Source organism: Mustela lutreola, chromosome 9, assembly GCF_030435805.1.
Source record: "Mustela lutreola isolate mMusLut2 chromosome 9, mMusLut2.pri, whole genome shotgun sequence".
NCBI classification, from domain to species: domain Eukaryota; kingdom Metazoa; phylum Chordata; class Mammalia; order Carnivora; family Mustelidae; genus Mustela; species Mustela lutreola.
The window spans coordinates 140,516,765-140,586,927 of NC_081298.1; the positions used below are offsets into that span (position 1 = coordinate 140,516,765).

At 54.8% G+C, this 70,163-nt stretch overlaps 2 long non-coding RNA genes across 3 annotated transcripts; both read left to right on the top strand.

Annotated features, from left to right (window-relative positions):
• Positions 1-17,810: 17,810 nt before the first annotated feature.
• LOC131807415 (uncharacterized) lies at positions 17,811-27,240 on the top strand. Its single transcript, XR_009344478.1, has 3 exons — positions 17,811-18,149; positions 21,535-21,624; positions 25,064-27,240. It is a non-coding gene; the product is annotated as an uncharacterized LOC131807415 (long non-coding RNA).
• A 28-nt stretch (positions 27,241-27,268) lies between these two features.
• LOC131807416 (uncharacterized) lies at positions 27,269-37,266 on the top strand. 2 transcript variants are annotated; one of them, XR_009344480.1, is made up of 4 exons: positions 27,269-30,603; positions 35,954-36,053; positions 36,500-36,592; positions 36,675-37,266. It is a non-coding gene; the product is annotated as an uncharacterized LOC131807416 (long non-coding RNA). The 2 variants fall into 2 exon arrangements; XR_009344479.1 differs by having other exon boundaries at positions 27,269-36,053.
• The last annotated feature ends 32,897 nt before the right edge of the window (positions 37,267-70,163 follow it).

Consider the following 70,163-nt stretch of genomic DNA (forward strand, 5'->3'; position numbering starts at 1 on the left):
TTGGGACCCAGTCCAGCCACCCCGATGGCTACACTCTGGTTTCCTCTAGGGTGTGAAGCTTCAGACACAATCCCTTCAGCTGTTTTGGGAAATGCAAAAACACCAGGTGCAGGCCTGTCGGTCGAGTTTCCACTGACTTTACCTGGGGCTTTTCTGCCCAGCCTCCCCCACCCGCCCCCTGCAGCCGAGACTTCACTGTTCCCAGGCCACAGGCACCTGAGAAACGCGCTGGTCTGCGAGGCCGGGCGGCTCCCCAATGGGCGGATGCTGCCGCCGCAAAGACTGTTCACCCCCAAACGCAGGGCCACACGGCAGTTTTGGAGGCAAGGGTCCTTGGGTCCTCGGTCCAGATCCCTCTCGTTACATCGGTGGCCTTGGGAAATCCTCTGAGCGTGGAGACCATCATGCTGGTGGGATGACGAGGCGCGCCGAGGTACACGGCGCGCGGGACACAGGGCTGGAGAAGTGACAGCTGATAGTGAGAACACCAGCCCCCCATGGGTGGCTTAGTATGTCCCAGCTCTGTGGGGTGCTTGCAATTGTCACCCCCGTGGATGGCACAGCAGTCTTACAGCATAGAAAGTGTGATTCCCCATTTTCCTGATGGAGAAACTGAGGCAGGGAGGCGTGAAATAAGGTGCCCAAGGTCACCGAACTTGTAAGAGGCAGAAGGCCACATCTGTACCCAGGCAGCCGGACACCGGGGCCTGCGCTGTCCCCAGTTCTCGTCCCGTCCAGGATGTCCCCACCGTCGGAGGCTGCCGGCCAGCATCCCTCCCCAGGCTGTGCATGCCTAGGCCCAGGGCCCTCAACAGCTGTCTCTTGAGGTCCTCAGTGGGGTGTAGCCTGCTGGCATGACCGGCCCAGGCCCCCGTGCTGTGGTTGGCTAAAGCCCCTCTCTAGAGTTTTGCCTTTTCTAGAATGTCAGAGAGTTGGAATCATGTGGTATATGGTCATTCCAGATTGGATTAATTTACCTAGAAATACCCATGTAGGTACCCATGTAGGACTTGTAGCTCGTTTCTTTTCAGCGCTGAGTAATATTCTGTTGTCTGGGTGTTTTGCCGTTTAGCCACTTGCCCGCTGAAGGGCATGTTGGGAGCATCCGTTTTGGCAATTAGGAATAAAGCTGCCGTACACATCCGTGTGCAGGTTTTCATGGGGAGGTAAGTTTTCAGCTCCTTGGGGGAAGCACCGAGGAGCACGACTGCTGGCTCGTATGGCAACAGTGCGTTTAGTTTTATACAAAATCACCAAACTGTCTTCCGAAGGGGCTGCCCCATTCTGCGTTGCCGCCAGTGACGTGGGACGTTCCTGCGGCTCCCCGTTCTCGCCAGCACTTGGTGTTGGCAGGGTTCCGCGTTTTGGCCATGCCGACTGGGGTGTCGTGGTATCTCCTTGTGGTTTTGGTGGGTGTTAGCTTTCCTTCTTAGCCTCACCCAGATCCCCCTGACGTTTCTTTCTATGCTTTGTTTATTCAACGAAAGTTTCTGGAGGAACTCGTCCTTGTAAGTGCGTGGGTTCACCACGTGCTCATTGCCTGTTAGAAGCCGCGCTGTGCCTCATGCGCACGTGTGCTCCGTGTGTGCTCCGTGTGTGCCATGTAATTCCGGGACGTGGGAGTGAAATGCTCTGAAGAAGGACTCTGGTGGAGCTACTGGGAAAGGCTGGGGACACTCATCACTGTGACATTTGGCTACTCCTTGAGGGTCTTGGCAGGGACCCCTCCTGCCTGTTCTTGGCTTGTTCTCAGCCTAGCAAATTGCCGAGCCAGGGTGGACCCGCAAGGTATGTTTGTGGAATGCATAAGAGGAAATCAAAGAAGGGTTCCTGGAGGAGGTGGCCGTCAAGCCGCGGGAGAGGAGGGGAAAGGCTGGCACCAGGCTCGGGGACATGGAAATGCACGCAGCTTGCAAACTGGAATCAAGCAAGAGATCTGGTTGGGTTTTGTTTTGTCACAAGCTGTGTGTTTGGAGCAAGTGCGTTCCTGGAGGAAAGTAGTAAAGACCGATCTGTTTGTTCAATAAACATTTACTTGCCATCTCACCCTGTATGAGGCTCAGTGAAGGCTAACACAAGGCTGTGGGCAGTGCTGGTGGGCTGGTCGGGGAGCCGGCGGGGACCCCATGATGTCCTGGGCCCTGGGGGGGTACTCAGGCAGGGAGGCAAGCGTTAGGAGGAGGGCACTGGGACAGGGTCAGAACACAGGGCGTCCTGGGACTGTGGCTTCACAGGGGAGCGGGCATCAGAGAGGGAAGGGCAGGCAGAGCAAGGAAGCTGTTCCCGCTCTCAGCTTGGGGTGCAGGAGACTTGACATGGCGCCTGGTCAGGCCACGTGGAGACCGGAGGGTGTAGGATGTTTTTGGGGAAGCGGTGCCCGTGTCGCATGAACTAGGAGTCCCTGGTGGAAGTGCAGACCCTTGGCTTCATCCGTGGTGGAGAACACAGAGCTGTTGGCTCAGCGGGGCCCGGGACATGTTCATTCTGTGGCTGTGATTTTGTCACCCCAGGAAATCCCGCGGCGGCCGGCCCTCCCACATGGCAGACATGCCTCTCTCAGGGCCAGGAGCCTCGGAAGCCAGAAACCTCGCTCAAGTCCTTGCTGCTTCTGCGGGAGCCCAGGAGGCTCACGACCAACCGCCTGGTCTCACGGGCCCTGGGGGACATGCTGGGGGGGTACGTGGGCAGGGGCGTCCCATCGGGGCCGAGTTCCCTCCTTGGTCAGGTGACGATCCGACGGCTCGTCACTCATGTCATCTGTCCCACGTTGGCGTGTCCTCCCTGTCCCAGGAGCAGTTCTGGACGGCTCCGCCGCTTTCAAACACGAGACTCTGGCCTTGCAAGTGGGAGAAGCAGAGGAAGACAAAGGAGGGAACGAGACGGAACGAAGAAGAGTGGTGCTCAGTTATCCGGACTGCCCCGTGCCTTCCGCCTGTTCTGATGGCTACTCTGCGGGCTGCGGAAGGATTGGGGTTTACGCTGCCGTGCTCCTTCCGCTGGGAAAAGCCTCACATCTCTACAGATGCTGAAGGTACCAAATCCGCGCTTGATTTGCTCAAGGAAATGTCGGGCTTCTCAGCGGGCGCGGCGTTGAGCGAGCATCGTGTGGGTGCCGGGTCCGCACGGCCGAGGGCTGCCGGTGACTTTTGGTGCCCATGAACGCGGGTCCCGGGGCTGCTGGCTTTGGGGTCTGACCCCAGGGAGTGCTCAGGCCCCCGGGAAGCCAGAACTTGGGTCCCTGGAGGCAGCCACCACACCGTTGGAGGCCTTCCAGGAGCCAAAGTGTCCGTGAGCCCCCATCTTTGGGGTGTTGGGCAGAAGGGGAAGCCCCTGGAATTACATCTGCTTCCTGGTCCTTCAGGGAGAAGAATCCCCTGGTGGAGGGTTCAAAGCCAGGGCCTGCCTCTGGCTTGGGGTCCGTGGTGCGGGTCTGTCCCCACAGTAGGAATCTGCTCGTGGGTGGGTGACCCTCCCGGCTGAGAGGAAAGCAAACTGAGTGAGGGCAACCCCAGCAGCAGACCCCCCCTCCTCTCCACGGAGGGCGGGCCCACGCTGCCTTGCTCTCCACTGAAACAGGATTTCTGAGAGTTGGGGTCATTTTTGGGTTTTGGACTCAAGCCGTTGATTCTTCTCTCCAGTGATCTTCCTTTTCTCCCCAGCTTGAACTTCCCTAGGAACACAAGTCCGATGTAGCGTCTGCTGTGTGTGTGTGTGTGTGTGTGTGTGTGTATGAGGGCACGACTTTCTTTAAATAGTAATTATTCAGTAAAACCAAAGAGAAGTCTTCTGTAAGGGTATTTGCCACTTAAACGATCATGAATGAGGTTGTAAAGTGTTGTATTCCTAGGTCCTTACATCGCTCCCTGCACGCCTGGCTAGAGAGCTGGGCCTGGTCACCTAGTTGGCGCCATCTTGTCCCACGGGTGGCTTCTCTCCCAGACATAGCCGTCAGCGCCTCCCCTCTCCCCCTCTCCCGGCGTGGCTTTCCCAGGCCCATTCATGTTGGTTCTGCTGCAGGGTCCAGAGCCCCCTGGCCCGTGGCGGATCTTGGCCAGTGAGGTCCTCTGGTTGGAGGGAGGAGTGAGCGTTTGGGGGAATAGCCGAGGGCTTACCCTATCGGTGGTGCGTGAGTGTGGGAGCTGTGAGGCTCCCGAAGGCCAGTGGGGAAGATGAGGCAGGGTTGGGGCTGGGGTGCGAGTGCCCACGGGAGAGCCCCAGGTCACTGCGTGTGGCCTCAGGAAGGGTGCAGGGGCCACGTGGCCGTGGTGTACCCTCTGGCCAGCCCAGGGCTTTGGACAAACCGAGGCTGCTGGAGAACAAGGTGCTCAGGGGGTGAGCACCGGAGCTGGTTTCCAGGCCGGGACTCTGCCCGCTGTGCCGGTGGGAGAGGTGGAGGCCGGGTTGGGCTCACGCGGGTGGCAGAAGCCATGGTCACGACTGAGTCGGCGGCAGCGGCAGGGAAGGGCGGTGTGGGTTAGCTTCCCCATGGGTCGGGGCTGGCCTCAGAGCCTCAGATGGAAGGTGGGGGGCAGATCCGTGGGTGACCAGGGGGTGACCTGGGGGGAGTGGTCTAGGCCAGGCCACAGCTCCCTTCCTTCCTTTCTTCACGTCCTCATCACCTACTTCACTTGCGCCTCCTGTCGGGCCCTGGGGAGACCGTGAATGTGGTGTGGCCCTGCCCTCAGGATGGCTCTGGTCCCTGACTTCTTGGGGCAGGAGGGTCTGTAAATAAACACAGGGGCGGGCCAGGCCCCAGAGTTTCCAGAAGCTCGTGTGCCTCAGGAGCCAGGGATTCAGGGTATTTCTGTAGTACTTTCCAACAAAGAATGAGGCCCTGCAGTGGTAGAGGTGAAAATGAGAGGGGAAGGCATGGGTGCTTCCTGGCACCCCCTCATCTGGGTCCTGCCTTCGGCCCCAGAGAGGCGGCAGTTAGCACCAGATCTGTGTGGCGCAGGGCCCAGGCTTGGGAGAAGAAGGACTCGCTCCCCGCCCACCCAGTGCACTCCAGCCTCACCCAGCCCCAACCTGCTGCCAGTGTAGAAGGGATGGTGAGACAGAGAACGTTCTAGAGACTCTGGAAGAGAGAGGGCTCGGGAATAGGGAGGACTAGGGGCATTAATGGGATTTCATTCAACGTGGTCTAAAGGACAAGGCTCAAGTAGGTAATAGATCAACCACACAAAATTACCATTTCATAGGCCCAAGAGGACCACATAGGGTTTTGTGTGGTCTGACTAAGGTTTGGAGGGCATATAAAGAGGACTCATTGTGTTTTAGAATATGGTGGTCACCTCATTCTGACCGAGGCTGTCCCTCCAAGGAAACCTGATCCTCAGTATTTCTCAAAGTGTAATCTGAGAGTTTAGTGGGGTGGGGGGCGGGCAGGGGTTTAATGGTCACGCTTTGAAGGCACGGCCCCATGTTCCCCTGGGTTTGGAGATGTCCTGTGACTTGTTCATTCATCAGCCGTGAGTATATCCAGCCTCTGTTCCGTCTGTGTGTTATAGTTGAGTATCTTTTGGGGTAAGCCATGTTTATCATCTGCTACAAAATCAGGTCTCTTTTCGTCCCTGTATTAGCTAGGGATTTTTGGAGAAACAGAACCAATAAGGGGTGTGCGTGTGTATAATGTACATTATATATGAAGGAGTGGGGAAGCAAATGAGAGATTCTAAGGAATTGGCTCACATGATTAAGGAGACTTGCAAGGCCAATGTTGCATTTTGAGTCCAAAGGCCATCTTTGGCCAATGTCCCTCTTATTTGGGGGAAGTCAGTCCTCATTCTATTCAGCCCTTCAACTGATTGGAGGGGGCCCACCTACAATATGGAGGGCAATCTGCTCACTCAAAATCCAACAATTTAAATGTTAATTGCATCTATAGACGTCTTCATAGGAACTTCCAGAATAACGTTTGACCAACAATCTGGACCCAGCCAAACTGAAGCACAAATAACGACTGCAGATCCTACAGTACATCTTTCCAATATCCAGAAGTTTCTTTGGTTTTAGAAGGCTGATGTAGTTAATATATGCAAGAGAGGTTCCAGATCCCACGGAGTGACAGAAATGCATAAAATTTCATGAGCAAGGCTGAATTCTTTCTATCGATTAATTATTCGGCATGGAATAGCCATTACGTGCCATCTTGGATAGTGCAAGCCTTACATAATTTATAAAACACATCACACCTCGGAGTCTTCTTTGCTGCATGTCAATTTTTTTTTTTTTTAACCAAATCTTCCCTCCCTCTCTTCCTCCTCTTTCCTTCCTTCCTCCCTTTCTCCTTTCTCCCATACTTATTGGGTATCCAGCATATTCCAGGTCCTAGGCCAGACAATGGGGGATCAGGAAAGAAGACATCCTACGGTCATAGTACTTTGGAGCCTGAGAAGGCCCCTGGTGTAGAGTCAGTCTCCTAAAGGTTAGAATTCAGCCTCAGAAGCTGGGTTCCCTTCCCGTTCTCTGAGGGTTCCTTAGCTGCATGGGGTCTGATATGCAGCCTGCAATAGTTCTGGGTTCTCCTGGGGGCAACACCCCATCTTTTCACAGTGCATCTTTTCTTCCAAACAGAGGGGCCTTGTCTGCATTCCCTTAAGGTGGGATCGAGGACTGGCAGCTGGGAAGAAAGGCGACTGTCAGCCTACCCAGTGACACCTGCATTTTAACAGGATCTTAGGAGACTTTGGTGTGTGAAAGCCTCCCAGGTGCTTCCCTTGTCCTTGTTTCTCTCAAAGACTCTAGAAAGTTCCATGTAAGGTCTGGAAGAATGGAGGGCCTAGCCAATGGACTAGCCTGCTTGGGCAGATTTTCAGTTGGTCTAAGAGGCTGGACTTTCTTTCAAAACCAGATGGAAGAGGGTCCTGGGTGGCCTCTCCTTGGGTCCAGAGAGGGGCAACCAGAGGCTCTCACCGAGGACGCAGGCCTGCATCTCTGCACCTGTACTGTCCTCTCGAGGGAGCTTGGGCCAGATCTTTGCTTCTCCAAGATGATTTTCTCTTCTATCAAATGGAGATGATAAAAAAAAAAAAATCCTCTTTTCTGAGTTGTTGGGAAAATTCGCAGATCCGCGGGGTGTGGATGGTGTTTTGGGAGCCAGGTGTGGCTTGAGAAGCTCTGCAGGGTGGGGGAGGGGCGCCGAGCCCTGCTCCTTCGTAGCTGGGGGGTGGGGACGCCTGCTGCATAGGCTGGCCCGAGGATTAAGAGACTCGGCGTGTACAATGCCAAGGTGACAGCGGTTTTGTTCACGACTGGCTTGTGTTCCTGCCCTGCGTGCAAGGGCGGTACGCTCTGGCTTCAGGGTGGCACCGGCCCCTGGATCCTCCAAGGACGGGTGGGGTCAGGTCGAGGAAGAGGCCTCTTGGGGCTGTGGCCGTGCCTTCTGGATTGTTCACAGAGGCAGGCCTCATTCCAGTGCACTCAGGCCTGGATTCCTGAGCGAATCCGTAAGAAGCATGCAAGTTAACGTGACATGTTGCTAAGTAGATTTCTTTTAAAAGGTGTTCTCTCTCTGAGGTAATGACAGATGTGAGTGTTGCCATGGTGACAGGCCCTGTTTGGAAGCACACAGCACAATGGTTCAGGCGGCTCGCTGCCGATTTATGGTTGTGGGAGGTAAGCAAGGCCCCCTCCCTTGGGAAATGTTCGTGAGGGGTCTTCTCCTTCCGGGGGCTGGTTTCCAAAGCTGACTTCATTTTGTGCCTCAGAAGAACCGGTGAGATGGGGTAACAGGGCGTGTGTTTAGAGGGACAGCATCTATGCACAGCACACGGTTGGAAGTTCGAGAATTTTTCAAGAATTGAAGGTGATTAGGGAAAAAAAAAAATCCCACAATGAGCAGAATCTGTAGTGGGCCTTGAGGTCATTTCAACATGACAAGGGCTCCCGGGTGGCCTGCTGTGCCCTGAGGGTCCCTTGATTGGGGAGGATGGGTGCTGAGATGTGAATGTGAGTGAGCCGGAGCCCAGACCCTCAGGCGTCAGGACAGAGGGCTGGATGTGGGGCAGACTGGGCTCTAGGCTTCTAGCACCTTGGAGACAGCTGGAGTCGCAGGGCGAGGGGTTCGCCACGTCTCATTTGAATGTGTCTAGAGTCGTGGAACCTTGACTACCCCACGCTCTCCTACCCCATGTGGAAGCTTGACTACCCGACACTCTCCTAAGTCTGGAGCTTGTTGGGAGGTTCTAGAAGAGGAGCACAGGTACTCTTGTACCCTTGAACCCAGAAGGGTCCTCCTCTCTCGGGGAAGGTCATCCTCTCCCTCCAAGCAGCTTTGGGAGGGACACCTATGGAGTGGTAAGGGGAGGGGGAGACACCCACCTAGTCAGCCAGATCAGCCCGGTCAATGCTGGCGATCAGTGGGGTGACAGGTGTCGCCGTGAGAGCACCCTCATGTCCTGCTCTAGAGACTGTATTCCCGGGTCTCCTGGTCCCTTTGGACCTGGCCTGCCAATGCGTCACCTTGAGCAGATGCAAATCCCCATCTTGGCATTTCATGGCTTCTGCATCTATTTTTGATTTTTCTGTATTTTGTCTCTTTTGAATGAGAAAAAAAAATGCCCCTGCTTATGAGAACAGGAGGAACCAAGTTTCAGGAAGTGGCGCTCATTACTTAATGGGGAATGGCATCTCACTGTTGTCCCGAGAGCTGTCCGTCGTGGTTTTTAACCAGGGCCCAGCCGTGAACGGTCACTGACACTGCCTCTCGAACTTTCTTCTCAGGCGCCAGCTCGGGGCCCCTCCTCTGCAGTCATCCTCCAGCGGTTTCTCTTCTCCTTACTCAGCACAGCCCTGAAGGCAGCCACTCCCTCCAGAATCCAGAGCAGGTCCCCTTCTCTTTCTTTTTGTCCCTGACCACAGATGCAGAGATCATGGGTGGAGGATGGAGACCCTTTTGGAAGCCAGCCCTGCCCCAGGGATGTGATTTCCTGCCCAGTACTGAGGACTCCTTTCTTGGGAGTCAAGAAACACATGACACTGGCCTGGGGCTGCCTCGTGCCTTTCCTGAGACTGTTTCTAGTAGGGATGGGGAGGGAAAGAAGATTGCCATCTGGGGGTACCTATCCAGACACGGACCCTACCCTCATGCCAGCTGGCTTAGGTGATGGCCAGTCAACTGCACAGAATCCCACCGACACGGACCCAGTGGCACCCCCCTCGCCCCCACAGCTACGGCGTGTCACCGAGCACCCAGCTCAGCTTGGACAGAGTTAATTTGGATGACAGCTGTGTGGAAGGTCACCCAGCAGTCCGTGTGTAGACGGTGGGCAAACTCTCACAGTCCCCCATGAGGGGAGTGCTGGACTGGCTGTGTACCAAATTCCAGATCCCTCTCTCTGGGGCAGACTCAGATTAGCCATGCTCCCAGCACCGATGTCTACGCTGGATGTCGGCTTCTTAGTTTGCAGTGAGAACCCCATCTGTCCAAGGGTCCAGAGAGCTGGGTCTTCTGCTTCCCCCGTCTGTGTGGGGAAATCTACCTGGCCAACTCCTTAATCCGATGGTTGCCTGGTGACTGTGGGATCAGAGCCCTGGAGCAGGGGAGCAGATTTGAATGCTTAGTGACATTAGGCTTCTGTACATTTTTCTCCCCGATCTTTGTTGCGGGGGGTTTGGGGGTTGCCGGCCACGGGGACCAGAGAGTTAAAACCCATTCCTGAGACAGAACTACTTCTCTTCTGGCCCCCTGTTTTTCTGGGTTTCTGTGGCTAAAAGATTCTCTGCTCTAAAGCACAGTCTCCTTTAGTTATGGGACTCACTTCAGAGACTGTCTGGACTTTCTCCCTCTTTTGTTTGTGCTCGTGGCTGCTCTGATCTCCAGGCTAATGGCATCTGGTATAAAACTTCCCAAGCCTCTCAGCACATGGTGGAAAAGGGCATCGGCCTGACGCTCCCCCTGCTTGCACCTCTCTCTCTCTCTCTCTCTCGGTCAAATAAATAAATAAAATCTTAAAAAAGAAAAAAAAGCATATATCGATAATACACATATCATGCATGGATTTACTCTGTAAGGGAAGGAACAATGAGGTATGACCTGGGACAAAAAGGACATAATTCTCCTCTAATTCTAATTGCTCAAGCCGCCTTCTCCTGGAGCTAATTCCTACCGAGCACTCAGGGTGCCTCCCAGGCCTTTCTCTTACTAGACGAAGGTGCGCATCTCCCTCAGGATTTCCAAGCTCGTGTCGTAACCCGCCGTGTGTCTGCCCACAGCCGACTTGGCCGATCTCTTACCGATAAGCACGTGGGTTAATTTCAGTTGGTCATTCTTGTAGACACTGTGGTCGCGCGAATGTCCTTTAGTGAACATTTTCTGGCCCGTTTGGGCATCTGCGGATGTTTCTGTGCGGCAGGCGAGAGGAAATGGCGCGCCGGGTGAGAGAGCGAACCGTCTAACCTGTTGACAGACTCCGTAAGTCCTTCTTCAGGAAGAAGACCCCAATTTCCACTCTGGTGGAAATGGCACTTCTTTCTCTATGTGCTCCTCCGTGTCCATTTTTGTCAACGTGATGTGAAAAATAACATCATTATTGTTTTTTTGGGATACTGTTTTAATATGACTATATGTGATTGTTAATGACTTTTTTTTTTTTTTTTTGACTTGGACTAACCCCGAAGTGAATGCATTCTCCCCAAATGGAAAGAGCCAGAAAATCCCACCGATCCCATGTTCAAACCTTGTATAGGTTCTAGTCGCTTCCCACCACCTATCCTGTTGCCACCTGGCCGGTGCCGCCATGTTCCGTGGTCTTGGTTACTGAAGCTGCGTCCTCATCGTTCTTCCTGCCCCTGGCTGTGGCTATTTCAGTGATGGCCTCCAGACCCTCCTCTTACAACTCCTGGGCTTGAGACTCTCCAGCGCCCCTGCCCTCCCATCTCACTCATTTGTGAGTGGAGGTGAAGCCCTGACAATGTCCTGGGTGCCGTGTCACTCCCCCCCCCCCCATTTTCTCCCCATTGCTAATTCAGTCCAGGTCCACTGACCTCTCTGCACTCCCTCTGGTCAGATAAACGTCCCCCACGGGCTTTGGCACAGGCCGTCCCTCCCTCTGGAAGGTTCTTCCCCCGATACTCACACAGACAACTTCCTCACCTCCTACACATCTTTGTTTAAATGTCATTTTCTCAGTAAAGCCTTCCCACATTTAAATCTGCAAACTCTTAATCTTTGTGGCTGTGTTTATAGATTTTTATGGTACTTTCAAACATATCATATAATTACTTACTATTCTGTTTATTGTTCGTTATCTGTCTCTCCCAACTATAGTGTCAGATTCTTGAGGCGAAGGCTCTGTTTTTTCCTCTTCTCAATTTATTTAAACAAGCAAATGAAATACCAAAACCAGGTCACCCAATTCTCCTACTCCCTACCCCCCACCTCTAGTAACCGCTCATTTGTTCTCTATGAGCTTGGTTATCTATACGTGCAGGTTTTTTTACATTAATTTTTTTCCAAGATTCCACCTGTAAGAGAGATCATTTCTCTTTCTCTGTCTGACTTGTTTCACTTAGCATAATGCCCTTGAGGTCGATTCGTGGGGAAGATGGCAAGATTTCATTCTTCTTCATGACTGGGTAACATCCCACTCTGTAGGTAGACAACATTTTCTTTCCCATTCATCCATTGGTGGACACCGGCTGGTTTCCGTGTCTCAGCAATTGTAAATAAGTGTTGCAGAGTATGGGGGTACAACTTTTTAAGCTGGTGATTTCATTTCCTTTGAATGAATTTTCAGAAAGGGGAATTGCTAGATCATAGGGGAGCTTGAATTTTAACTATTTGAGGGAACCCCATATTGTTCTCTGCAGTGGCCACACCTACTTATAATCCCACCCGCAGGGCTCAAGGTGCTCTTTTCACCATACTCTTGCCAACACTTGTTATTTCTAGTCTTTCTGATAATAGCCACTCAGACAGATGTGAGGTGATGCCTTACTGTGGCTTTGATTTGCATTTCCATTATGATGAGTGATGTTGAGCATCTCTCTGGTCCCTGCTGGCCATCTGTAGGTTTTCTTTGGAAAAATGTCTATGCAGATCTTCTGCCCATTTTTAACTGGATTTTTTCTTTTTTCTTTTCCTTTTGTTTTGTTATTCTGTTTTTTGCTATTGAGTTACATGAGTTCTTTATATATTTCAGGTATCAGCCCCTTATCAGATATATGACTTGTAGTATTTTCTCCCATTCAGTAGGAAAATAGCCTTAGGCGGTGTTGACAAAGATCTCTGCGAAAGAAATTCAGACGGGGTCTAAGGTTGCTGCAAGGTGAGGGTCAGCTAAGTTCTTCATGAGTGAAGCCTCGGGTAGGACAGGACTTTCTTGGGTAAGAGCACAGCTGAAGGGTCTCCTGGACAGGGAGTGAGGGGCTGTGTGGCTGCCCAGATCCCACGTTCACGTGCGTGCTTGTGCTTTAGTTCTAGGCATTATCCCCTGTTTCTCAGGTGCTTCCTACTTGAGTCACCTGGGCTGACTCCACTCCTCACTGAGCGACTGAGGTGAAGATGGCCAGCAGCCTGTCCTCTACCCTCGGCCAAATACTGTACCTCGGGGGAGGAGATCTGCCCCTGCTCTGCTCTGGGTCCCCACCTGGGGGAGAGCCCCTTACCGCTCCTACGTGAAGAGGCCCTCCCTGGGTTGGGTGGGCTGGGGCGCCGCCTTCCGGGCATGAAGCCTGCCTCCTGTGGTGGGAGCTTTCTCTCCGTTCCCCCCAGGTCACTCCTGCGTCACCCCCTCTGCTGGACCAGAGCTGTCCTGTGGACAGTCCCCAGGCTGCCTGTTCTGTGACATGTGCCCACGTCGGAGGGGGATGATGGCAGATAACCTGGATCACAGGGTCCTGGGCACCCTTGTGCCGCCATCTTCTCCTGGCCCTGTCAGGCTTCCAGACTGAAGGGCTCGGGGACTGGGGCCTGTGGCTGGGCCTTTCTCTCCTCACTCTTGTCACCCCTCATGGACGGGAAGAGGAGAGACACAGGAGGGCTGTCTGTTGTTGAACTCTTCTGGATTCCTGGACATGCTGTCACCTGAGGTGGGCCATGCTGCCTTGGGGTAGGTGGGGAAGCCAGCCAGGGGTGGCGGCTTTCCCACCAAGTGCGGGGCCCTGGGCTGCAGCTGACGTGCCTCCAGTGACCGTGACATCGTCAAGAGCTTGCTTGGTCCTCACAGTTACTATCCAGCAGGGGTTTTATTATTGCTCCATTACACAGATGAGGAGACTGAGGCATAGAGCCACTGGAAATTGTCCTGCCCACATGGCTAAGCAGCGACAGAGCGAGGATTCCAATGCCGAGAGCCTGGCACCAGGGTCCGTGGCCACACGTACCTCCCTTGCCATTCTCCCACACTTCAGACAGGAAAAAAACCACGAGTGTAGGAAACATTATATTGACTTCTAAAAATATCACTAAATGAAGGAGAATGAAATGATCAAAATGGTTTCGATTCCATGAAAAACTGTAACATTTCTTTTAAGATCACCATTGATCCATTGGCTATATTAACAGAAATGTTTGCGAACATTGTAAAAAACCTTTTTTTCCCACTAAGTACAATTGCCTCCAAGGTACAAATCAAGTTCCGCTCACATGGCCAGATGTCACCGGTCATTGGCAAGGGGCTGGGTTTCTCATCCAGGCTTTCCGCGCGGCGTGTTGCTTCTGGAAGGACGGACTGACTGACATACTCGGTGATCCGGATCACAATCTGATTTTCAAGACATTTTCTTGAAAATAAATGAAGCGAGACTGTTTCTTCAAGAAAAATAACTGACACTATTTGTTGCCAGTTGTAAAATTGAAACTTCCAAGGGAAAATTAGAATTTTAGAAAACTGGTATCCACTCCTGTGAGCTTGATGGCTTCCTGAGTGAGGTCAGCGGTTATGTTAATGCTACGATTTCCGGAGGTTGTATCATGAAATGTGTCAACGTATCATTAGATCGGCACAGCCCAGTGAATCAATATTTTCCAAATGACCCATGTGTGTTGTTGCACTCATGAAGAGGTAAAAATACAATATTCAAAGTGCATGATAGTGGGTTTCAATGCAACAGTGTTTGCAGAATTAATTAATATGGTTTCAGGTTCTATATCGCAGCCAACCTTTAAGAGAGAAAAATTTGTTGAGTTTTGGTGTAGTATAAAAGAGAACAGCCCCAGTGATCGGAAGAGCCTGTTACAAAGCCGTTCTCTCTTTTCCAACTACATATTTGAGGCTGAGTTTTCTTCATATACCGCAACTAAAACAGTAAGACGCACAGATTGAAAGCAGAAGCAGGATGGGGGGATTCAGCGGTCTCCCCTAATTCAGACCTTTAGGGAGCCTCGGAAAATACAAAGGGTTGCCGTTCTGCCCACTGATATTTTTGCTTTGAAAAAATAGTTATTTCTCTTAAAATGTGAAATTTACACCAATATGTAATGAATCTGTATTGTGGTTTTTGATACAAATTGAAAAGTATTCAAAAAAATTGTCTCAGTTTAAATTTCTAGTATAGCAAATATCTTTGCAAATACAGCTCATGCGAACGCCAGCTCCTTAGGGATGCTCAGTAAGTTTTAGGAGTATGAAGTGGTCCTGAGACCAAAAAGTCTGACATAAGGCGCTTTTTGGAAAAGCCAGCCTTAGTCGAGAACAGTTAAGAGGCTCCTTTCAAGGCCCCCAGTTGACGAAGGCTGTGCTGGGAGCTGGGGTGGACTTCCACGCGCCTTACTGGTGAACTCGCAGCAGCTGGAACTTCTGCCTTCCATGCGAAGGGCCCGGATCCCGTCTGGCGTGGCTCAGAGAGCCCTGGGCAAGTCCCCCTTGCGGCAGGCTATTTCAAACAAAATGTAATGTGGGCACCAGCGTTTATTTCTAAACAACGTGCAAAAAGAGAACAGCAGAATGTAAAGTTCAAGAGAGAATGTGCAGTGAGCAATGTGGGTGTCGCGTGCCGCGGCCGGGCAGTGGGAAGCACTCCTGAGAGGACTCGGGGGCCACGCCAACTCAGGCCAGTTTCGTGTTGGCCTGTCCTGTCTGCACCTGCCTGTGTCACCCCAGACTGTTGGGAAACGGGGCCTCAGGCACCTAGCTTCCGTGGCTCAGCAGCTGCGCCATGTCAAGTGGTGGTCCGCTGGGGACCTCTGGCTCCCCGTGCTTTCCTCCCTATCAGGATAGGGCGGAGTTTATGTTGTGAGATCTGTAACTGGAAAGGGGACTTTGTATTTCGGAGCACGAAGGATATAAAGAGAGTAAAGCGTCTTTGGTGGGGGGTTTTACAGGGAGTCCAATCAATGAAGGGTTTCACCTTCCTCCTTGTTCCTGACAATATTTACCGTGTCTCCGCCCTGCTCTGCATTCAGGGATGAAGGAGATGTGGCTCCACAAGGAAGCGTTCCGTGTAACTGGGAATGTTTGGGCAGCGGGAAGTGTGCGGGGCCGGGAGAAAGCCATTTCCTATGACATGGGGGTGGGGAGTAGCCAGTGTTCGTGCGGAGGGGTTCTGGGCTCAGGTGAGCCTGAAGGCTGAGTCCAGGCTGACCCAGAGGTAGGGATTCTGAGGACAGGGCTGTAGGTTTAGGGAGGAAAACTCAGACAACTTTCTTGGAGTAGTTTGCTTACTTTGACAAGTACTTTTATTTAGCTGATCCCTCTGAACACATGTGGCTGCCTCCTGCCAAGTCCAGCTTTGGATGGCTGGAGTGGTCTTGGAGAGGATCGTTGAGAAGATGGAGCATGAACTTGAACTTGAAGGATGGCCAGGATGTGAGTGGGTGAGGAGGAGCAGGAAAAACATGCAAGGATTAGGAGGTGAGGTGAGTGGAGACATGGAAGCAGGACGATTCAAGGCACATGGACCCACGTAACCCAAGCAAAGGAGTTGTGTGGGGAGCAGGTTGGGGCTGCAGAATTCGAGGTCTGGAACTCCAGAACTGAGTTTGGAGCCACAGAGGGTCTTCGAGTGGGGACGGGGACTGTATGCCTTGGGGCTCTAAGAAGGTGATGCTGATGGTGATGCTTGAAAGTGATTGAAGGAGAAACCCTAGCCCTGGAGCCACTGGGGTGTCTCTTCATTAGGAGATGAAGGAAGAAGCTCTAGGGGGACCAGTGGAAGTCATATGGCGAGGGGGGCAGGAGCCCAAGCTGCCGCCAGGTTTTTAGGCCAGCACCCGCGGAATACACTTGTGTTTCCTCACATAGCCAAGCGCGCCACTGATCTTTAGGAAGTGCTCATCTTCTTTGGCACTTAGTTTCTGGGAGGAACAGGAGGAAGAATTCTCTCAGGCTGGGAATCAAGCTCACTTCGAGGCTCTTAGTCTTAGGAACACACAGGGTTTCTGGGGCAAGGAACCAAAGGACAGATAATGAGCTTATGCCCCACTTGTTCATGGGTGCCCGTCTCCTCTATTAGTCGGACACGGTGGGCAGCCCGGGAGGAGGCCCGCAGCCCCCGCTTCCGGGGTCCATGTCCTCATGCCACATGCTTCCCTGGGGTGTGGCCTGGACCCTGACGACTTGCCTCTCATGAACAGATAGCAGACATCAGCAGAAGTGATGGGACATCACTTCTGTAACTGGACTACAAGTCAACTGACCTCAGTCCTGTTGTCCCTCTCTTCTGTTCCCTTCCTCTGAGAGGAGTGGCTTTTGTGGAATGAGTCACCTGTGGGGACGCCCATGAGGCAAGGAAGTGAGGTCTCCAGCAACAGCTGGCTGAGACCTGAGGCCTGCCAGCAGCCACGAGAGAGATCCAGGAGCTCCATCTTCCCCCGGTGTCTCCCTGAGCTGTCGCGGGCTCCCGTCATTTTTATTTCTTTTAAGATTTATTTGTTTATTTGAGAGAGAGAGAGAGAGAGAGGGAGGCACAGAGGGAGAGAGAGAATCTGAAGCAGACTCGCTGTTCAGCGGGGAGCCCCATGGGGAGGGCTTGATCTCATGACCCCAAGATCGCGACCTGAGCCAAAAACCAAGAGTCAGACACTTAGCCCACTGAGTCATTCCGGTGCCCACCATGGCCTCTCATCTTGATTGCAGCTCCAGAGAGGCTGGCGGCCCAGGGACCCAGCTGTGCCACCCCCAGATTCCTGACCCGCAGGAGTGGCAAGGCAACAAACTGATCTGTCAGGCTGCTGAGTGTGGGGACGCTTGTTACACAGCCGTGGATAGCTCGTACACCTGAAACCTCTCGGTGGTGTCGAAGAGCGCCGCGGGAGGAGGCCAGGCTGTGTGGCTTCACGTCTGGGCTCAGCTGTTTACAAGCTGCCCAACCTTAAGCCAGTGACTTCTGTGTGTCTCAGTTTCATCGTCTCCACGATGTGAGTGAATGAAAAGCTGCTGTGGGGCGACCGTGAGGGTTAGGAAACGGTCCCGATACGGTGATCAGAACGCTGTTAGGACTGAGTCAGTATCAGCTACTGCTGGGCTACTGTCCACCCTTTAAGGATGGACCCGAGGCTAATCGCTCCTGTGATCCCAGGGTGTTGCTCTACCCACACTAGCCTCTCCCGCTCCCACTGTCTGTGGCTTCCTTGTTTTCCATTTGAAACCCTGTGACTTGTCTCAGCTATAGAAACTCTTCCCAACTCACAGGTGTCTCCAGGACTCCACAGAGTGCGTGGACAAGAGGGGGATGAGGGATAAAGAGAGCAGGCAGAGGAGGAAGGAAAAGGCTCAGAGATGAGCCTCCTTGTGGCCAGGGACATGTGGAATTAATAGTTACTGTGTGATCAGGGCCAAGCGTTGTCCTAGCACAGAACAGGTGTGAAGCCATCCTTTTTAAAAAGATTTTATTTATTTGTTTTAGAGAGAGAGAGAGAGAGGGTGTGTGCACACAAGTGTGGGCGGGGGAGGGCAGATAAAGAGGGACAAGCCGAGTCCGCGCTGGGCACAGAGCCTGACTCAGGACTTGATCCAAGGACCCTGAAATCATCACCTGAGCTGAAGTCAAAAGTCGTGCTTCCCGGACTGCACCACCCAGGTACCCCGAAGCAATCCTGTTATACTGACCCAGTGAACGAGCACAGATGAGGTCCGAGCTGGGCCATACACACATGGGCGGTGGGAGACGTCGGCCAGGGGGGCCGTGGATGTCCTTGCTGGGGTGGTCGCGATGACACAGAGGGTGTGCCTGGCAGACGTCTGTTGCATGCACAGAGCACGAAGCCCGAGGTGAGTTCCGCCCGCTCGGTGGAAGTTCACCAGATCTGGTTGAAGTGAGTGGGATTTGGATGGTGGGCAAAGAGGCTCATCCCACCAGAGGAAGCGCACAGCCGAGAGCTGGGGGAGGGCCGGGCAGCGGGAGTCCGGCACAGCGCCTGGACCTCAGGCGGTCCCCACGCCCCGCCGTGCCCGCTCTCCCTGGCGTGTGCACGGGAGCTCGGTTCTTCCCGGCAGTCCGCGGGCTGGGCAGGCCTGCGTGGACGTTCGGCAGCAGGGAGGGAGAAGGCAGAGATGGTGACGAGCAGAGGAAAGGTACCAGCAGCTTCTCCCGGCACGTGGTGAAGTGAGGTTGGACCTTGTCGTCCTGTGGCTTGAGTGCCACGGATGGTGAGATGACAAGCGGGGCTGACGGTGGGCCTGCGCCCGAGCTCTGGGCAGGCCACGAGGCGACCGTCTCCAGGCTCACTGTCGAGTCCCGCCAGAGGAGGCCGGGGGTCCGGCGCCCGCGCTGTGTGGAGGGGCCTTTCCTGCTGCCACAAGGGCTGGGAGTGCCACAGGCATGTGGTAGGTGGGACAGGCCCTCCCACGGCTCACAGACAGGGCCCCGGGGGGGACAGCGTTACCCTGATCCACCGCTGGGCCAAATGCTGGGCCCCTGGGTTTCGGGACGACCAGCCCAGTGGAGAGAGAAATGTTAACCACAGAAATAAGAGAATAATCCCAAACTTATTAACAGCTGCGAAGACACTGGTGCAGGGAGGTCGGGGGAGGGGGGATAATAGGAGATGCGGCCCGTGGGCGCCTGGGAGGGGCAGAGGCGGGCACGGGGAGGAAGGAAGGTCTTCCTGAGACAGCGGTGATTAGGATGGAATCGGAAGCGTGAATGGGGCATTGGGTGGACATCGGGGAGGAAGAGGGCTCTGGAAGGGAGGGCCCGGGCAGGGGAGCAGATGGGGAGGGAGAGGGGGGAATGAGAGGGAGCGAGAGGAGAGAGGGACGGGGTCGGGCGCGAGAGACGAGGGCTGAGGCTGTCACGCCTGCAGGCCCTAGGAGGCCACGTTGGGGTGTTGGGGTTCTGCTGTGCACCCGAGGGTGTTCTGTGGGAGTGAGGGTGACCTGGCCGCATCTGAGATGTGGACGGCTCTGCAGCCCTGGAGGCTGCTGGGTGGAGGCGGAGGGACCCCTCGGTGGCCGTGGCCCTGCTCCGTCCCAGAGATGGGGCTGGCTCCGCGGGGGCTGGGGTGAAGAGGGAAGACAGTGCAGGTGGCTTTGCCAGCCGCCGGGAGGGAAGCCCCTTAGGGTAGGTCCGTCTGGGGCAGGAGGGAGGGCGGTGACCGAGCTGCCGGCCGTGGGCATTCGGGAAGTTGCAGACTCGGGAGCAGAGCTGGTCTGGGAGGGCTCAGGAGCTCCATTTGGGATGAGTTGAACCCGAGGCCCGTCTGCGACAGTGAGGGGGTTGCGTGTGGGGTGGACTTGCCGCTGTGGGTGCAGGGGAAGCCCCGCCAGGGTGTCTGGGAGAGGTGGGTGGACCCAGGGCAGCCGAGGCAGTGGGAGTGGGCGAGCTTGCCTAGAGAGAGGGTGAAGGGGAGACGTGGCCCCGTCGAGGCTGGCGGTGCCCCGATGTTGGGAGATAGAGACGATCCGGGCCAAGAGGCGGAGGAAAGCATTGGGAGGGGGGAGGGGCAGCTGGAGCTGGAGCTGTCCCAGGAGCCAAGGGACACGCACGTCCTTGAAGCTGAGGGGTCAGGCCAGCAGGTCCTCGTGGTGCTGGAAAATTGAGTAAGAGGATGATTGAGAAATGTGTCTTGGACTCGGAAAGCGGGGCCACTGGTGACGTTGGCAGGAGCTGACGCGGTGGCTTGAAGGGGCAGCGGTGGCCACGTGGGCTGAAGGACAGGAAGCGGCGGCGGCCCGGCGGCTCTTTGATGAAGCGCTGGAGGGAAGAGAGACAGCGGGTCCGGGGGGGGGGGGGAATGTGGGGTTCAGGGCGGTGCGTGCGGATTCGACTTGGGGCATAGGGTTCCGGCAGGCCCCTTCCAGCCCCGAGCCGGCCAGGAGAGCCACGGGCTTGACCTCAGTCCCGCCGCCTCTGGTACCAGCTCGCTGCGCCGAGAGCATCACCACAGAACGACGGCCCTTCTGACGAGGCTGCTACCGCGGCCGCCCTCGCGCCACGCGTAAGGCCCGGCTGCTTGTGTGAGTGGCCCGCGGCCACGCGGCCGGGAACCAGGGGGGCTCTCGCCAGACAGTTAACCACAGAGGCCCCTGACGCGCCGGCGCGTCTTCAGGTCTCGCGGGGGCGCCGCTCTGGTCCTCGCCGGGTGCGCTGGACGGAGCAGCTCCCTGGCTCCACGGCCGGGACCGCACAGGCCCTGGGGGGAGCGCGGATGTCACCAGAGTTGGCACCAATCAGAGCTACTTTTCAGTCTCCGGCAGAGCTCCCCGTTCACTCCCGAGGGACCCCGAGGCGAGCTCTGCAGAAACCCTCCATCTCAGGCGAGACTCCCGGGTCGGACGAGCAACCCGAGGGCCTCCCAGCTCCCTTGGAGGGTCCCCACCTGCTCTGCCCATGGAAGGTCTTCCTCCCTCGGAGCCACCTGGGCGCTCTAGGGGGATGGCAGGAGCGGGTCCCAAGGCCACCTTCCCCGCGTGGCATGCAGCCTGGGGCCCTTTTCCTGTGGTTCCCTGTCCCCTCCACTCCGAGAGCTCATGGCGCCAGCCCACGGGGTGGGATGTTAGACCCAGACATTCAGAGCTGCCACTTCGACTCGCCAGAACGCAGCGTGGTTTAAATAAGGACACAAAGGAGTTTTCGAAAAAGGGGAGAAAGGCCACAGGCTCCCTCAGGTCTCAGGGAGCTGCTGGCTGCAAGCTCTTCTGGAGACGGCGGCCCTGGGCACGGAGACCCTCCGCCGCCCCGCGGGGTGCTGCTCTGTTCCCGCTGTTGTGGGGAGAAGTAAGCCGAGGGGAAGAAAGGGGCGGCCCCGGGCCCACGGAGAGTGAGTGGCAGGTCTGAGATTTGCTCCAGGGCCGACCCGGGAGGCCCCCGGCTCACTTCTGCCTTCTGCTCGCATCCTGCCAGCTGCGTGGGTCTCAGGCTCAAGGTCCTCTCTGAGGCTCTGGGTCACATGGGCTCAGGACAGTCACGGGGCTCGAGGGGGGCTGCGTACACCACCTGCCTAACACGAGGCCAGGCAGACGGCGGGTGCCAAGGCTTCCCTTTTCTGCCCTCCGGGCTGGAGGAACCGGAGCCTGTGTCCCAACCTGCAGCGGCCGCGCCCACCCCCCACGTGACGGACTGGCCCGTACATTTCCCCATTCAGCTGATGGTGAGCGCTGGGCTATTTTAAGCCCACATGGAAGTATTTTTTTTTTTTTTTTTTTTTTTTGTAAGGACCATCTGCTACCGGCCCCAGCCCAGATGATACAGTTAGAACCTACCCACAGCATCCTCTCCCGCCTTCAGACGGTTCCAGGAACAAGGGTGAGTCAGTCGCCCAGCTGAACTCCTGTCTTGCTACCCTGAGAGGTGGCCCCCGGTGCCAGCAGAGGGGGCCGCTCCTGCCAGAGGGGCCGGTGCGCCTAGCTGCTCCTCAGAGACTGGAAGTGAGCCCCCCTCTCCTGCGGTGCTGCCTGCAGGGGGAGAGTCTGAGGAAGGCCTTAGGAGGGCTCAAGGCAGCTCTTCTCCGCCGAGCCGCTCCCCCTGAGGCTGCTTCTCAGGAAGCCCCGCACAGAGAAGCAAGGGGCTAGTGGGTCACCACCCTGAACTGGAGGTCCTGGGAAGAACCCCTGGGTCTGTTTTGGGGTGCCAAGGGGTTGGGCCCTGTCTCACCAGGCTGCTTGGGCCAGTGTTCGGCCTGGGCCCTGGAGGGGTGTTCCCAAGGCTGACCACAGGCGCTCAGCTCGAAGCTCTGCTCCCCTACTGTCTTTGCCTCGCTTCCACACCTCGGGGCTCCCTGTGGATACAGGATATCGAGCCTGGCGTGGGTTGCAGATGCTGCATCAGGTCGTGAGTCTGGGCGCTGCCCCCTACAGACATCTCGGCCCAGGGCCCAGTGTACTTAACTCCCGGAGCCTCAGTTTGCTCATCTGTAAAGTGGGGGACAGTCTGACCTACTTCCTAGGAGGTCGGTGCACATTAAACGGGGTCATGCATGGAAGGAGCTGACAGTGCCTGGCGAGGATGTTCTGTCGCTATGAACGTCACAGGCTCTGTCCTTTAAGTTGCCTAAAAAGCTGGGGGCGTAACTGAAAACCGCAGGTCCGTAGCCTGGACAGGCAGTGACTCCCGCCGCGTATTCTCCATGGGGCCTGGGCCTCTCCTCCTGGTATCTGGCTGTTGGGGCTGCAGGGACCCTGTTCCGGAGGGCGTGGGGGCAGCAGCTGACTTGATCCCTGGTGCACAGCCCAGGCCTGACGATCAGAAACCACCCCCGCCCTTGCTGATGACAGAAGCCTCTGGAACTCCCGAGCCTGGGGCTTTCTTGGTGTCTTTCTTCCTCTGACCACTGCTTCCCCCCACAGGGTGGGGTGCTGGGGGCCCATGCGCGGCTGGCGGGCCGCGTTCTGCACTTGCTGACCCCTGATCCAGCTGCAGCCGAAGCATCAGCGGGGTGCACAGCCCCCAGTGGCCCCGGGAGCGCCCCGCCAGCGGGTGTGGGGCTGCGGCCTGACAGCGCCGCTTCCTGTCCCAGAGTCTAGCTGCCGCTGCTCTGTGCAGTCCTACGGTTTATCTGTGGTCAGTGCTCTTACCCATTTCCTGCGGCTGCTAACTGGTTTTTCAGTCAGTGCCGAGAGCTACAGTCACTGGGAAAGGACACGGGCTTCGCGATCCACCCGCCGGGCCGGTGGGGTGCTGGTCTGATGTGCAGGGGACTTGTCCCTCTTGCGCGTGGGGACGGCCCCACCCCTGTCCCCCGGGGCCTTCCCCGGGCCCCAGCAACAGAGACACAGAAAAGACCCACGCATTCATTGTGAACCGAAAGCTGGTTTGTGTGTGTGTGCGTGCGTATACGCGCGTGTGTGGTAGGAGGGAATTTTTTTTTTTTTTTGTATGTGCCAAAGCCAAAATAAATGGTCTTGTGTTTTAGTTAAGAGTGTTACCCTAGGCTGAGCGTCGCCCCTTTCCCGGGGAGCCCCAGGTCCTCCTGGAGCTCTGACTGTGGTGAGCTTGCTGTGCCCCACATGCGGCTGTGGTAGTCACACTGAAAACTATATTTCCTGGCATTTCTAAAAATGCAGAGGAAAACCCCCCACTATAACGAATGACTCCTTCAGATAGAAAACTTCGAATGGGTCCATTCATTGTTTTTGTGCTGTGGGCCAGGGGTTTGAAGAGGCCCCAAATGTTCACTAGCATTTAGTTAAGTGTCCTGATTGTCTGGAAGGCTTCTGCTCAGGGGTGGGCTCAGGAGCAGGGAGTGGGCATTGGTGGGTGGCAGGGTGAGGCCAGGACCAGCAGCAGGGACACCTGGGAGCTTGGGTGAAATGCAAAACCTCCAACCCCACCCCGGGCAGTCTGGGCTTCCACCTGGCTCCGCAGGTGGTCCTGTCTCGCATTCAAGCATGGCATTATCAGTAAATTTTACTAATTTCTTCATTGATGTGGGTTGCAAAGAAAACTGTACCAGCCCCACCCCACCCCCGCCAGTGCAGAATGAAGTTGCTTCTCCCATGCACATTTGCCGCGCCTCTCATGGGTACCAGACTCTGAGCGGGACACAGCAAGGGGACACCAGGTGCCCAGAGCCCATCCCATGCTCCACAGCAAGGAGGCCGCCTCCTCTGGAGAAGCTCCCTGATCTGACCTGGGCTGGCAGGCCGGGGGAGGCTGGGGAAGGCCGGGGAGGAGTGGGGAGTGGCTCAGTGGAGTAGCGAGTGAGATGGGGACTATTTCATCCAGGATGGGAATTGGATGAAGGGGAGGGAGAAAGATGAGAGGTTACACTGGTGGTGGGGGACAGCTGGCCATGGCCTTGTGGGACCTGGGGCTCATCCCCGTTCTAACAACATACAGGGTGATAAGCTCAGACACGTCTGTGTGCTAAGCCTCTGTTTTCTCGTCTGTATCATGGGTTTAATGATATTTTCTTTTACAACTTTTTTTTTTTTTTAAGATTTTTATTTATTTGTCTGTCAGAGAAAGAGAGAGAGCACACACAAACAGGCAGAGGCAGCGAGAGAAGCAGGCTGCCTGCTGAGCAAAGAGCCCGATGCAGGACTCGATCCCAGAACCCTGGAATCATGACCTGAGCTGAAGGCAGTGGCTTAACCAACTGAGCCACCCAAGTGCCCCTTTCCAACTGTTTTGAGACCGAAGTGAGGTAATGCGTGCCGAGCGCTGAGCGTGGCCCTCTCTGAACACTATGCAGACACCGATAATTTTTGCAGTGGGGGCACTTCAGAGGGTTTTCAGCTGGTGAGTGATGGGAGCAGAAAGTTGTAGCTGCCCAGAAATGTCTGGTACATGCAGGCCCAGCCGTAGAAGCTCTTTGTCGAGCAGAAGATCCACAAGCCACTAATATTTCGGGCTATAATCATGTTTAAAAGGTGTTTGAGAAAATATCTTAAATCCTAAAATGCATCCCTCCCTTTTCTCCATGGCCATATTTTTGGACTCTAACATCAGCAAATGCAGAATCTGACCACTTTCCAAAGCAACGTGCCTTTGGACTGAGAACAGAATTGCCAAGCGATGCTTTAGCTTTTCCCTTCCAAAGAGTCACAGGGCCCAGAAAACAAGAAAACCCTGGCTTTCGAAACCCCTGCTTCTTGGGGTGGCTGACCAGCCCCACTGTGCATGGGCAGGGGCCAGCTCTGGGAGTCCCCGCTCTGGTGGCCTGCCCTCCATAATTGCTGGCTGGAGCAGCTCTGGACCTTGCTGAGGGATGACAATGAGCTGACCAGGATTTGTTCTTCCACAGATCTGTGAGCCACAGAGAGGTGAGCCCTCGGGAAGCACCACCGACCTCGGAATGATCTGGTCAAAGCCGCATGTCCATCCCCTTTCCATTTCAAGCAGCCTCAGTCCAGACGGGTCTATCCCACAAAAGAAAGCCGTTCACCTTCCGTGTGCCCATCCTCGTGCGCTTTGTGTGCTGGGGGAGATGCTGTTCATTCTACAGATCATGGCACAAAGGCGTGGAAAAGGATAGACCCAGAATGAACTCGGAGAGTAAGGGCCTCGGTGCCCCAGCAGCAGAGCCGGCATCCGCTCTCGTCGGATAGGTCTCCTTTCTGGCTCTAGGTTTTGCACAACTGTCTGCCGGCTTCTGAAGGTGGGGAGGCGGGGGGCGGCTTTTCAGGTGCGGCACCTCACAGCACCTAGGTGCCCACATTTGGAGGTGACACGGGCGACCCAGGTGCATTTGCTGGAAAATGCACGCCGCTGCTGTACCCACATCAAAAGCGTGTGGTCCGAGTGTGGGAGTCCAGGGCGACGGGAGCGCTATTCCTGGCACAGGCACAGACTGCCTGACTCGCAGCCTCCCCTTATCTCGGTTTCCCTGTCTCTCAAGCAGGGCAAGAGCTAGCTTTCCTGGTTCCACAAAACCTTGGAGACAAACCACTTCGCTGGTAGGACCCAGGGTGCCAGGAACCAGCTCTTCCAGCGTGCCCCCTGAGATTTTCTGAGAATTCCCCGGACAAAGTCTCTACTGTGTTTCTTAGAGGAAGCGAGGTCATTGGAAGACGTGGTCCGGGGTTTCGAGGTTAAGCTTCACCTCCCAAGGGCTCTTCCTAACCCACAGTCAGATTCTGCCTCTCTCCTGCTTCACTCCCACTAAGCACTTACCGGGAAAGACACTCAGGGCAGGCCCACCGTCCTCCACCTTCTGAAGGGAACCTGTTCACAGCCCAGAGCTGTTTCCAGTTTCTCAGCAAGATAGGCCCCTTTTCATCTCCCAGGGCCTCTGCGAATGCTGTTCTCTCTCTGCACATTCTTTCCTTCTGATCAGGTCAACAAACTCCTCTTCATTCTTCAGAACCCAGCTCCTTTCAGCCCCTCTGGGAAGTCTTCCCTGGGCGCCTGCATTCCCTCCGTCCTCAGGCTCAGCATCAGGGAGCCTGAGAGGCCCTGAGGCCTGCTCCCTGCCCCTATGCCCAGGCCAGGCTGCCTGGGGTGCTTATGGGAAGCAGGAGCCAACCTGTCTCCTCCCATTTCTCCTCCAGACTCCTCCCCCTACAGGAGGTCTGGAATTCCCATTCCAGGAGCACCCCCGCCTCCAGGGCCAGGCAGGCCAGAGGCAGGGCTGGATGGCTGGAGACAGGTGGAGGGAGAAGGTGGTCTGCGGAAAGCCGATGGGAGCTGGGTGAGGAGGACAGCCGGGACTGTGACTGGGGCTCCCGGTTGTATGCGATCGCGTCCCACTGGTGTGTGGGTGGCCCGGGGACCATGCTCAGGAGGGACCCGTCTGTCATTTTAGCGCACACCTCCATGGGTGCTTCGGTTCAGAGCAAGCCTGGGGAAGGGCCAAGGGCGCCAAGTGCCAAGGATCCTTCTGCCTGAGCTGAGCGGCTGCCCTCGGGAGGAAGAGCTGGCCGTGAGCAGGGCAGGCGCAAGTGCACAGGAGATAAAGCCTGGGAGCGGCGCATTGTCTTCCTGCCCCAGGCCGACAGCCTGCGACTCAGAGAGCTCCCTAGGTCTGGTTTTTCCTGTTCCTGGAATTGCTGTGCATGGTAATTTCTCTGGGCTAGGTCAGAAGTGGCTGTTGGGGAGCGTCCTGTGCGTGTGTGTGCATGTGCACGTGTGTGTGTGTGTGTGTGTGTGTGTGTGTGTATGTGTGTGTGTGTGATCTCAGTTTATAGAAACAGGAAATTTGGGATTCGTATCGACACCATGTCCCATGCCATCTTATTTCCTAGAAAGGTTGGGCTGAGAGCTGGGGCTGGACTCCTACAGGAAGGGGCTTCTGGGTCTGACCCGGCTTTGACCAGTCTTTTCTTCTGCTGGACGAAGACCCAAAGCACTTGGCCGCCAGCCTGGGAGGAGCTGGGATGGGTGGCCGGCTCATCTCATTCTTGCTGGGTCTCTAAGTTCTGGTGGCCTCTGTCCTGGGCCCCAAGTGAGGGGAGGAATGACTCTGGAAGGTGGGGGGGGGGGGGGGGTCCAGGGCGTGAGGGGGGCCTGGGACAGCTATGGGGTCTGGTGACTGGGAGGCTCTTGGGATCTCTGAGAATGAAGCCTCAGGTCCCAGAGGGCTAGTGGGGCAGCTAGCGTCCTTCACAGTTGAGGAAACGGAGACCACAGACTTTGAGTGACTGGCCCTGGTCCCACAACTCTCTGCTGCTTGACACCACCGGCCCCCACTTGGCGGTCTGGGATGTCCAGATTCTAAATTCCAAGACGGGGCATGTGAATGATCCTTGACCCTCCCCCCTGGCCCAGGGGACCTCCCCTTCATGCAGGCGCCCCCAGCCACTCCACCAGGGCATCTGGGCCGGAAGCCATGGTCACAAGCACATGGAGGGCCTGGCTTCTCCAATCCCAAGGTGGGAGCCAAGCCCCCGGACCTCAGAGTCTCTTGGTCTGGCATTCGGAGCTCAGCCCCACAGGTGGTGGAGCACGGACTCTTCTGGTGGGTTTCTGTCTCTACCTGCTGGTCTTACTCAGCTCGAGAGAGCTATTATTTGGGGGTCCAAATAGGAGGCACCCTCGTGGGGAGGGAAAGGGGGGGCCTGGAACAGCCAGGGCGGCTCCTGGACGCACACCACTGCCTGGACTTCCTGGGACCACAGAGACCAGGCTTCGCCCTGGAACACAGACCTCAGGTGTTCCCACAGTCCTTGCCTCGGGAGGCACACCCTTCTGAGCCTTGACCTCGGGGCCTCCTGCTCCCGGGGTTGAGGGAGCGCCCCTGGGAGGGGAAACCTGGGGCAGAGCCCATGGCAGCCTGGAGGCCAGAACAGCTCGCGAGGCAGTCTCCCTGCACCAATTTCCCCCTTAGCTTGTTCCACTTTTAAAAATAGCTAATGAGGAAATTAATTTTGTCACCCAGATGTATTCAGTAAAAACATGTCAGGGAGAGACAATTAACCTCTGCACTGATGCATCCTCCCCAAATTAATGAGGCTAATATTTGTAGATGTTGAGACATTCTTTGGGGGAGAGGGTCCGTGAAAGTAGGGCTCCCCCAGGCACGGAAGGAGAAACAGAGAAAAGGGGGGGAGGTGGGGGAGAGGGGGAGGGGGAGGGAGGGGGAGGGAGATGGGGGAGGGAGCAGGATGCGGGGGGTGAGGAGACCGAGAAGGAGAAGGAGCCGCAGAGCAAGGAAGGGAGAAGGAAGGGGGCCCGAGTGATTCCAGAGGTTGGCACTCCTGCCAACTTCCACGGCGAGCTCTGTCCGCCTCCCACCTGCCTCCTGCCCCCAGACCACTGCCCCCAGAGGTTAGTGAAGACCGGAAACTCTCCGGAGAATGTTAACCTTCCCAGGCATTCCCCTGATGCAGTTTGTGGGCAGGAGGAGACTTGACACAGTGAGGCACAGAATGAGGGGCTGGGAGCTGCCGAAGATGAGGCTTGTCCCAGCCCACGCTGACGAGGTCTGCTCCCTGCTTAAGGACTCTGGGTTCTTCTCACCCAAGGCTGTGGGGAGCCCAGGCCCTGGGGAGGGGCTCACCTGCAGGAGGGGCCAGGCCTGCTGGCTGATGGTTCCGGGACGCGTTCCATCCTGTGTCTCCCCGGACAGTCCCGGAATCCCACCCAGTGTGGACACCTCCCCCGCCCCCCCCTTCACATCCGGCCCAGGACTCGGGCGCCAGCGGACAACCCCTCAGACAGGCCAGTCTCTGCCCAAGTAAGAGATCTTTGCGCCCCAGGCAGGCACTGGGGAGGAAGGACAGGTGAGCTCAGGCCGCGGGGAGGTGCAGGCAGGGGTGTGGGCTGCGGGGCACCACGTGGGCAGCATGGCCATGAGAAGAATGGGCCGCACCTCCCTACCTGTGTGCCCTGTCATCCGGGTGTCACCATGGAACATGGCGCTCCTGGACTTTGAGACTGAAGCGGAAACTCCTCGGGGGACTTTGGACTTTGGAGACGTCAGCTGGGATGGCCGAGGGGCCGTGTGAGCTCTCGGGGTTCGGCCCCCCGACACTGGAGTCAGGACTGCTACTGGGGTGCCGACAGGAGGGAGGCACCCGGGGAGCCCGGCCGGCGTGTTTCCCCCCGGGGTGAGAGCGGACTGTCGGACCCAAGCCGTAGAGGCTGCTCTCTTCCATCAGTGAAAAGACCATTTCTTTCTTCATTTCTCTGACTGTGTGAAATGCAAACAGGACGTAGCATCCCCGGTCAAACCCTGTTGAATGACCAGTTCTGGGAAGAGGAGGTCGGGACCAGGGTGAAGGGTGGGGGCCTGTATTGCTGTCGAGGCAAAGACCTGCGAGAGACCCATGGGGCTGTGAGCCTTTCCAGAACACCCAGAGGCAGAGGCAAGGACCAGCCCATGGGAGGGCCCCGAGGGCTTGGGCCGCCATGCTGGAAGACTGGAAGGCCCTTGGGCAGGAGCTAATGGTGAAGAGGCTGAGTGGGGTGACCTGGCAAAGCAGGGACCTGCCTGCCTTGTTTCTACACTTGAAAAATTGCCCATGACCCTGGCCTCACAGGCACTGTGGTCATAGACAAAGGAGAACCCGTTATTAGGTATCTTGAGTTGGATTTTCTGAGGACCGGGGTTCTCCCTAATCTAATCTTTGCAGGCCTCGTGACAAGCTTGCCGATTGCAGGGACGTGATAGATGTCGCCTATCTTGAGTTCAGTTAAGCCGTTGCTCTGCTACAACCAACCAGCCAGCGAGCCGGAGGGATGTTGGTCCTGATCTCTAGGTCCCACGCTGGGTAGACCAGACTCCTCAAGGGCCCACCCACCACAGACAGGGTCTCAGAGTGACTTCCTGGGGCCCAGGCATGCTGGATGGGGGGCGTGATCCTGGGACGGAGAGCTGGAGACCTGCCAGGTTTCGCAGAGCACCAGCCGTCGGCCGGGCAGGGAGGTTCTGGTTGCAGATGGACAATGGGGAACTGTGACATGGAGGGAAATAGAGCAGAGGGAGTGGGGCCCAGGGCAGAACAGGGCTGGGCAACGCCGAGCCCCGGCCCGTGCCCAGCGTGCCGTGCCCAGCGTGCCGTGCCCAGCGTGCCATGCCCAGCACCGAGCAGGGCTCTGCACCGTCTCATCGCATCACAACGGGGAGCGCGGGAGCCCGAGGACGCCTGCCAACTTCTACAGCGAGCTCTGTCCGCCTCCCACCTGCCTCCCACCCCCAGACCACTGCCCCCAGAGATTAGTAAAGACTGGAAAATTAGAAGCAGGAGGGAAGTTTGGGGGAAGCTGAGCCTGCAGGATGACTGTGACGTGTGCAGGAACATGAGGGTTTTTACAGAAGGGGTGTTGAGTGGGTGGTTCTCTCTCTTCTGCTCTGGACAGAACACAGGAAGCGGCTCGGGCTGCAGCTGAAGGGCTGGGTTAGAGGTAAGGAGGGGCGTTTGCCAGTGCGGGTGAGCCCCGGGAGCCCCGCCGTGGGAGGCCCCCCGCGGAGGCGGGTTGGTGCTGCCTTGCGGAGGTGACCCGTCCCGAGACTGATTTCCGGGACGGGAACGGGGCACCTCCGGGGAACCCCCTGCTCTGAATTCCAGCCCAGTGACCATGAGCCAGCCCCAACCTCAGTTTCCCCATCTGTGTGTTAGCACAACGGTTTCGACCTTGTGAGATCCCCGCGAGGATCGGGGCGGGGGGGGGGATAACATATGTAAAAAAGTTGTATTTTTGGTTCGGAAATACTACATGAACGCCAGCACACCAACTAGTGCTCTGGGTTGGGACCAATCGCTGCATATTTTGGGGAGCGCTCTGCTCTTCCGCGCTCACCCACGTCCCCCTGCACCTTCCCAAGGCACCGCACACGCCACCCCCCGGTCACTAAGCAGTTTGTCAGAGTCCAGGCCCTAGGTGAGGGCCAGCCGGGAGCCCCTCGGTTATCCTGCCCTTGCCCCCCGTCTCTGTCAGGGAGTGGCTGGGAGGTCCGGGAACGAGAGCAGCCGACAGCGTGACATCGCAGTCTGAGGTTACTCCTGCCTGGACCCCGGTGGCACACCCGGGCCCCACGGTGGGGGGACAGGTCATTTATCCCTGGTGGCTCCAGGCCTGGGTGGCCCCTCATTACCCCAGATCCCTCAGCGGGGCGCGCCTCCCTCAGGGCCGGCCTGGCCTTTGGAGGGCAGAGTCCTCTTCCAGCTCTGGCCTCTGCAGATCCCTGAGGCCGAGGCGGCCTCTGCTGCGGTCAGGGGTTGATCAGCGGGTGGAGCGGGAGGGCGGGCACAGGAGGGGGAAAGAGTGGGGAAGTGGCAGAAGCTGAAGAAATCTCACAGGGCTCTGTAGTGGGGGAACTAGTTCCTGATTGCCCTTGGCCTCGGCTTCCCTTCCACCCTGCGGAGAGCAGGGTGCCCCTGACTCAGCTCCTTCTTCAGGGGGTGACCGTGGCCAGGGGTCAAGTGCATTTCTAAGCTGCTCTGGCCTGAGGCGGCCTAGAGAAAGGAGCACAAGAGAAAAATGACACCCTGAGGTTCACAGGGTCGGTGGTGCAGGGGCAACCCACCGCGGCCTACAGGCTGGTGCCCCGCCGGGCTCTCCTCAGGGGCCTCCCCGGCCGTGGAACCTCGGCAGAGTTCTCTGTGCTCCTCCCATTTCCTCAGCTGTGACACAGGTGTCATCACAGCTCCTTGCTCCGGCTGCCGTGACAACGCGTCACAACCAAACGGCTCGGCCACCAGGGATCTGCGCGTTCCTGCTCCTGGAGGCTGAACGTCCGCTGTCAAGGGGTCTGCAGGGCCCGTTTCTCCCGAGGCAGCCAGAGAGATGCTCTCCCCTCACTTCTGGGGGTTGGCTGAGCTCCTGTGTGCCAGGCTCTGTTCCAAGGGCTTTCCGTCACCCCGCAGCCCCTGGCCACCCTGTGCCCGCCTCCCTGGGTTGGCTGGTGGCTCTTTCCTGCCCTTCCCTGCCGGAGGCCGACTCTCAGCCCCCAGGATGGGGCCCTGCGGCTCCTTGCGTCCCCTCCCTGTTCCCCTCCATCTGGACCAGGATTCCAAATGGAAAGCCTTCCTCTGGCTGAGTCTAACAGGCCTGGCAGCCTTAGGAACCAGACAGGGACTGACCTGGACTTGTTCTTATCTGTCTTGTTTGAATCTTAAAAACCGCACGTGAGGGCCCAGTCCTGGAGCCTCTTGGGACTTGTCCCTCTGCCCCCAGCTGCTCGTCTTCCTGCTGTCTTGAGTCGAAATTAGGGCCCTGGAAGGACGGGGGTGGATGGCCAGGGCGGGGGGTGTGTCCAGTGGGGGATTCGGCATCCGAGACATCCGGCGGACTTCCCAGGAGACGGTGGCTTTCGGGGAAGGGGCATTACAGAGCGAGTCGAGCAGCCAGTTCACCGAGGAGCCGGTCTGAGCCTCGGCCGCGCCGGTCCTCTTCCTCACACGGCTGCTGCCCCCGCCCTGCCGGTTCCGGGCCGGGGGCTTCAGCGCGCTTTTGTCTTTTGGTTGTCTTGGCGAGAAGTAGAGCGCTTTTCTCTTAGCTGTGAGGCTCGACCTGCCGACCTCTCCCTTGGCAAAGGGGAAGGCAGTTTTCCTTGGAGAAAAGGGTGGGCACCGGCAGGACGCCCCTCCCTGGCTTCTCCCATCCCCCCTCGCCTCTCTCTGACCCTCCGTCCCGCTTTCCTCTCTATACTGTCCGTCTCTGCCTTTTTTATGCTTAGCTCGTTCTCCCAACCTCTTGGTCTGTGTTTCCCGGGGTCCCTCAGTCTCTCTCACCCGCGTCTTTCTGTCCGTCCGTGGGTCTTCTGTGCTCCTGAGCCACACCCCTGGCATGCTCCCTGCCAGGTGCGGGGATCTGTGCGGACCTCGGTGGGTGCCGCCCAGCACGAGGGAGGGGACCCCGCTGAGGCAGAGCGCTCCTTCCCCCAGAGGGAGGACAGCAGGAGCTCTGCAGAGACCTCTTCCCCTTACAGGCCCCTCCGCCAGGACTCAGCCCCGCACACGAGAGTGGCCAGCGGCCCGGGAGCACTGGACTCTGGCCCTCTACTGCCCGGTCCTCGCTCTTCTGCCTAGAAGCCTTTGACAGGTGGAAGGGAAAATATCCTCCTTCCTTTTCATTTGGAGGCAACTTGGATTTTGTTCTTGTGTTGAGCAAATCAGTCTGAAAAATTATTACGGTTTCTGTTTCAGCTCTGCTTGCCGTGTAAATATTTTAATCCAGTATCGGAAGAAGAATTCCATGTGTGTCAGCGGGGCTCTGGAGGGACAGCTCCCGTCCGTCCCCGGCGGTGGCGGGCGCCTGCGTCTTCCAGGCCGCCTTCCAAAGCTGCACTTCCCTCCCTCTGCCTCTGACTTTCTTTCCCTTCCCCCGCTTCACCTGCCCCGATCTAGGGCTCTATAACACGTAGCCCTGACTTTTTTTTGGACCAAAGGCAGCCGACATTCATCAAAATCTTAACACATGTCAGACTCTGTACCCCATCCTTCCATGGAGCGCTCCTCATTCCCCAGGGAGATAGATAAGATTTGATTGTTCCCATTTCACAGATGGGCAAACAGAGCCTTGAGGAGTGTACAGTGACTTGTGGGCCGCGCAGTCAGGACTGCCGGGGCCCACGCACAATTGTTGGAGGTCAGAGCAAGCAGCAGCAGGCAGAACGGCTGAAGGGGATGTACGCGTGTGCATGCATGTGTGAATGTGTGTGCGTGCATGTGTGTGCGCACGCATGTGTGCATGTGTGAATGTGCGCACGCACGTGTGTGCGTACGTGTATGTGTGCGTGTGCATTTGTGTGCATGTGCATGCACGCGTGTGTATCTGCGCGCGCGTGCGTGCACATGTGTGTACGTGTGTGCATGTGCACACACATGCATGGGAGTGCGTGCGCACCTCTGTCTAGCGTATGTGTGCATGCGTGCTCGTGCATGTGGTGGGTGCGCTGGGGGAGAGGAAGTTACACTGTGGTTGGAGATTTTGCAGGAACAAGCACTGGGCCCAAGGACGGGGCACCGAGGACACAGCGCAGAGTCTGCGCATCATCCTGCAGGGCCTGTGGGGACACAGGGACAATTTAAGCAGGGAAGTGTGTGGTCAGGAGCGTGTTTTGGGAAGCTCACCCTGAGAGCACTGTGGAGGGTGGATGTGGGAGTGGCAGTGAGAGGGGAAGTTAGGAGCCATCGCAAAATGCCAGGAGGAAGCCAGTGACGGTTAGTGGGGGCAAGCGGCCATAGGGGCGGACACGGGTGCCCCAGATGAAGGAGGCAGAATCTCCAGGACCAGGGAACAGGCTAGATGTGAGCACTGAAAGCAAGGGGGCGTGCACATGGGGCTCGGGTTCCAGCTAGCATGCCTGTGTGGGCACTGAGTCCCTTCCCCTGGATAGACGGGACAGTACAGAGAACAAGAGGTGGGCTTGGGGCCAAGGGGCTTTGAGTGGAAGACTTTGAGAACCAAAGTCCTTAATTCTCTCCATTCTACTGTCCCAAAGCTAAAGAAGTGGTAGTGAGTACCCCATCCCTGGGAGTATTCAAACCTAGTCAGATGACCTCTTAGCAGGGATTGTTTCGAGGGTTTTTCTGTCCTGGGAGGGCAGGTGGAGGGTGTCTTCGTCAGCCTGGGCCATCCTCCAGAGCACAAATTGCTGAAGATTTGCTGTGATTTGAGAATTGCCGAGATTCTCACAGTCCTAGTGGCCGGAGGTCTAGATTGAGGTCTGGCAGGGTCAGGTTCCAGTGAGAAGGTGACCTAGAGAGAGTGCTGGTCTCTTCTTGTAAGGCCACAATCCAACTGCTTCCTAGGAAAGAGCCAGCAAGGGGAGGCAGGGCCTGACCTTGGTCACGGACCTCATGGCCGAGGGGGTGCGTGGGGAACGGAAGACACACCTGTGCATGGGCTGGTCCCCGTCTCTGCTGCTCGGCATCTCGTCACCCCGCGGAAGTCACCTTGGTGCCAGCAAGAGGCTCCGGGCGCCCCGCAACTGCTGCCGGTGCATCTAACTAGTCCTGCCCTCCAGCTGACAGCTCTCACCCTCTGACTAAATGGCAGTTTCCCCCCAAGTGCTTCCCTCTGGCAAGGCTAAATATCAATTATCTCCCTTTATTTCATGATTATTCACGGGCGCCCGTGTCACCCCATCCCAGAGACGTTGGCGCCGGGAGATGTGAAGAGTGGTTCATTGTAGGGAGCTGCCTAGCCATCCTGGAGCCCATCAGACTGTCCTTGCCTGGGGAGCCCAGTCTGTCTGTCCCCGGGTCACGGCGGAGCTGTGCCTGATGCCTGGGTCGACGTCCCAGGGGGAGTTTCAGGGTCCAAGGGAAGAGACGTAGTTCGCCCTGCCAGAAGCGTGGAGGAAAGGCTCTCCCCCAGAACCTGAGCCGGAGACTGTTCTCACCTGGACGACTCCTGCACTGTTTCCCTGCTGCCAGGTGAACAGAAACCCCTAGGGCACCCAGGGCGCTGCGGGCGACGTGCAGGCGTTGGGGACGGAGGCAGAGCCAGAAGATACGGCCTGCTGTGTGTGCGGGGTTAGGTCTAAACCCAGACACGTGGCAGGAGCCGACTCTGGACCTCTGGGGGTTAGGTGGGGTAGGTTGTGAGTCTGTGTGCCCTGGCGTGTGTATGGGAGGGGGCATTTTGCACATGGGGGTGTCAGTAAGGGGAACGAAAGGGCCTTTCTCCACCTGATGCACCCTCTTGGCATATGGGGTTCACCTGATACCCGCTCATCGTTCATCGATTGAGACACAGCCGAGGGTGTGCTGCTCGTCCCTTAACTCTGGGCTGCTGTCCCTCCCAGGGCTGCCGGTGCCGAGGATGCCAGCAGACGGCCCGAGTTCCCAGCGTGGCCAGTGGACAATGCATCCAAGCATTCCCATCACTTCCAAGTAACAGAGCAGGTCTGTCACTAGAATACGAGGTTACCTTGATTAGAATGACATCAAATAATGGCTAGTTATGCACTGTCCCTGTTTAAATTTTATTTATTTATTGTCACTGTCCCATCTTTTAGAGACTCAGTATCAGTTCAGATGGAAAACCTTTCAGATTCTCCTTGGGGAACTTTGAAATTCTCAATGAGGGTGCGGGGGTGCCTGGGTGGCTCAGTCGGTGGAGCAACCGACTCTTGCTTTCAGCTCGGGTCACGATCTTGGGGTCCTGAGATCGAGTCCCCTGTTGGACTCCATGCTTAGCCAGGAGTCTGCTGGAGATTCTTTCCCTCTCTCTCTGACCCCCCAAACATTCTCTCAAATAAATAAGTCTAAAATAAAATAAAATAAAATAAAATAAAATAAAAATTCTCAATTGGTGCTCTTCCCTTTCTCTATGCCCCTCGTCCTGGCAGGTGACAGGGTTGACCGGCCACGGACCTCTGGTGGGTGCTCGGGCCCATGTGCCCACCCGCCTTGACCCATCTGCCACACAGAGGGAGAGGCAGGTAAAGGGGCCCTAGGGGGAGACAGGAGGGATTTGGAGTGGGCCACCCCCGCCCGTTTGCTCATGGGGGTCCGCTTCTTCAGGAGACAGTGTCACAGAGGACGGAAGACCACAGGAGGGTCCAGGACACCTGGCCGTCTACCCCGGCCAGCCTTCCTCACCAGGCCCACCTGTGAACGCCCCTTGTCTCTCGGACCCTTGGCTTCTTCATCTGTGAAATGGAGCCGGTTTGTGAACGGAGGTCAAAGAGGGAGAGGGGATAGAACAATAGTTCTTAAGCAAAGTTTCTAGAAATCTCTTCGTTTTTCAAGACGGATGGGTAGAGTTTTGCTGCTAAAACCCGATAATAATGTTTGCCCCCAGGTTGTAGATGTAGTGAGACCGTGCCCTGCGGCATCGCCCGAGCCCCGTCTGTGTGCTGGGGGTGGGGGGGCGCAGCTCCTCCCAGGCGTCGCTGGGAGCTCTGGGGACTGAGCAACTTCCCAGCCCGCTCTCTCATCCCTGCTCACCTCTGGCCAGGTGGCCACGAGGGGCCTTCCCACGGGTGGCCTCTGACCAGCAGGTCACAGTGTCTGTCGGTCTGCCCTGCTCCAACAGTGACACAGTCCCCTCAGAGTCCCCCAAAGCCGCCGTGTTCACCCGGCTTCACCCACCCCCGGGCTGCTCTCACCCTCCTCCAAACCAGCTGTCTTCTCCCCTCTCCCCTCCCTCCTGCCCCTGCCGCGGAGCCGGGCAAACCGAGCCTCCACATGTCACTCTGAAGAATCTGCTTTTGGGAGTATTTCACGGCTAGGGCCCCCCCCCCCCAAACAGCGGGGGACACGCGCCTCCACCTGCGGGAGTGAGCGGCCCGTCGGGGGGCGGGTCTCTGCAGAGGCCGGAGTTCTTTCCGAATGTCCAGGTGCTGCAGCGACTGAAACGGACAGACAGAAAACCAGGGTCCCCTGCTTTGTGTCCACACAGGACAGGACCTCCCGTGGTAGGCTTCTCTTCCAGAAATGTTTTAAATTATGGCAAAATAACCAAAACATCAAAATTTGCCATCTGAACCATTTTTAAAAAGACTTTATTTATTTATTTGAGAGAGAGATGGAGTGAGAGAGAGTGTAAGAGGGGAGAAGGTAGAGAGACAATCCGACCGACTCTCCGCAGGCGCTGGGAGCCCGAGGCCGGACTCCGTCCCGGGACCCTGGGATCATGACCTGAGCCAAAGGCAGCCGCCTAACCAACTGAGTCACCCAGGTGCCTTGGCATCTTAGCCATTTTTAAGCATGCAGATCAGAGTTTCACTTCTATGATTTTTTAATATCTGTTCCCAGCTGGCAGTGCTACCTCCTTCCATGAGGCCAAACAAAATCACATTCGCAGTCGAATGTCCCCACGCTTCCACAGATGCGCCCTTGTCCTCGGGTGGTGTCGTCTCGGGGACGCGGCTGCAGCCCTCTCCAGCTGAAGCTCTGGATTCTATGGGCCCCAGAATCCTGCTCCTGGAGCTCCGTGACTTTGGACAAGTGTCTTTGGCTTTCTTGTCCATGAACTCTAAATAGCGAGGCTTCCCCTGGGGAGAGAGGATAGAGTAGGATAATGATGCCCAGACAGCAGCCGTCTCCCCCTGCCCCCAGGAAAGGCCCATGCCCCCGAGGCCACCCACAAGGGGGTCACGGACTGCTCCTCGCCAAGCAGGAAGCGCCGAACAGGCCGGATCCTGTTAGAGCAGGTCAAAAAAAAAAAAAAAAGAAAAAGAAAAAGAAAAAGTACCTCCAGCAGGAAGAGACCGGGTGAGAACTAGCCCGACCCGAAGCCGATCACTGACCTCCTGCTTCGTGAAGTCGATACGGACTCTCTGTTTCCTCTTTGTGCCTTCACCTAATAGGAAAGTCCCTGCAGGTGTGAGCTGGGCTTACAAAGGACGCCGGGAGATAGCGACCCTGGAAAAGTAATTCCACCTACAAACACCTGTGTTAACAAGTGCTGTATTTGTACAGCTATTTTCTTTTTCGAATACTGTTTACACACACCTATTCTCTTACCCCGCTCAGGTGTGGGTTGCATGGCATCTGGGGACCCGCTGGCTGGGGGCCAGCCTGCCCGGCAATGCGCAGCTCGGAGGCCGAGCCCTCCTGGGGCCTGTTTGGCAGCGGTGCTCCCCGGGGCGACTGCCTGGAGCCCAGCCAAGTCCTGATGAGCCTGAGGACCGAGACCTGCATGGGGCAGGAGGGACCTCCGGGGGTGGGAGAGGAGCTCTTAGGGGACGGTGACCCCAGCTGGCTGAAAGAGGACAGCTGCTCTGTTCCTCCCGGCCAGGTCGCTTTGCATTTTCACACCGAAAGGAAATTTGAACCCGCAACCACCTGACCACAGCTCCCAGGACGCAGGCGTGGGAGATGCCAAAGGCCAGCGATGAACAGAGGGCAGGAGAGGACACGCGCTCCCCGAAGCTCTGGTCTAGAAGAAAGAGCTCTAGAACTTGGTTAGAATCCCAGCAAACTCCAGGGAAGCCCTGGGGTGTCACCCCTGTGAGAGGCCTCTGCTGCCTTGCAGGGGACACTGACTGTCCCTGGATCCCTGATTCGCAGGAGCTGGCGAGGCGCCGGAAACTCTCCGAATAGGTGTCACGTGTGGGCAGTTAAGAAGAACGGCCCTGGTCGGGGAGACAAACATCTCTGCACATTTACTTACTATAAACCTTTGACGGAGAAGAGCTGTGCGTTTGCAGAATACCTCCCCCCCCCCCCCCCCCCCGCCCTGCTGGCCACTGGCCAAGCTACCATGCGTTTTCTCATCCGGGCACCAGCATCCGCCCATCACCGTGAGCGGAACCCCACAGGTTCTCAGGATTCCACTAATGGTTCCTGGGTCCTTCTCCCGCCCAGGATCTTCCCCAGGATCCCTCATCCCATTTGGTTTCCGGGGGCCTCCCCAGGTCTGGGACAGTTTCTCAGACCCTCCTTGTTCTGGGTGACCTTGAGGATTTTGAGGTCAGGTGTTTTGCCGAATCCCCCCTCAGGTTGAGCCTGTCTGGTGTTTTTCTCACGGATGGGCTGGGGTTACCGGTTTGGAGGGGAGATGACAGAGGTGAAGTGTCCTTTCCGTACTCCGTGTGATGGGAACGTCCCATCGGATGCTTGATACCGTTGCTGTGGCCTTGAGCAGCGGCAGGCTGGGCTGGAGCCCTCCAGCATGGTCGCCCCACGCCCTTCCATACCGTCCTCTCGGGGGGGCGCGTCCAGGCAGCCTGCAGCCCGCTGGGAGGCTGCTCCCTCCACCTCTTGGCGGGGCAGTGCTGACATGCACGGTGTAGCGTTTGCCTGCAAGGGCTTCCCGCCGGGGGTTATTTGCGCCATCATTTCTTGGCGTGCGTGTGGTGGATATTTGTTTTCAGCTCTGGGCCGCGCCCTTCTCTTGCCTCTCACCGCCATCCGGCTGTGTCCACCGCCCCAGCCTCAGCCCCCAGCCCTTCAGGTTGGCTCCTGGGTCCGGGACGTGCTCCCATCCATTTGGTTTTTGGGCACTTCCTTACTTAAGAAGAAAAGTACTGCTTCACTTGACCCCCGCTGGCTTCTGTTTTAGTCGCTTTATTTGCATTTTCACTGTTTAGTAATAGCCCACTCATTTCGTTCCCTAACACACTCTCTCTTCCAGTCCGACTCGCCGTTTTCGCTCCTGTCCTAAGCGTGGCGTCACGGGGTAGTGAAAGGAGCGGAGCAGGGAGGCAGGTGGCCGAGCGCGTCTCCAAGTTCCGCTCCTCTCCAGCTGCGTGACTCGAGTACCAGCCTCCAGCCTCCGGTCTGTGAGCTCAAGGCCGCGAGCGCCCGAGACCGTCGTCGCACACAGGAGCCTGGCACCCAGGAGGACGCAGAGATGGCAGCTTTGCTATTTCTGTCCCTGGCTCTGTCCCTAAGTGACTACGTGATATTTTTGATTCTTTGAAACTCAGTTTCCTGGTCCGTAAGATCAAGACTGGGCCAGATGGCCTCAAAGATTCCCTTCCTGACGTTGTACGTGGGCTCAGGTACAGCTGGGCGTCGGGGATGCATGGTCGGGGGGACGGGGCAGGAGAGGGGCCTGCAGCTGTGCCACCCGGAGCTCCACGGCCTGGCCCAGCCCCAGAACAGAGTGAGTTTTGCAGTCTGCCAAGCAGAGAAAATGGTTTTTTGCGCTAAATGTGATACTGAAAATGTAATGGGTGCGTCGGGGCTGAGCCCCCATGTGACTCAGCACAGAGCCCACCTCGGCCACCTGGGTCCCCGCTGGAGATCAGAAGTCGGTCCTCTCTGACAGAACGCGCGTGTGTCTGCTCTCCCTGGGGAGCACGAATGGTTCATGTGCTCTTAGCTGATGGGGTCTCGGCTTGGGGTGTCCTTCTCTACCCACAGTGCTATTTGTCAGCTCCCGTCGAAGGGTGGGATTTGGGTTGGGGTATGAGGTTGGGTTTCTGGTGTGACTTTCCGAGGTTACAGGTGCTGAAACCAGGGCCAGGCCTGGCCGTAGGTGGGGTGCGGCTGCTCACTGAGCTTCCTGTGGGAGCCGGGCCCCGTCAGTGATGTGGGCCAGTTCACCAGAGCAGAAAGGGGGCAGGTTGGGAGGGCGGGCTCTGGAAATGGTGCTGGGGCATGGCTGGGGGAGCAGACCAGGTGCCCACAGCTTGTCTGGGTTAGCGCCGGGGAGAGTGGCTGGTGGCGGTGGGGCGGGGGGGGGGGGCGGGCACTGCAGGGAGGGCTGCTTAGAGCAAGCCTGGGTTTCAGTCCCAGAGGAAGAAGGCTAAAGGCACTCACCTTCACTGGGTCACAGGTTGGCAGGAGTGCAGGGCTTCGGGCAAGGAGGTGGATGTTCCAGGGGTCGGGGCTGTCGGGGTAGGAGTGAAGGAGAAGGGGAGTCTGAGTGCGAGCCTCGGTGATGATGGGCCCAGCACAGCAAGGGACGGCTCCGAATAGCCCGTCAAGGCAGCAGGTGGCCGCAAGGATGGGGTCCACGGGGACGAGCCGGCGGGCCTCCCTTTTGTACAAATGGCTGCAGGAATCCCTGTAGAGATGGCTTCTCACGTGCGTATAAGGATGTTGGAGGAGGCAGTGTTTGCAGTGGAATCAAGCTGAGACAATGAAGACGTCCGTTAGCAGGGGATCGGGCTTGTCTGGGTCTATACGATGGGGTACTCCGGGCATACTGAAAAGGATAAAATAGGTCTGTAGGAATTGGTACGGAAAACACCGCAAGCACACATTGCAGAGTAAGAAAAACCAAGTGCAGAGCACTGAGTAATTAGGTATCATTTGAATAAAAGTGAGCCTACAAACGGTGCTGGGATATTGTGTCATTTAGGACAGGTTTTCCTGCAAGGAACAGGAAACCCAACTAATACTGGTTAAAAAAAAAACAAAACAAGGGTTTATTTTTTTCACATAACTGCATACTTGGAGGGAAGCAGTTGCTTCTTACCAAGATTTTCAGGAATCTGGGTTTTTTCTTGTGCCAACTCCATGGAACATGTTGGCTTTTAGGCCCCTACCCTTGCTTCCTCTTGGTCCCAAAGTGGCTGCTATAGTTGGAAACATCATATCCAAGAACAAGGAATGAGGAAGGAGAATGGCCTATGTCAGACGCAACTGTCTTTTTTATACTATTATTATTATTATTTAGAAATCGAGAGCTTTTCAGAGGCCACCTGGCCCCTACTTCTCCTGCCAAGGGCCAGTTCACCCCCACATCTTGTTGCCCAGGACAGGGCCGTTGGCCATCGACAGGGCTCCTGCGGCTGAGGCCTGGGTGAACAGGATGCTGATGCTGAGAGCTGAGAGGCAGAACCCCGTGGGGGGCACCTGTGGGGGCAGAGGACAAAGGCTGTTCTCAGCCAGGTCAGCAGCAGCACCAGGGAGAGAAGGGAGGCAGAGGCCGGGAGAGCCAGCTCCCTCGGCTTCTGAGCATGGGCTTGGTGGGGACTCATGACTTTCTTGCTGCCTCCTCTTCCAGCAGGCAGCATCTGAAACTAACTTTTTTTTTTTTTTTTTTAAGATTTATTCATTTATTAGAGCGAGCATGTGTGTATGAGTGGGGGAAGAGACAGAGGCAGAGGGAGAGAGAGAGAGGCTAACTCCCTGTTGAACATAGACACCCCTACCCCCAGTGTGGGGCTCGATCTCATGACCCCAGTATTATGACCTCAGCTGAAACCAAGTCACACGCTTACCCAACTGAGCCACCCCGGCGCTCCTCGACACTAACTACTGAGGAAAATCCATCCCTGCCCTGCCATAGGGACTGACGTGTGTTTCTAATTCTGCTCACCAGCTGGACACATGTCACTGATGACACACCATGAAGCAGAAATGGGAAGATGAGCCGAATCAGTCCTCGAACCAGATGACTGGGATGGCCCTGGAAGAGAGCACAGGACCATGCGGTTTTGCTTTTCCTGTGGGCGATCTCACTTCCGGCGGGCAGGGGGCACTTGTGCTGTGGCACACGTGGGTGAGATCCCGACAGAAGTGGAGGCCAATGGCCCCGGTTAGTGCTAACTGCGTCTTCTCCTGCCCGAGAGTGATCTGTGATGGCCCTGCGAGAGACGTATCCTGGAGACTCAGGACAGGACCTCCGTGTGGACCAGGGAATGGAAAATGCTGACCTTGACCTGCTTTTAAAATCGAGTACCCAGCTGTCCCTCATTTTTCTAGCAGAGGTTCTCCCCATCGAAGTCTAAGTTGATATATACTGAATGTGAGCCCTTAGAATTTCCTTTTAGCAAAGGATCAATCAACGCATGCATGTGAGTTGCATGCGTGTGCAAGAAAAGCTCAGCATCGTGTGAATCTGGAGACTCATGGGGAGAAGGGTGCCCTGGTGCCCACCCCCACCCAGCGATATATCGGGATTGACAGTAGAGTCCAGGAAGGATTACATAGAGAGTCAAAGGTTTTTCTGGTAGCCATTCCTTAAACTACAAAGTCTACCTACTGCCCAGATCTGAGAACCCGAGGACAAGCGTATCAGTCAGAGCTCACTGCAGGACACAGGAGCCCCTCCAGATCTGTTACGTGGAAAAGGGCCTTCATTTAGGGGTTTGGTCTGTAGAAAGGGCTGGAAGAGCAGGTTCCAGACTGCACTACTGGAATGACACCTGGAAGGATACAGAACTGGCCATCAGGAGAGCAGCTGCAGGAGGCCTGGGAACTGCCTTCTAAGTCTTGCCTGGGACAGAAGGAAAGGTCCAGAGTCCAGTTCACAGGGCAATGCCAAAAGGTGATGGACTGGGCAATACTGATTCTTCGGGAAAGTCTGACTCAGAAACATCTGTGCTTTGGGTGACTAAATGATGAAAAGCAACATTTTCTCCCAGGTTCCCACATGTGATTCTAGACACTTCTGCTCTCAGCTCTACCATATTTCCTATGTGGCCTCAAACAAACCTCAGCCGCCCCAGTAGTCGAATGAAGGTGTGTGACCAACTCGCAGGTGGCTGTGGGCTTCGGCGCGATTCCTCACGGTGTCTCTATGCTTATGCTTTGGGTGTGGAGTGGAGCTAGTCTTCTAAACACTTCTGTGGAGAGCAACTCTGTGGTCCTGGGTTTTCCAGACTTTAAGGCACTTCACTGGGTGGGTGGTGGAGAGATGCTTTCTGAGAGCTCATGGAGATCAAAGCAAATTAGGAGGAAGAGAACTTGTGGAAAGCTGTAAAGCCTGAGCAGAAGGGGACTGTTGCCCGAGCAACCGCGTCTGCTGAGAGATGCTAGGCTTCCTGGACTCCCAGGCTCTGTCTCTGTCTGCTGCTTCCAGGGGTGACCTCCTTTTGCAGATGAGGACCGGTGGCTTGACCAGCTCTGGGATGTAGGGGTGAAGCTACCGAGACCACATGATAGTGGAGAGAACAGTCCTGTGAGAGGGACCCTCTCCCAGCTAGAGGGAGGGGCCTGTCTCCTGGGACGTTCCTCCCCGAGCTGGGCTCCTCCACATCCAAAGAGGAAGGGGAGGGAATCAAAGCTTTAGGACGGGGTCCCTCCTGTCTGCCAGCTGCAGTGGCGTGCTGGCCAATGAAACATTCACCCTGTTAAACAACTGATCACCATTTTTGGGGCGCGAATCCCCTCACCAAGCTGCCAGTGAGACGTCACTGCACGCTTATCTGGGAAGCAGTGGCCACACTTGGCGGAGCCACCCGGGGAGGGCTGGCTTTAGCAAGCCACCGATATAAGTGGGCCCCTCACGCGTATTGGCGAAAGCCCCCATTATGCTTGGAGGAGTGAGGAGGGACCAGCCTGAGGATGGTGGAGACACACCTAAGGGGTCTTGCCCTGAGGGGGCACTGATGTCACCCTGAGGTGGAAGATGGTCTAAAGTCACGTGTAGAGACTGTTCTCCAGAGGAACGGTTTCAGCCGTCCCCCCCTAACGCCTTCCCGTCCAGCGCCCATGACCTCAAGGACTGCTCCAAGTTCACAGAGTACGTTGCTGCCCAGGCACGACTCTTGCCTCAGCTCTGTAAGCTCATTTATTGGGCACCTGAGAGGGACTGAGGTCTTTCCCCTGGTAGGCCAGAGGGGGAAGACGGGGTGCTGGCCTGAGGCCCGGAGAGGACCCCCGGGCTCTCGGCCGACATGGAGTCATCGCCTCCCGCCTCAGCCCTCCCGGGGCCCTTCCCGGAAGCCCACGCTCCCTCACGTGGGGCTGTTCCTCCTCCTTCCCTTCTTCCAGACCTAGAAAGGGGCTGGTATCCTGGGACGTGCAGGGGACATTCAAGGGTTGTTCCTCGGTTGTTGGAGAAGCTCCGCTGAGTCCTTCCAGCAGTGTGGCTGAGCCAGGCCAGCACGGCGACACAGGGGTGGGCCGGGAGGAAGAGGGCAGATGACCCCGGCCTGGTGCCTCCATGGCTCGCTCAGAAGGACTCCAACAGGAAGTGGGTCCAGGGCCCCTCCCCCATCTCTAATCCTGAGCCTTGGGTACTATCACGTCCTTGAGAATGTTGCCTCTAGGAGCAGCCCTGCCCACCCCCCACCCCCACTGCAGGTGCATCCCGGGGGAAGATGCTGACGATACAAGAACTCAGATGGGGCCCCGCTCAGCTGGACTTGGAATTCCCTTCTGGCACTTCTGAGCCCTGTGACATCAGGCCCGTTACGTAACCTCTCTGAGCCTTGGTCTCCTATCCGTTGCTGTGAAGCAAACTCCTGCCATTTTTACTGAAATTGTGAGAAGGAAGAAGGCCCATGTGTAAACATTAAGTGAAAACACAGAAACGTAGCAGGTCCGGGGTGGGCACGTGGTTTCTCGAATCCTAGTGCTTTAGGGCACTGTCATTCCAGCCTCATAGAACCCTGTGGGGAGTCACAGCTCTTAGTAACCCATCCTCCAGATGGTCTGACTGGGGCTGGGGGCCGCAGAGCCAGGCCGGAGCTGAGGGGGTATTCCCGTGGCTCTCACCTCTGAGGCCACCCAGGAGGCCCTGCCATCTCTTACCTTGGCTTCCCTCTCTTTTTGCCATGTTTGAGGAACTTGGCTCAAGAACCGGCAGCCCCTGTCCTGAACGGGGCCTTGCTTCCAGGAGGACAGCTGGATGATAGCAGGTATACAATAACTTCTGTTTGCTTTCTGAGTCTTTCCTCTGATAGCATTCAGGGAGAACTGTGCTGCTGGGTGTTTACTGCCCACCCTGAGGACTGGCAGTGCCTTGGCTAGAGAGGGGGAGGATGTCCAGGTGGAGGAGGGGGGGAGGGGCGCGAGGAGGAGGAGCCAGGAGCCTGAGCACACTGTTCCTGAAGGTGCTTAGCAAGTGGCGCTTTTCCCCCACTGAGCTTCCTTTGGGCTGAGGAGTTCCTGAGACATTTTCAGTGCAAAGGGCGGCCATCCTCCATGACGCAGGGGACCAGATACCATCGGAACAAGAGTATATTTAGAAGACAGGAAATAAGCCCTCCAGCCTGCCCTCGACTTTACCGCAGGCGTTTTCGCCTTGTGAGCGCCCCGGAGTTGACAGAGAGGTTGCAGGGCTTGGTGAGAGGAAATGGCTTAGGGCCTTCGGGCGGACGCATCCTTTCTTTCCTTTTTCCCCTCCTTCTCTCTCTGTTTCTATGCTCGCATGCTCTGCTGGGGTTGTCCCAGTGTGACGGGGAGAAATTGCTAGGAACTGAGTCACGTTGCTGGATTTTTTCAGCTGGGTCCCTGATTAGTAAGCCTGGGTCAAGAAGGGAAAATGCACGGCCCTATTCTTAAATGCGGTCAGCCCCAATGTTCCTAATTCCTAGAACAGACACCAATTGCTTCTCTCCCCTCGAGTGTAGACAAACACTTGGCAGCTGCATGACCTTCGGCAAATTAAACTCACAGAGGACTGGTGTGGTCATCTGTAAAGTGTGGCTAATGTCACCTCCCTCAGAGGACGTGATGACCCTGTACCTGTCCTTCCTGCTCTCTCCCCCACCCCCACCCCCGCCCCCAGGGCAGGGCCTCTGGTCACCACAGGGGTCGGACTGACTGTTCCAGGACCCGTGTGGGGCCCGGCCGAGCTCCCCAGGGGTCAGTCTACCACTCCCTGCGACCCAGAGTGAAACTCAGGCGTCACCAGCCAGGGGAAACTTGGCAACTTCATTCAGTAAATAAGCATTTGACGCCCTTGGGGAGGCCGCTGGAGAGAAGCACCACGGCCGTGGCCAGGGACTCTGTCTGGGGCAGAGGCGGACACAGGACTGTAGCAAAGATGAATTTCGGGAGGCACGTGGGGTGGGGAGGGGCGCCGGACTCAGCCTGGGGACTTTGGCACGGCTCCTCCACAGACCTTGCTGTCCCTTCGTGAGAGTCCGAGGATATACCGGGATGCAGTGGCGTGAGAAAGGGTGGGGACAGCGGGTCAGGGAGTGTCTATAGGGCTGCTCGGGGGAGACACCGTCTCTCAGAATAAGCTGTGTGAGATACGCAATGTTTCTAGAGAAACACAGGCACGTGTCTGGTGTAAGTAGCACCTGTCATCAGGTTTGGGGGCGCGGAGTGCCAGACACTGTGCCCGGAGCTCGGTGTGGCAGCTCGGAGGGGTCCGGCCTTCGTGGTCCCCAGTTTGCAGACGGGCTCAGATGCGTGCTCCGGGGCTTACAGTGGGGAGAGGGCAGCACCGGAGTGTGACCAGAGGTGGCATCAGCCTCTGTGTGATCGGCCCGTGGGAGGCTCACCTGTGCAGCGTGCGGGGAGACAGTGGGCTTAGCTCCGCACGCTTCAAAAAAATCTCCGTTAAAGAACTTCAGCAGATCGATCCCCCATGATCTAACTCAATGGGTTACGCGACGCCTATTTATACCATGTGTGAAACAGAACATACAATTAGCTGTTTTATATATTGCATAATGGCTGTCTTAGCTAATTCCCAGCCCGACGGCTTTCTTGCCAGAGGGTCGGAGCTGGACTCAGACTTGTCAGTGTAGCTACAGGTTAACATTTTCCCAAAGTTCAGAGAGTGGGGAATGAGGCGGTGACGGCTGGAAGGATCGTAGCCGGGTCCTGACCCTGGGGAACTGGCATTTGGATCATTCTCCAATGACCTGGGAAGTCCAGGTGTGATGGTCTGAATGCGACAGAAGTACAGCATCCCGGGCTTGGGAAGCTGCAGTGCCGGCAGGGACGCCCCCCAGCCAGGGGTGGTGGCTGTCAGCCAGGAGCGAGCATCTTGCACGCGCAGGATGCGGGGACTGCCCGCAGCAGCGGGGCTGAGGAATCGGGAGGGTTCATGGAAGTTCTCATGTGTGCAGAGGCCCAGTGGCTTTACTTCCCCTGAGGGTCCTCTGTGCCCCCGATGCCCCCCCGGCCTCTGCCCAGCCTCTGTCTTCTCAGGGAGCCCCTTGCTGGCTCTGGCCTTGCGTTCAGCTTCCTACCGTGCTCTCTGGCCGAGTGTGGATCCTGGAACACGTGTGCTCAGAGCCCCTCAGGGACCAGTCAAGACCCTGAAGCCTGTCCTTATGTTTTGCTGTTTGTCTGGAATCCACTGGGTATCCCACATTTGGTGGTGGGTGATGCAGAGGCAGTGAAACGTGGAGCGTGTTCCCCAAGTTCTAGCTGTGTGGGTCCAGACAAGCCATTTTCCCTCTTTGAGCCTCCATCCAGGGGGTCTAATACGATTAATGCCTCTCAGTGCAGGGAGAGGGGATCTGTGTGAGATATTTACGGAATGTGCCCAGCACAGTGCCTGGCATACGGAAAGTATTTGATAAACAGGAACTATTATTAATAAACACAGCAGTTTGGGATAGTGAATTTGGTTTCCTTAAGAGAGCTGTCTTGGAGAGATTTTTCCGTCCTACTGTACTGCTAAGGAGACAACTAAATTCCTGTTTACATACAAACCTAAACCCTCTTATTCTAACCATGCCATCACCTTAAAAGACATATTTATGCTTTCAGTTTTAACTGTTCATACGTTTAAAAGCGGCATGCACTTCCAGAGTGATTATGTGGATGCACATACGGAGTCTAACAATGGCACTGGCTGCACTAACCATCTATTTGGACTACATTGTGCAAATAAGATGTTATCTTAAATAAAGCTCCTAATATAACTCAGTAATCACTATAATGCTTTTTGGTGAAATTGTGGTGTTATTACTGAATTTAGCCATGAGTCTCAAATACCGAACCTTGGAGCAAACACCGGCAGTGCCCAGTTGCTGCATTCCTGTCCCCCCCACTCTCATCCCCCCGAGGAGCTGGATGTGACTGCCCTTGTGGGCTGGGGAGGGCAGGGCCGGGCTGGTGTCGTGCGTGGTCCTGGGACCCAACACCTACAGCCGTAGGTAATCCAGTGTGATGGGTCGCACCTGCTAGAAGCGGAGCCACCTTTCTCAGAAGCTTCATCAAAGAGAGGGAAAGGAACTGTAAATACAGCCCAGTGTGCCCATTCCCGTGACAGCAGGGATGGCAGTGGGAGCTCGACCAGGAGGGACTGTAGCCAGCTCCGAGCCCCCTCTGCCAGGCAGGCTGCACCTGCATTGCCTCCTAATGCTCGTGAGGAGGGCGAGGTGAGGCCGTGGGAACTCTGGGGGCAGGTGGATTTCGTTCACCAGCTCCAGACTGAAAGCAGTCAATTCTTGAAGGTGAAACTATCCGTTTATCCTCACATCTCATTAAAGCAACAGGGAAATAGAGCCCCGAGGTAAAAATGGAGGGTTTAAAAATATAATGACCTTCCTATCTTTTTAAAATGTTAATAGTTGGAAGCATTTGGCTTAAAAGAAGGAAATGAGAGGCATGCCGGGAAAATGCAAGGAATCACATCAAACTTCCAGGAGAACTTGGGAAGCCTTGGTTAGCTAAGGAGTCTGAAGGCCAACATGGTCTCCACGTTCGATGCCTTGCCGGGACCTTCGGTGACACTCGTGTGCAGCGCAGGTCCCTGGACTTCCCGCGGGGGCGGAGGACAAGGTCTGTTTGTTTGCCGCGGAAGGAATGCTGATCTGGAGTGAGCAGACCTAGGTGTGGGCCTGCTACGGAAGGTCACTTCACCTCTCCGGGTCTGCGTGTTCAGCGAGGCGACGTGCTATCCAAGGGAGTTCACTCCCTGTTAAATGAGGGGCACCACGAAGCACTTTCTAAACTGCAACGTGTTTGGCACATTTCAGGGGCTATTAGAATATCTGCGGAGGCCGGAGCCGGGAGGACCTTGCACAGGTCACCGGCTCTCCAGGGGGGTTGGGAGGAAGCCAGCGTAGGGTTCCGAGCCGCACCCCGATCTGCATAGCGTTCGTTTGCAGAAGGACCTGTTACAGACGGCTGCACAGTCGTGTGCCTGAGGACCTTCACGGACACGTGGAGACAGTCACACTTACGGAGCACCTGCCCCTGGCCCCCAGCTAAGGTGCCGAGGGCTTGTATGTTGGGTCTCTCTGTCTATATTTTCTTTCAAGAACTCATAGAAATTCTAAGAGGCTGGTGGGTTTGGTCTGGAGGTGGTCTTAGGCAGAGGACTTGAATATTTCAATGTCTTAGAATCATCTGTGATTTAACTTACAGGATTGCTGTAAAATGAAAACGTCCAAGGCATGTGTAAGGTGTGTCCTCAGGTGCTTCCGTGTTGTGGGAGCCACTTTCTAATATTTTCCCTAGTTTGGGCCCATCATCCCTCTTTATCCTCGCCCCGACGTGCTCACCGATGCTGACGTCTTGCCTTGGGGATTTAGTATGAACTTCCCCATTTACAGATGAGGCTACCGAGGCTTAGCGAGCTTTAAATGACTTTCCAGAGACTGGAGGTGGTCCCTGACCTATGAGTCTTTTGTCTTCCAATCTGATGTTCTTCCACGAACGAGTGAGTGGGAACTTTATTGGGGCTGGAATTCAATTACGGGGCTCCGGAGAGCAGAGAGCATGTCTTAAAAGGTGGTGGGAGGGACAGAGGCTGAAGGCTCAGGGCGAGCACTGGACTCTGGCCTAAAATAACAGTTTAGATGATACTACGGTCTGATTTGTGTACCCCAAATTCATGCACTGAAGTCCTAACTCCCACTAACTCAGAATAGGACTGTGTTTGGAGAGTAAATTTTAAAAGAGGTGATTGAGGTAACATGAGGTCATACAAACGGGCCCTAACCCAGCAGGACCGGTGACCTCACAAGAAGGGGAGATCGGGACACAGACATGCACAGACGGCTGGCCACGCGAGGACCCAGGGAGCAAATGGCCATCCAGAAGCCAAGGAGAGAGGTCTTGGGAGAACCAAGCCTGCTGACCTCTCAATCTTGGACCCCCAGCCTCCAGAACTGTGTGAGAATGGATTTCTGTTGTTGAAATGACCCTGTCTGTGGTGCAAAGCTGGGGCCCCTCTGGTCAGCCCACACAGACCAGCCGACTCTGTACGTACAGATGCGAACAGCAGCGCCGAGAGCCGTTCCTTGCAGTTGGCTGCCGGGGACCCTGCAACGGTCTGTGTTTGTGCCCAGCGGGGTGGTGAACTAATGAGATTGGGTCCCCAGGGGTTCCTGGAGCCCGAGGTCTTGGAGTTGGCTATTGTGGGTTCAGGAGGTCCTGTCGGTGGGGCTGGAGCCCAAGCAGGCCGCATCCATCCAGGCCGAGCATCTCACAGGTGGGACACTTGGGCCTGGGGCGGAGTGTGGTCTGCCCGAGGTGGGGCTGGCGCCGGACACCCACTCCTTAGAGACCACTCGTGCACACAGACTGCACTCATGTGGGAGACAGAAAAGGAAAGAAAAAGAATTCTCTTCAGACTCAGAAGCGCCTAACACAGAGAAAACAATGCACTTAAACCCCCCAAGTCTTCTCTGGATGTAATCACTCGTTTGCCAGGTTCATTCTTGGCTGTCTGTGGGTGTTATTAGAAACAGTTAAACCTTATCATCCGCCCATTGTGTGAGAAGGACAGCAAAGGTTGGAGAAAAACACGCTTCTCTTGCCTCATCTGAAAATTACCCTCATCACCGGCATTATTTGTGGACCAGATGAGCCGGGGCCAAGCTCACGGGGCTTTTGTCAGGTGCACGGGACTGAGGCCAGGCTGGATGCACTCTGCTGCCTTCCATGGAAGGTGCTGGATGGTTCTGTGGCTACAGAACCCCTCCGAGGCCAGGACGTCTCAGCCTGGCCTTTCTGTAAAATGGGCTTAGTGACTTGAGTCGGGGGAAAAGGAGACCCGCCGACCGTGTACCTGGGGCCCGACTGTGCGTGTTTACCTGAGCAGTCTACCCAGCTCGGCGGGGCTGCTCATCTCTTAGAGAGGAAACGGAGGGGAGGGGCACAGGGGCTCGGGGACCCGCGTGGCTGAGGGAGGCGCTGAGCTGCGATCCACCTGTTGCAAAGTTGGGCCTCTTCATTCAACCACCTTGTCCCCACTGGGGTATTTGCCAAGTGCCGCTGACCTGGGGGGCCTGGTCCCTGACCTGGGGCGCTCACAGTGGGGCACCGGGGTGCTTCCCCAGAGCCAGGGGTGTGGGGCTGATGGGCTGGTGGGAGGTAGAACAGGGAGGGCAGGGCTTCAAACAATGAGGTATGTGTCTAACTAAAGAAGTAATACTCATTGCTACAAATTGAAATTATGTGTATTTCTACGATCAGAAGTTCGCTACTGTTACCCTTTGGTACATTCTGTTCTGGTCTGAATTCTCCTACACATGAATTTTCTTACCTGGTCGCAATTGTCCCTTGGTTACAGGCCTCCGTAGGTAGGATCAAAATTTTTCTCATCTTCCGTTTTATTCCTCTGAAGGGACAGTACTGAACGAGTGGTTTTAAGTAAAGTTGTAGAACAAAAATACATATCCAGTCGTATAGCCTCTTGTTCTCATTTAAAATTAAATGTGCTTTCTTACATTGTTACCTTCTTTTTCTAACTAGTGTCTCTAAAATAAATGCATATAAAAGCATAATTTAATGTACCGCTCCATTTCCATACCCTTAGACATTTAGGTGTTTTCCAGTTTTTCAGAACACAGTGTATTCTTAATAAATAATGAGACAATGAACATCTTTGTACATAAAGCATATTCTGGGATATCTCATTTGGATGGATTCCTGGAAGGTCCTTAATGGGTCAAAACATATGAAGGTATTCACTTCAAATCCTTCGGTGCAGATGGCTACAAACAATTTTTCCGAACACTGTGTCGGCGTGTACTCCCACCGCTGGGGCAAGGGGCTCAGGCAGACAGAGTGGGAGGTCTGGGGTTTATGCAGCTCAGCTCACCCCATAGGAAAGGAGATGGAGGGACCCAGGAGCATGAGTCTGGCTCTGTTCCTTGCAGGGGACTGTGGCAGATTGATTAAACTCTCTGGGCCTCCATTTCCTCATTTGTAACACAGACATGATAGTGCTAGCTCAAGGGATTGTGGTGAGGACCACGGGAGCAAAGTTTGTGACTGTGCTCAAGGGTCCATGGGACTCCGAAACAAGAGTAGCCTGGCAGAGGGCCCTGCGGTCAGTAGGCACCAAGCTTGCAGCACCACAGGACTGATTGCAGCACCTCAGGACTGAAGGATCTAGTGTCTGGGACTCAAAACACAGCACCCTGGGTTCAGACGTGCAGTACCTGGGGCTCAGGTGTGCAGTACCCAGGACCAGGTGTGCAGGACTCAGGGCTCAGGTGTATAGTACTTGGGGCTCAAGTGTATAGTATCCAGGGTTCAGGTATGCAGCCATCAGGGCTCAGGTGTGCAGTAACCAGAGCTAGGTGTGCAGTGCCCAGGGCTCGGGAGTTAGTCCCAAGAATGCTAAGTCGTGTGCTCCTGTCCACCTCCTCAATGCGGTTGAAATCTGAGCTCCAGCTTCCATGTGTCCCAGTCCTCTGACTCAGTTTGTGGTTTGCTCCCTGGCCCGAGTACACAGCCTCCCTGTTCTGTTACTCGTGGCTTCCAGGGTACTGTTTGCTAAAGGATCATGTCAAGAAGCAGCTGGAAGTGAGCAGTAACTTCTTTTTCTGGATGGATATAGCAACATCAAAACTATCCTAAAAAATCTATTCCCAAAGCTGTAGAGGCCAAGGAAGAAAGAGAGAAGACACATGCTGAATTGCAGCCCATGGTTGGGGGGGGGGGAATCGGTCCCAGGGAGGGGCGAAGTCAACAGAGGGTCCCGCCACAAAGGGAATCTACACCTAGGGAAGGAGTTCAGTTCCCCACCCTCCATCCCTCCTTATCGTCCCTTCTGTCCTGTGTGCTCCTCTATGCAACGTGCGCTTGTGACGGGAGCACGGGGCCTCGGAGACGCCGGGCTCTTAGGGCCTCTGGGTCTAGAGGACATGCCTGCGAGGGAAGGTGTGATGGGAATGCAATTGGGCGTGGGCTTTTGACGGCATGCGGGGGGTGCTCACGGATGGCCCCAACTCCTCCCAGAGGCACGTGTGGTCATGTCAGGTCTGCGTTTAAGGGACATGCTGTGTGAAGGACACCAGCATGGGGGACCATCTGTGGAGAGAGGACTAGTCCCGGAGGGAGGAGAGGCCTGGCACCCAAGGCTACCACTTGGCAGGCAGGTGGACTCTCAGGGGTCAGGGTGGGGAGCTCGGTGGAGGAAGACACTGCTGGTCCAAGGGCAAGTGCCACTGCACCAGGTTCGAGTCTTATAGGAGTCCCTGGGCTCCAGAAAACCTCTCTCCCAGCTCCAAAGGGGATTGCAGAAATTCTTCTGCGGCTGTGCTGAGAAGGTGAGGCACTCCCAATACCCAGAAGGAAGCGGTTTGTTTGCTGCTCGAATATAGCTTCTTCCCACATCATCAGACTCAGATCTCAGGGCAGAGCTTTCCCAATTCTGCATGCTCTGACTGTGGACCCCTCCATCGGGAAACCAGAGCTTCCCCGTGGGGGTCTGTGCTATCATGCATGGGGAACCAACTGCCATTTCTTTCTCCTGGGCTTTGGGAACCACGCTTGGCATTCTGTAAAAACGTGCTGGTACTGTAGATTGCTCCAGTGTTAAATAAGAAGATCCATAACTCCAGGGATGGAGTCCTTACCATGTGTCAGGCGCCGGCGTGCACGCCGAAATTTAGCTTTCTGGAGAAGCCTGTGAGTTAGGGATGCTATCTCACCATTTCATAGATGAGGATCTGAAACTCGAAAATGTTAAGTGACTTGCTTCAGATGACACAGCCCGTAAAAGGCGGAACAGGAATCTGCTTCCCGCCCGAGGTGCTGGGACACACCCCCTCCACCACGCCTCCATGCACCTGCTGGTGGAAGGACAGGCATGACAGCGAGTACGGGACACGTGGCTTTCGGGAAGTTCTACTTTAAGGAGCTGGAGGTGTCAGGCCCACGTTTGCAAGTCCCCCACGATTCATCAAAGCTCCTGTGGAAACGACTTCATCGGGGCCAGGCCCTGGAAAGAGGTTGGGGTCAGAGGCAAAGGCTGACTACTTCTGAACATCCGAAGGAAGATCAAAACAAAACAAAACAGAACAAGACCAAAAAAGGATTAAAACTGTTATAGGTGGACTAAGATGTGGAATAGGTCCGAGGGCGGAAAATAGACCACAGAGAAATTCGGCTTAATCCAATTAAGGGGCCCTATTAATAATGAGATAAAAAATGCATGTAGAGTAAAGCAAAGAGAAACATGCTCGGGGCTTCTTGAATTCGGGCTGCACCGCATATCAGGGTGAGCCCGGGCTTGCCCTAATTCTCCAGAGCCTCCCTTTCTCTTCAGCGGAGATGGCAACATACGGATAATTCACAAGGTGCTTGTCTAGATTAAAGAGAAAATATACTTGGAGGCACCCGGACTCACTGGTGTATGCTAGGAGCTCAGCAAATACTATTTCCTCCCCAAGACTGAGAACTAAGAATGGAATAACCTGGGGGGGAACGTGGGAGATCACGAAGGAATAGAAGCACGACTTAGATAGCCTCGTGGTGGGATAATGTGTGAGAAGGACATTATGACGCGGGGCCTCCCCAGGGCGATGTGGCTGAGGCCAGCGCACGGGAGCATCTTTGCCCGAGTTCTTCTGGACCGCCCGGCCTGACTTGGGCAACAGCGGGACTTCTACACTGAGAAGCAGCAGCTCTCTTGCTCATGGGCCTCCTGCCTGATGAGCATATTTGCTGTGTCGAGGACGAGGCACAAGGAACAGAGAGATGGTGGCGCAGCGGCTGGAAAGGGGGATGGTTGCTGTGGTTAGGATCTCGGTCAGAGGAGGGGCGGTCATGGGGAGCCCTGGACCTGACCTCCCATCACTGCTGGTAGCAAAGCAGGAGAACAGGGTCCTGCCCTGAGGCCACACCCCTGCCCTGGAGCTGGAGGGGAAGATCTACTTACATCCAGAAGTCAGTGACAACAGGGGACTATTTATGATGGGGACGGGAAGTGAGAAGTCCGAAATGGGCAGGATTGCTTTGCGTTAGGGTATTTGGGAAACAGATGGGCTCAGGGGCCTGGAATTGCTGGTGGGATCTGGAACCTAGAAAGCCGTGGGACCAGAGGTCCTTGCAGAGCGGTTGGTGGGTGGAGGGAAGACAAGCAGAGACCTGGAGACAATGCAGACATTTGGGGGCTGGGGCTGGGGGGCTCTTGGAGAGAGCAGACAGGAATGCGGCCGGCGACATCTGTGGTTGGCACACAGGAGCCCAAGACGGCCCGCTGACAGGTTGGGAATGCCGGAGCCTTGGACTGATCATGACCACTGGAAGGGTCAACCCTCCAGCTGATGGTGGCTTCCTGAGCACCAGACGTGTGGCAAGTGCTGTGCTCGGGGCTTGGCCTGCATGCTCTGTTTGCCAATCAGCTTCTTGGGGAGGCAGGTCAGTCCCCACCACTCCAAGGAAGTGGACACAAAATGATGATTTTGTGTGCCGGGGGCCAGCGAGGAGCTCTGGGCTAGAACCTGAACCACCCTGTTCTCCAGCCCACCCCTAGCTGGTGTGTGATGGACCCTTCCTCATGTCTGTGGGGAATGGGGAGCGATTTCCCCATGTGTGCCGGCCGTTCCCTCTGTGGCTCAGCATCTGCCCTTCCCCCGGGGGGTGCCATTGGCCAGAGCCACTCCCTGAAGAGGGGACACCTGGGGGCTGCTTCTGTGCCCAGTGGGTTCCTTGTAGAAAGCTGGGCAGTGGGTGCGGAGGGAGGGACTTCTCCGGCAATCCTTCAGGCCATTTGGGAATCTCAGAGGATTCACAGGGCCCGGGGCTGGCCATCTGCTTGTAGGGTCCTCGCTCCTAGATTCGGTTAAGACGGCCCGTTGCTGTCCAGCCGAAGGTTCTAATTCGTAAGCACAGACATTGGCCAAGTGAGACTGTTCCCGATTCTTGAGGTCTTCCCACCTCGAGAACATCCTCTCTCCATCTTGGTCTAGGGATCAAGGAAGCGTTCATGTCAGCTGATGTATTAGGTTACGTATGTGGGAGGTCCCTCAACTTTATTAAACATTTATGCAGCTACTAGGCAGGGGCCATGGGGGAAAGTAAAAACTTGAAAGAGCCTGCAGGAAACTCAGAGAAAGAAAATGATGTATTATTGTGACACAAGGTAGAAAGCAGTAAAGGTCTTTAAGAGGAATAAAGCTTGGGGACGCGGACTGTGGTTTCTTCGTGATCGAGGCCATATGAGGAAGCTGTTGGGATGCTGTGGGAGGGCAGCTTTTGAAAGCGCTGTGAGAATGGGGAAGGGCTCTCCCGGAGGAAGGAACAGCATGAGCAGAGTGCAGAGGGTTTGGGATTTGGGAGGGTGTGGGGGGGGCCTTGGGCTGGTTCTCAGGACAGTGTCAGGACCTCAGTCCACAGAGGTGCCCACTCATGGGAGTTTCGGAAGCAAGAATGGGTTGTGGACTTCATTGTCTGAGCAAGGAACAGGCCCTGGAAGGTTTTGATGGCTGTGAAGGGTGACACTGTGTGTCCCCAAAAGATATGCTGAGGTTCTAACTCCCAGCACCTCGGAAAGTGACCCATATTTGGAAATACGGTCTTTGTAGGTGTAACTAGTTGTAGATGTAACTCACTGAGCAGGGTAGATCCTTGACCCCCTATGACTGGTGTCCTTGGAAGAAGAGAAGCGACACAGACATGAGGGGAGCTCACCCACGACCCTGGAGAAGAGGACTCAAGAGTTACAGCCTCTGGCCAAGGACGGCCGAGTGAGTGCCTTGCCACACTTGGGCTGCTCTAACGAATGCCTTCAGCTGGGTGGCTTGTCCACCACAGAAGTTGGTTTCTTCCAGTTCTGGAGCTGGAAGTCCAAGATCAGGGTGTCAGCAGGGTCTGGGGCCCCAACTCCACCTCTCATCACAATGGGATCGAGGTTTCAATGTATGGATTTTATTTTATTATTATTTTTTTTAAAGATTTTATTTATTTATTTTGACAGAGAGAGATCACAAGTAGTTGGAGAGGCAGGCAGAGAGAGAGAGAGAGGGAAGCAGGCTCCCTGCTGAGCAGAGAGCCCGATGTGGGACTCGATCCCAGGACCCTGAGATCATGACCTGAGCCGAAGGCAGCGGCTTAACCACTGAGCCACCCAGGCGCCCCAATGTATGGATTTTAAAGGGTCATAAACGTACAGGCCACAGCACTGCGGATTGCGGGCAAACCACCAGAAAGCAGGAAGAGGCAAGGAAGTCTTCTCTCCTGCAGGTTCCAGAGGGATCACGGCCCCACAGACACTTTTATTTTGGACTCCTTCCCTTCAGAACTGTGGAAAAGTAAGTTTGTGTGGTTTTAAGCCACCAGGGGGAGAGAGCTGACATGGTTGCCCTAGTAAATGGATACCGTGGGGTCCATCGGTGGCACTGAAGATGCGCTCTGGTCTTGCTGTCTTCGCTTTGGGCTCCGTGGCATGGGGTGCTTCTCAGCTCACTGCCTACCTCCAGGGTGCAGGGGCGGGTGCTGCCCACTGTTCCCGTCTACCCCTGGCTGGGCCACCCGGTTCTGATAGCATCACGGGTTGGCTTATCCAAAGCTTGACTATTTTTGCTGTTGTTTACAGGAAAAGATCCAGGTGTCGGGAAGAAATGCTATTACACGAAGAAGGAGATCTTTTAGGTAGAGAGTGCTAAAGTCCCCGTGGGGGGAGAGGTGCCGGGGCTGGAGGGGAGGGGGCGGCGGCGATTCGGCTGGCTGCCGTGTCCCCGAGGGTCAGGGATGAAAGATGCTAGGGCTGGTGTGGGTCCGGCTGAGGAGAAACGCCATGTGCTTTTGGCCTTATGTGGTTAAACTAAGGTCTGTGTCACCGTTTCTACACATTAGGAAAAGCAAACAGGGCGGTGGGGGTGGTTTCAGCGGATGGCTGCAACCTGTTTGAACCTGGCTTGGCCAGCTCTGCGTGAGGCCAAGGTAGAAGCTGTGTCTATTGAAAGGGAGCTGTGACCGGCTTCCGCGTCCCGCACTGTATCCCACAAGCTCATCTCACCGCCAGCCCCCGTCCCCCAACCCCGCCCAGCTCCTTCATCAGCCTGTTTTTCCAGAAAAGGCGAAAGAAACATTCGCCCTGGCTGGATACGGATCGACGGGCCGCCTGTGTTCTGCACACTGAGGACATTGTTCAAGACAGTGCCACCTCTATGAAAATATTGGTTCTGTAGCATTGCCAAGATTTCTGAGTTAGCTATCAACCAGCTCTCCTTGTGAAAGCTCAATCTGCCTTCTGACAGGTTTAATCGGCGTGCAATCCTTTCCAGGAAAAGTTCATGGTATTTGTGTACATGTCCCCCCTGTACCCTGCTTGTCACCAATGGCCACTGGGCACTGGGGTGGGGGCGGTGTGAGACTGTTGTCTCCAGGGCAGAATTCAGCAATTGTAACACAGAAAAGGGCAAGAGAATTCTTGCTTGAACAGGCTGGGAGAGATGGCATTTCTGTGTCATACTGATGTGTCTTTAGGGAACACCTTTAGCCAAAGATTAAAAGGAGAAGTGTCCCGGCGGAGGGAGAGCCATTGTTTGAGCTCGAACCTTCGGTGTTTAGATTCTGAGACTCTCATTAATGAGGATTTTGAACCATAGTTATCTACTGGCTTGGAAAAGAAAACAGTGGTATTTCCTTTGATGTAATCACCTTGGAAAACAGAGTGTTGCAATTCGAGGCTCTAAGCGAACTCGGCAATCTGTTTTTTTTATAAAATCATCTTATCCGGATATGTAAATTGACAGGTAAAATTTCCCTGAGAAGGTGGTTATTTTAGCCATTACTCCACTTGGGCTTAGAAAACATTATTTTCAAGTTCCAGAAATAAATAAGGAGCGCCAGACTTATGCAAACATTAGGTTAATATTAAAAAAAATTAAGCATAGCCCAAAATTCGTAATAAAACATGCTGGACCTTTGAAGTAACTGATTTAATGATGTAGAGTGTATGAAGGGCAATAGTTTGATGGAATCATCAGATGAGTTTCCTTCCGCCATTCTTGAGCCTGTCCACGTTTTGTAAAAATGGCTGTTTTGTATGACAGACTTAAGAGTAGCGAGGACATTAATAGAGAAAATTAAATAATCCCGGGGCCAGTGGGCTGGGAAGTCAGTCTGGGGGCCTGCGGCCTCTTCTCGGCTCCTGATTTCCTGAGAGGCCGTGGCTGAAGTGATTAACCTTTCTGGGCCTCAGCTTCTCCATCTGTGAAAAGGGAATCCTGTGCATCAGCTGCCTTACAAGGCGGTAAGATGAGTGAGCCAGCTCTCGGGAAGAGAAGTAAGGAGAAGGCTTGGAGACTTCGGAATGAAAAGCAGCGAGGGAATAAACCACACCCCTCCCCCATCCCCACGCCTCTGATTTTGGCCCCTTTGGTGTATGTTATCCTGTGCTGCCGTGTTGATTTGGCCCCGTTACTCAAAAATATTCAAAGCAAATATTAACTCAAGATAACGCAACCTGAGCAGCACGAAAGCCAATTAACCTGGAGAAAGAAAATATCGCCGTATTTTAAAGCTGTGGCTACGCGATGCTTCCAGGATGGCTCATAAATTCCTGGCTGGTGGCAGCAAGAACATGTTTGAGAAATTAATGCCGGGGTATCTCAAGGCAGCTTAATAATCATGTCAGATCTGCACACTGTCCCCATTGCTGAGACTCTTCGTGGCTGATAAGGTGCTTGTTAGAGAAATGGGAACTAAATTTATAGTCGGCTTCTGCGGAGCCAATTTACATGTTGTACTGTTGGAGCTGAGAGCTGAAGGGAATGTGCTTGAAGCCAAAATTGGCTTTGTGGCTCTGGTTTCCTCCGCTCAGCACCACCTGCCTCCAATCAAACTGTCCAATTACAGGAAACAATTGTTTTCTTGCTTTCTGGGAAGTGAAGAAATTCATCCAGTAAAGGTCTGATTTCTAAATGCTTCTCCCCCTTCCCCACCAACCCCCACTCCCCAAAAAGAAAAAAAAAAGAGTAGGAAAACCCCAAATCCGAAACATCAACACAGCTTTGGGGGAGTCAGTGGGTCTCGAGCAAACTACTTTCCAAGTTCAAAAATCAGAAGCATGCGGTTGGTGCCTTTTGGTGTTATTGAACACAGACACCTGATCTGTAATTACATCCCATAATAATGTTATTAGTCCATTCAGAAGAAAGACTCGCCCTTTTAAGATGTGAGGTGGTAATTAAAGGCTGTGAATTTCACAGGTGAAATCTTGCAGAAAGTGAGATTTTAAAGGCAAAGATTTTCGTGATTTAACTCTGGCTGATTAAACTTTCTTCTCAAAATAAAATCTTGTATTTGAAACAATGAAATTGATGGCAATGATGCTGTTTATCTCTTGGCCCAGTCTCATTTCTTTAAACTCTGATTTGACTGGCTGAAGCTTACTTCTCAGAAATGGTTGAAGGAGGGGCAGACAGGCTAAAAGGACAATGGACCGTCGGCCGCATGCAGGTGGAATTTGGCACATGCAGGGTGCGGACGCTGAATACACGATCCCCTCCCCGTAAAACAGATAATGTTTTTTTTTTTTTTTTTTTTTTTTTAAGATTTTTTATTTATTTATTTGATAGAGAGAGATCACAAATAGGCAGAGAGACAGACAGAGAGAGATGAGGAGAAGCAGGCTCCCTGCTGAGCAGAGAGCCCAATGCGGGACTCGATCCCAGGCCTCTGGGATCATGACCTGAGCCGAAGGCAGAGGCTTAACCCACTGAGCCACCCAGGCGCCCCAAAACAGATAATGTTTTAAGGGAACTAACAAACAAAACTCACTTGCTGTGTTTCTGTGTCACTGCCCGAGTTTTGCTTTTTTAGGAAATAAAAACAGAACTGCTCAATATTTCATGATTCAGTTAAAAAATGACCTCATGAAAACCCCTTATAGGTACTTTTTCATTTTGTTCCACCAAGGCCTTTACCTGCCTGAGACAACCTCCAAAAACTTACTCACACGACTTTGAATTTTTGCCACATCTGGAATCCACTTACGTTATTGCAAGGGAATAATCCCACCCCACTCCATGAGGTCTCCCATGCTTCGGATGTTGGCTCCAGAGTGGTGCTGTTTTCCTCCTCCAGGAAGCCCCCCTTGATCTGAGCAGCTCTCACTTTTGTGCCTCTTCAGCCCTGCTTCAGCCTCCGTCCCAGGTGGTGGTTTCACTTCTGCCCTGCAGAGCAGCCCTCTGGGAATATGAACTCATTGAGGACCCGGCTACTTCTTCTCCAGTTGGTAAATGAACAGGTGGATTATTTCCTCCCATTTCTCCGATGTCCCTAAGAGACTTTCTTCCCCACTAGAACTCCAACCTCAGCACCTTTTCCTCCCTGGGTGACCTCATGTACTCTCATGAGGTCGCCTGTAACCTGTGGCCTACAAAGGCCCAGAAGGAGGTCTTAGTTGGGCCTGAAGCATATGCACAGGGTCTAGAGTCTGAGTGGGTATAATCACTTGTGTCTTAATTTTCTTACCAAATGGGGGTGAAATATACCAGCAAGGTCAAGTCACTCTTCAAACCTCAGCTGTGCCCAGGTGTCACGTCTCCGAGGCCCTCCCCACCTGCACACCCTGTCTCCACCCCCCCAGCCTCACATGGCTCTGGGGCCCCCCCTGATTTGGTGCCTATCAGAGCCTCTGGAAAGGGAATTTCTCCGGTGGAAGGGCTGAGTGTTACCAAGCTCTGTTTCCCTAGTGTCAAGAAGGCTCTTTCGGGAAATCTTTACTGAACGAATGGATCTGGTTTTAATGACAGTCTGTGCTCCTTCCTCCATGATGCTCTGTGTTCCCAAGAATGAGTTTCGGGTACTGAGAATGTACCAGTTCACGGTTATCTGGTGACTCAGGGGATAACTGTGGGCATGGGGGGCTTTCCAGCAACCAAGTTAGATGAAACCACATAACAACCTTCCCACCCCACGGGGTGACCTGTTTCTCAATCCTGTTGTCCCCACGTCCGTGGCTGCTGGAATCCGATGAGGCAGGGCCCTCTCTCTGCTAGTGTTTGATGAGAAAAGGGAATTGAAATGTGGGTGACTGATTTGGACCTTGAGAAGCAGATAGCATGTCATCCTCTTCTCTCCCACAGAGTGGGAACCGCTCTGTGAGAAGGGGGCTTCCTGTGAGCCCTCCTAGGCCTCCCAGAAGTTCTGCCCTGTCCCACGGAGCAGGAGGGGAAGCCTGCTGGGTGGGACTGTGCAGACACCGATGATCTGGGCTTTCACAGCCGCTCTGGGTGACTTTCCCCATTAGGATGAAAGATCTCTAATAATTACATTCCCACCCAGATCCTCATTTTGTTTTTTTAGAGGCGAAGTGAGAGTGGAACTCTGTCCCTGGTTGGGTTCATCTGTGAGGCATTTGGGCTGGTGCCTGGAGCCCCTCTGGGCTGATGGGCAGATGCTCCTTCCTCCCCAGAGCTGGTGGGACCTGGTGGGTGGGCAGAGATGGGCTGTGTTCTCCTTGCCTCCTTAGCAGTCAACAGAGGTGGAGAAATGTTTCTTTTCTGCCTTGTTCTCTCAGCTCTTACCCATTTTCAAGTCCCTCCTCCATGTATCTTTTCCTGACAATGTCCCCTCCTCCCCAGACGACGTCAGCCCTGATCTCGCCCCTGAGACCCCTCTGGCCCCCCAGATCTGCTCATCGGTAACTCCACACATTGGATGTGGGTCGCTGCTCAGGGCTTAGCCTGCCAATGGCCTGGCAGCCGCCAGGACACACTGGCCGGAAGTGTGTCACCCATCGCTGTAAACTCAAGGCACAGTGCGGGTGATGGCTCAGTATGGATTTGTAAGGAATGAGAGAAGCATGTGGTGGCAATTAGCCCTCTGCCCAGTGGCCTTTGAAAAAATAATGCAGAGGCCCAGGCCCCACCCTGGACCAGTGGAATCAGAATCTCTGGGGCTCGGGCCTGGCCATCAGCATTTACAAAGTCCCTAAGACGGTTTCACCATGAGGATAATTGGGAGGGGCAGAAGTCAGGCTTTGGGGTCCGACTACCTCGGCTGGGATCTGGGCTTCCATCCTGACTGTGGTCTTTTCATTTTCTAAAGGGGAGGCCGGTGGGGTCAGTGGGCTGTGTTCTGGGTTCGCATTAAAAAGTACCTAGAAGAGGGGCGCCTGGGTGGCTCAGTGGGTTAAAGCCTCTGCCTTCGGCTCAGGTCATGATCTCAGGGTTTGGGATCAAGCCCCGCATCGGGCTCTCTGCTCAGTGGGGAGCCTGCTTCCCCCTTTCTCTCTGCTTGCCTCTCCGCCTACTTGAGATCTATGTCTGCCAAACAAATAAATAAAATCTTAAAAAAGAAAAAGTACCTAGAAGAGAATGCACACCCAGTGAACTTTAACCTTGCAGGTGGAAATGCTCGGTGCACTTGGGCTTGAGCTGGAAGCCCTGGAGTTAGGCAAGGCCTGGTTCGAGCAAGTTACCACATCTTTGAATCTGGGTGGGCTACGTGACTGCTACGTGGGCTAGTTGCCTCCCCTGGGAAATGGGAATAATCATGTTACCCACATCACAGAGGTGTAGGGATTAAATGGGCTAAGACGTTCAGGTAATAATATTTGACGATCAGTAGCTATTTATTATAGCTATTATTAGGTCACTGGATACTCACGGGACGAACACAGGGTGAGAGCTGGCCGAGTTTACAGAAGGAAAAGTAGGCACATACTGCCACGTAAACTTGTTACTTGGACCTCCCTTCCAAACCTCTCTCTTTAAGCCTTGAACTTTAAGGAAAAGCTGTTTGCTTTGATTTCTGACCTTCATAGATCAAAATATCGATTAGACTTTGTCTCCATTATATTATGCTAAGCTTGTGAACTTCCAATACATTTCTGGAGTGGAAATACATTTTCATCTGCTAATTTCTGTTAACAAGGCAACAAGCATTCTTAAATAAACAATCATATTTTTAGAGAAGTGTAAATTAAAGCACTATTCTTAATTTTGCTAAACTTGTCCTCCCTCTGACTGTAATTTACTCTGACGATCGCAGTGTTCTTGTAACTGCTGACTTGGGCCGTGCTTAGCCAGCCCCGGGTTCTGGCTGTTAGAGCACAGTGAGAGAGATTCTGTTCGGGACTGAGGCCTGGGAACCGGGAGTTGGAGTTTACAAACTGGTAGCTGAGGCCCTGGCAGCCCCCTGCCCTTCCTTCCCTGCTGAGGTTAATGGGGGTAAGGGAACCACGATCTGAAGGGGGGTGCCATTCAGCCTTCTAGTACGGGGATGAATGGGCGAATGCATTCCGTCCTTGAAAGACCAATCAAATGCTTGAAAAGGATAGAGAAAAATTATGAATATCTAATTCAGAAAAATGATAAACCTCTAATCGGCTCAAAAGCTGCTACCTGAGTGATAATAGGAGCCTCCTCCCAGAGCACACTCAAGTACGTCTGGCATTTCTGCAAAGCCTCCCACAAACCAGGTCACTTGGGGTCACCTGCTTCTGCCATCCACGGCTGCTGTCTGGGGAACGAATGAGCTAGCTTCATACAGCTGTCATTGTCTGCTTTGAGAAGGCCACTGTCCATGGTGAGTGCTGCCTCCAGGGGGATGACTCCCCAAGTCTCCAACCCTCAGGGAGACAGTGGAAGCTAGGTTTCCTTGCAGAGATGGTTGAATACAGCAGGCCTGCTGTCCAGCATCTCGAACATACCCAGGGATCAGCTCTGAGGCTCCCTTCCCCTGGGGCAACCCCTGGGCTGGTTGGGGAATGTAGCATGTGGATTTCCCTGACACCAGACCCCACTTATAGAGCACAATCCCTGTTGCGTGCATGGGTGCAAAAGAGTGCAGACATGTGAGTTCAGAGGAGGGAGAACCAGCCTAGGTGCTTCCTTCGCCAGCTGAGAATTCCCAGGTGCGAATGTAAAATCCAAACCAACCTCGTTAAGCAACCAACAAAGATAGCATGACTTGGGAATGCCTTCCTAGAGGGCAATTTGGCAATATTGATCAAGAGTCTTAGATATGTTCCCTGTCTTCTACTCAGTGCTGTAACTCCTAGGAATCTCTTCTTGGGAACTAGTTGATGTGTTCTTAAAGACCTGTGTTCGAGGATTTCATTTTAAAATTTGTCTCACTGATATAGGTGTAAAATTGGAAACTAACAATCTTAATGTCAGAAATAGATTCTGGTATTTACGTACATCTTTTAAAATACTTTAGAAGCCTTAAATCACACTGAAGAGTAGTTAAGGATACAGGAAGATGTCTATGCTGGAACCTTAGGTTTCAGTATAGTGTGAGCCTTATCATGTAAAAACATGTCTGTAGAACATATATCTATATGTGTGTGTATCCTGAAAAGACTAGAAAGAATGCACCAGGATATGGAGAGTGGTTGTCCCTGGGCAATGAGACAATCATGGAATTTTTTGTCTGTTTTCCCCTAATTCTCTCTACTGAGCATGTGTGACCCCCATCTCAGATGTTGCACACTTTTTCCAGGGCCAAAGTGGTGGAGGTGGACCTGTGTGAGTCTGAGGCCTGAGCCCGGGAGAACCATGGTCCCTGTGGGGTCCTGCAGGTGGCAGGCAGACAGTTGCAGGGAAAGTCACGGGCTCCAGGTTCAGTCAAGTCTGCATTGGCTTTCCAGCTCTGCTACTGAAATGCCATTGACCTTGGACGGGTCTCCTTACTTCTAAAAGACTTAAGTTTCCTCACCTGTAAAATGGAGATCACTATAGCACCTGCGGGATTGTAAGTGAAATGATATAGAGAAGGAGTTAGGACTGTCCCCGCCAGGTAGTAGATGCTCTGTAATCAGGGTGTGTGTGTGTGTGTTGTGGATGTGTGTGTGGATGGGGATGTCTTTTCACCTGATAAATGGATCCAACGTCATTTTTACCTCTCCCTTCTTAAAACTTGGATCCACCCTTAGCACCCTCTGAGTCCACTCTCTTCACAGCCATGTGCCTAGACCATGGCTTCCCTGGGCCAGGCACACTTTGCGAGGTGGAAAAGTCAAGAACTTTGCAAATATCATCATAGTCCTGTCAACAAGGAAGTGATATGCTTGAAAGGAAGCTTTCATCACCATCATTACCATCATCACCATCATGACCATCATCATCATCACCATCATCACCATCACCACCATTACCACCACCATCACCACCATCATCACCATCATCACCATCATCACCATCATACCACCATTACCACCATCATCATCACCATCATCACCATCATCACCACCATTACCACCACCATCATCACCATAATCACCACCATTACCACCATCATCACCATCATCACCATCATCACCATCATCACCATCACCATCATCAGCATCACCACCACCATCACCACCATCATCATCACCATCATCACCATCATCACCACCATCATCACCATCATCATCACCATCATCACCATCATCATCATCATCATCACCATCATCACCATCATCCCAGTGTAAGGAATGGATGAGGTTCTCCGAGCTGGCTTGGCCCCTACCCCTCTTTGCTGCTGGTTCCCTCCTGTGGACTCGCAATGCTCAGGAACAGCTGTCAGTGTACCTGACCATGCCCCTTTCTGGAAAGCACTGCTGTGGCCGTGAGGTGAGCTGACTGGAAGGGAGGGGATAATGGGCACAGTGGCAATGCCAGCGACTGAGGCCATCCTGGCAGCAGGTGTGTGTGCCATCGCTGAGCCATGCCCCACGTTCACCATGGGGGTGATGCCGGCGAGTACAACAGAGCACAGGGCCAAATGCAAATTGTTTTAAAACACACAAATGAACTTGGTTCAGGTGGTGCCAGAGAATTCTCGATTTCAGCAGAGAGTTATTCTGTGTACTTTTACTGCGATCATCCAATAAAAAGGCAACTGTTCATAGAGACATTAGGTTGTCGATTTAGGAGATGCTGCAAGGAAAGCAGGCCACAAATTTTGCCCAATTTGCTAAACTGATTTTAGCTGCCTTTTTTTTTGTATCCCCCAGAGCACATCAGACCTTCAAATCTGTGTGGTTTCTCTTTGTGAAATTGTTACTCTGAACATTTAGATTCAATTTGATGGAGCGACACTCCCCTCGAAACATGCAAGGGGCCGTGGTGCCTCGGGAAGGGGCTCCCAGGTGTGTGGTGGGACTCCCAACCCCGCAGAGTTTCAGAAAGAGAGAGCATCGCGTAGTAGGATGCTGATGGGAAAACGTGGCATGGGCCGTAGGTCCTGTCAGAGAGCGGGGGTCAGGGAACAAGGGGATGATGTCACCTGCCATGGAAGGGACACCTCCATTGCCCAGCATTGAATTAAGGGGTGGTGACACGGGCCGTTGCCCAGAGCCCTGTGCTTCGGGTCCTGCATGTGATTTAGTGCTCTGGGTCCCTGCTCTGAAATTCTTCCTCATTATGAGCTTGCAGTGCTTTATTTCCACTTTGTAGCAAAGCTGTTTCTTTTTCTTTCTGGACACAGAGCTAGGCTCCATCTCTCACCCTCTCTTGCCATCAGGTTGGCCATGTGGCTAAGTCTGCCCAAAGGAACGTGTGTACCAGTTGCATGCTTGCCCCTTCCGGCCCCCCACGAGCTTGGGTCAGGTGGGACTGAGAGGTCTGGGACACACCGAGAGGGCCCTGTGTGCGCTGACTGCTCGGGGGCCATGGAGGTGTCCTTCTGGGAGATGCTATCAAGGAACGCAGACCAGGCGTCCCCGCTCAGGCTCCCCAGGCTATGCCCCACCCAGGTGGCTTTGGAAGCCAGTCTCAGGGTGGCATTGCTGCTGCTGGCCAGGGTCTGGGTGTCTGGATAACTGCGTGGAGCCGAAGGCCCTGCCACCCACCTCCCCGTCCCGGCCACTCAGAGCTGCCCGGCGCTCTCACAGGAGCAGAAACTAGATGTCTCTGGCATCAAGAGACTCCAGACCCGGCTCTGTGGTTTCTGCAGCAACTCCTGGTGCAATGGGCTTTGCAGAGGAAGGAAGACTGTCTCAGATGCCTCCCAGCTGACTCCCTCCCTCCGATCGTTGGTCAGAATTAAGCTCGTGTCCGTCCCTACACCGACCCTGGCCAGGGCACTGCCGCCGACGGCTTGGATAACCGGGACCTGCTCCTGGAGGCTCAGGGCTCCCCACATGTCCATGTGCTGGGCTTCGAACAGAGGGTGGTGAGAGGGACTTGTGGCAGGTAGGCGGCCGGACAGGGTTTGCCACAGGGTGCTGGACAAGGAGGGCCGTGGGTTTTCCTTTTCCCAGCTTTATTGACATCAAATTGACTATATCACATAATATAAGCTTAAGGCATATAAGTGACGATTTGATCCACATATACGTCAGGAAACAATCACCACAAGAAGGTAAACACCTCCATCGCCTCACATAATCACTTTTTTTTTTTTTTTTTTTTTTTTTTTGTGGTGAGAACATCAAAGCTTTTTACTCTCTTAGCAACTTTCAAGTCTGTCTTTTTTTTTTTTTTTTTTAAACAAACAACAAATATTTGGTCTTGAGCTTCTGAGGGGAGAGAGTGACCCTGTCTTTTATTTGTTCATTTTTTTGAGCAATAAATTATCCTGCGTCAGTTCTCATGTCGTGGGGGTAGGGCATGAAAAAAAGGTGCGTGAGACCCTGGGGAAGAGGAACCTGCCCCATGACCGTGAAGTTTATCTGAAGATAAGAACGACCCGTGTGGATCTTCAACGATAACCATCAGCTTGAACCCTCCAGTGTTCCACCTTGAACGGCTGCCACGACACATGGTGGGAAGGGGCACACAGAGCTCCCTGGGAATGGCCACTGAAACTGGCCACTGAAACGGACCACGGGACAGAGAG